Raw genomic sequence first — 72,089 nt, 5'->3', positions numbered from 1 at the left:
AGCAGATGGAAGAGTCCCATATGAGCAGAGAGAGCTTGGCAAGTTTCAAGAATTGTTAACTTCAGTAGTTTCGTTTGGAATTGCAATATAGCAGTTGTGTCAAAACTATACTTGATATCTAGCTTTTTACCACAACCTCTTCTCTATGCCGCAGTTATACTTTTTTAGTGGAAACAGGGAAAAGTTTGTAAAGAGGAAGAAACAAATTTGGAAGAAACTACAGTACACATTATGTTTTCATCTCCTAAATTAATATCAGGAAAAAGAAAAAATAAACCCTCTTTCAACTCTGTGGAATAGAGAGATTAAAGGTATTGTTTTCATTTACAGATTTTAAAAGTTGGAAATGATTTGTCCAAGATTGACTGCTAAGACAAAATGGATTTCTATTGACATCTAATTTCACAGAACATTGATCAAATTAGGTAGTCTGTTGTAGTATAGGAAGAACACACCTTGTAGCTTGGAAAACAAAAATTTAAGTAAAAGGAATTATGGATCACTAATAGTCCATTTCAGTTTTGGAGCATTTCATACCTTTCCTTTTCCAAAGAAGTTTCATGCCTGTCTTTTTCTGGCATAATGCATCATTCGAATAAAAGAAAAAAGAGTAGTGTTTCTGTTTTGTTTTGTTTGGTTTGGTTTTATTTTGTCTTGTTTTGTTTTGTTTTTACATTGTTAACCTTATTGGGAAGTAAGTATGTTGGTTTAATGGAAATCTCTCACCCCCATAAAGTTTTTGAGTAGAGTGTAGAGCCAAAACCTTAGCTGTAAATTAAAGCCATGTGAATAAAAGTGAGCAACTGCTTTGCAAAATATCTTTTTCTTTTCTAAGAGAAAAAAAAAAGATATAATATGAAGAATTGTATTCTGAACATAATAAGACAAGCAGACATTCAATATCTGATTTAAGGATTTCATAGAAGATTCATCACAAGATTCCTTTCTGCTTTTGGGTATAACGGGAGATTTCAGAAATGACGTAGGACGTATAAAGGTTTGGAGAATTACACATTCACAATTCCTTCAACACATGCCATGCAGAGCTGATCTGTACAACAGAGGGTGCCCTTAAGAACAAGTTATGACTAAATGTCTAGTTAAGTAAATCCATACATAAGCTAAAGATGTATCTACACTAAGGTGAAGAAGTAGCTCTAGTACTGTATACAAGGTAATTTTGAACTAAGCCAGCTATGACAACACCGATTTGCTTTCAGAAGTGTAGAGCCCAGAGCCAAGTAAGGCAAGATCGTACAGAAAGGTATCCTCCAGAAAGTGGTAAAGTTGGTGGGAGCTAATTCTATACAGATAATGGATGATTTTTTCACTCTTTTTCCTTAAACTTTCATCCCCCAGCCAATTAAAGGACTTCAAATAGAACTATGTAAAAGCGATAAAAAAAGATGGAAAGTAAAGCCTGGAAAGTTTTAATTATTTAAATATGTCTTGCATAGAACTTTATCCTTTTAAAATATCTCCTTTAACCTACTGCTTGTATATCAAGCCTCATTTGAAGTCTGTCTCTCTGCTATGTATGTTATAGATCCGTGGATTTAAGTAAAAATGTGGTAGATGTATTTTACATTTCCTTTTCAAAGTATAGTTTTGAGATAGAGGACTTACGCACAAAGAAGAAATGTAAGATAATAAATTAATCCTAGATGTAGTGTCATTGATTTCAGGAGTAATTCTGGCCTAGTTATTTGGAAATATATTTTTCAAAGGTTTCATTATCTCATAGCAATTTTTCATTTCACTAGGGAAACCAGACATGCAAAAGGACCAGGAAAAGGAATCAGAAACAATTAAAATCACTTGTGATATTCATTTCTTCTGTACCCAAAGAGAATTTAAAGCCTATTATTTAGCTTTCTACAGAAAAGACAGAAAGAAGATGCAGTAAAGTGAATAATACATCAAATGCTGATACAAAAGATTTATCACAAGAATTTTTTCTATCCTTTCTAAAATAATAAAGTTGAGTCATCAGTAGATTAGAGTATTTATTTGGCAAAGGCTAAATATATTGCATTTATCAGAATCACTCCATGGAACTCACTGATACTGTGGAAACAAATATGTAAGGTTATTCAGAAAAGGTCAGTACATATTTTCCTACGGAAAAAAAAAAAAAAACAAAACCAAACAAACCAACGTTTCAAGGCCAGAACCAATACAGTATCTATCATTATGTCAAGTTGGTTTGTCCCTCTATGGCTTGTGAAGACATTCCTCAGGATTCAAATGTATCAAGGTCTTCCACCATCCAAGATTAGGCAGTGGGAGCTGTTGCTCTGTGTTTGTTGGGACAACACAGGTTTTTTTCTTGTCTTGGATGTTTCAGAAAACCTGATTATAAAGGTTCTGATTTCTTAAGCCAAAGCTTGGGGTCTAATCTACAGCTTCTTAAGAAAAAATGGAGAAATATTGGAAAAAATGTGATTAAAGATTGACTTTTCCTGCATGTGAAGAGAAGTCCCTTGGAGTGCCTTTCATACAATTGGGAGCTGCAGTCACGTGACATTATTAAAGCTTTTGTATTAGGGCATAAATCGATCACCAGAGAGCACCAGGAAAAAATGTCTTTGCTAAAGCGGGGTGGCAGGATGGAATATGAGACATATGTACTCTGCATTTTTTTCCCTTGATATATCTTCATTCAATGTGTTGTTTGAAGGCAGTCTCATTTCCAAGCCCACCTTTGGCAACGAAGAAGTAGATTAGAGTTCATAAATGTCAAGTGGTCTCTTCACCTCAGCTTGCAGCAGGACACGTGTATACTCAGGGGCTGCTTTCTTTGTTCATTCTGGTGATAAAAAAGGTTTCTGCGGTAGCTGAAGAGTTTATAAGTTCCTTACTCTGTTCTTTTTTTCTTCTTTTTTTTTTTTATTGCAGTATCATTTTACCTGTAATTCATTAATGACTAGAACTTCTGCAAAACCTGTGTTTTAACGATCGTCTGTTTCTACAATCTCTGACTTTGCTGCAGTGTGCTAGATTGCAGAAGAGTGAACTGACAGCAGCAACTGATTTATAAGAGTGATTTACCTTCTGGAGAGTGTAATTATGTTCATAGTTAAGAATTAATCAGGTGAGAGAATTATAGAATAATCACACCCTTGACTTTGGAAGGACAAACTAAATGGAGATTGTTCCACCGAGTCATCTCAGCAGATGGAGATCTCTTTAGTCTTTAACAGCTGGAAGACCAGGTTTCCAGGATAGTTGTCTTTATTTTTAAAAAGAGAGAAAATGAGTGATCTTGCAGTGGTTAGCAATCATGAAATTAAAATAAATCAGATAAAATTCTAGCTGGGATATTTTTAATTTGCCATTATGACATTGTGTACAGTTCTGTGAACATATGAAAGGTTTCTCTCTGTCTCTGCTGACTAAAAGACTTTTTTCTTCTTCTTCTTAATAATGAGTGTAATGTCTTTTACATTTCAACCTTCTTGGTATGTGTCCTTTAACAGTTATGTTTTATTAAACTTCATGGCTGTTGGATCTTCATTTGAAGATGCCACACTGTCTGAAATTCTAAAGGCTAAAAGATGAGATTTTCCAGACGTTTTCTTATGGATTCTGCAGGATTTTTTTCTCAAGAATATCTTGTTTTACATTTTGTCTGAGCTCACTGCTACCCTTTACAGTTAAAGTCTTATCATAAGCACTACCAATCAGACATGTCATGCGCAGCCACATGTAGCAGTAGGGGATATTGAATTTGTGAGGTACTTTCTGCACAGTGAAGAGTCTCCTTTAACTCTAATGGACTGTGATTAAAGTTTGTAAGGTTCATCACCTCCAATGAAGTGGAGGTGACCATTTCATTTATTACCTGTGAGGGTGCAATATTTCGGGAAGCGTGCTGTCAAACAAGTGTTAGTTACAGCCATTACAAAGATGTCCCAGGTTCTCCACGTTGTACTTATACCTGGTACATCAAGGCACAATTTCCTTTCCTAACCTAATTGGAAACACAGTCTTGAGCAAACAAACTGTGCATAAACATGGTTATGATTAGATTCTACTGGAATTTTCTTCACTTTAAGCAGCCACAGTTCCCCGTGTAGTGACAACGTGTAGGCCCTAGCAGCTAAAGTCACAATTTACCTTTTACTTCAAAAACAATATGAGATAGTGAGCTCAGTAGCAGGACACACTATCTTCTTCTGCTTTTTTTGCAGACCAAATGAGCTATCAAATGGGTCTGAGTCCAGAGCAGTCATTAGAACCACTGCAACATCGATGGCCGACACTTTTCATCTTTCCCAAAGGAAACTGTTTTATGATGAAAAAGCTGTGAACCCTCTTGCATTCGGGCAGGAGAGAGAAAAGATCCAGAAATTCAACACATATTGTTTTAATGTGAGCAGAATTTCTGACAGAAAAGGTGAAAACTCACTTTCTAAATCAAACATGCTGTAGTGTGAGGACAGAGCCTCATTTGGCTTCCCTGCCTCATTATGCCTCCTTATCCCTACAGCAGGTTTTTTTTAATAGTGTTTGAAAAGTCACCTTTGGGACTAGACAAATTATCCTTTCTGTTATGTCGTGTTCTCAAGGAGACTATGCTACGGCATTAATTTTAGTAAGAAAAAAAGACCATAATGTCCACATTGGCAAATAAATGGTCCAGTATTTATTTACATATCTCCCAAGTGTTTCTCAAAGGACCCATTCAAGATGAAATTCTCTCTGTCCCAAAGGAGACTAAGGTGTTTTGGGCCCCATTTGCACAATGAGGGAGCTGCGTATTAAGGTAGTATTCTGCATATCATTATGCATAATTATAACTATAATTACAGCCCTTTATTTCGCTGTGTTTCTGAGTTGCCACCTGAAATAATCTGTATCACTCATATTTAGCAGAAATGTAGTCATTTTTAAAGTGTAGATAGTAGCATTTTTTTTCTGAAAAAAAAAAAATACTGTATAGAAACCAATGGCCGTGCAGATTTTTTCTTTTCCAAGCCTTTACAAGTTTCTTTATAATACAGTGATTTGGCAGCCATTATATAGGCATATATTATCTTAACTGTATTCTAAGCACAAAATGTAAATATTAATTCCAAGAACAACAGACTTCAAAGTTTTGGGGCCTACAGAAGTCCCCAGTAAAACATATGACTAATAGTCATTAATAAGTTATAGAATAATAATAATAATTTCAGCCGTACAGAAAAAAAATTATGTTGTTCAGCATGTCCATCTAGTTTCAGGTTCCTTCATAAAATTGTGTATTGTGTTCATACTTCTGAGGACTCTTACAGACAACTCTTACACCATACTTTGTGAATGAGTTCCTGAAACTTACCCACGCGAGATACTAAGGATTCAGAGATACAGTTCAAACGCTATCCAACATTAGTCCATAAATTACGAAGTAAGTTTTCCTTTTCACATATGCTGAGCAGTATATGTCCATGGATAGGTCTTCCAAATAGACCTGATCTCTTTTCCTAGTTCTAAGCACAGGTATCCGTCCTCCTGTAACAGCCGTGACTTGTGGCCTCTCGTATAACTTGTCCTGTTTCTTCACCAACCATGTTTTCGCCTTCACATCAGAGAATAGTTGTCACTGACATGTAGAATCCCCTAAACAAACACTGTTTTAGGGGTCAGGGCAAAGTCTTTTGTACTGCTACATGGGCACCAATCAATTATTTAGAGAAAAATACTATAATAAAATATAGGCTTTAAAGACCACCTCACTGCTTATCTGAGTCCACGTAAGGTCTCAGACAATGTACTCATGGAAAAAGATCAACTAGAACTCAGTAGGGATGGAATTAAAGACCAACAATTTACCTTTATCTTTTATTTTTGTGTTAAATTCTATAGGATCATTAGAAATAAGACAGTAAAATTTTTGTGTGAAATTCAAGGGACTTTTTACACAACATTAAAGCTTGGTAATGATATTGAAAGCATAGGGCATGGCATTTCTAGCTTTTGAAAATTTGTCTGTGATTCTTCTCTGTCTATCTCATTCTAATTGTAATTATTAATACTTAGTAGATGTTCACTGCTTTATATTATATATGCAGAATGCTGTGCAAAGAGCAGTTAGTGAATCTTCACAACTCCCTATTTACATAGTTAAGTTCAAATTTTAAAAAGAAATCACTTGCATTTGGGAGATACAGTGATATGATTTCAGTATAGAGCATGTTACCACAGGGAATTTTACTAGAAGTAATGGGAATTTGAAAAGTCCCTTCCTGACTCTGCAGAGTCTCACTGTGTGAGGAAAAGGAAGAGAAGATGTGAAAGTGGTGTAGTGGCAGTGGCTGACTCTACTAACAAGGATTTTCCACATCTGGAAAATTCTATGGGAAACATTTGTTTCTGTCAGACTCCTCTTTCCTTACTGTGTGTAACCACAGCAGAAAATCAGAACACAAAGCTAACAATATTTGCTTGGTTCTCACAGCAATAACAATACTCTGCCATTGTGAAGAAGCATAGAGAAAGGAGAGAGAAGATGAGACATATAAGCGGTCCGAGAATGGCAGCCCTGCAAAACTTCAGCCGCCGCATAGAAACCAAGTCACTTTATGCCACCAAAGCATTTCCTTTGTCACTCCTACAGGGAAAGCCCACTGGATGTGCCTGTTTCTTTTTATATAAGAAAGAGACCCACATAGTGTTATCCCTATGGTTTTTAATTTCCTATTTCAGATGGCTTTATTAATCTCTCAGCTGGTCACCTACAGATGCTAACTGTGCTCCCTGAAACAGCTCTGCTAGACTCTGGAAACTCACTTTATATTCTGCTATTTTCACAAAAAAAAAAAAAAAGGGGGGGGGGGGGGCAGGGAACAAGAGGAAAGGAAAAGGAAGAAGAAAGGCTGTATCTCCAGCTTTGGTAAATGCCTGAAGAAAGAAGCGAGATATTTTCAAGCATATTTTTTTTTTCCTTTCCTAGAATAAAAAGGTACAAAGTGTCTCACTCCTAAGGAAAAAGTCTACTAGAAAATCAGCATAAAAAGATAGTTCTGTAAAGAACTACCCAGCTCTTTATATGCTGAACAAGAAGCTCTAATTTTTATATTTTTTCCCCTGTGTTCACACTGGGACACCAGCAATTTTGAGGAAATTCGGACTTGAAGTCTTGTCTAGTGTTTGTCCTTGCTACTTCAGGATTGCTGTGGCATTATCTCATTTTTGTTTGTTTTCCAAGGTAGTCTTATGGTCCTAAGAAAACTTGTGTCAAAATGATGATGTTTAATAGATTATGCAGACTGCTTGTCCAAGCCGAGAATCAGCGTACACTTGTGCCTATTTAAACTGGCTTGTCAGTCTGTAAGTGGACAGAATGAAAAGTGAAAAAATAACAAATTGACATGACAGTGGAATTTAAGTGCTCATTGTTGTGCACGGCTTACGCGAGTTTTTCTTCAAGTCTTGAATTCTGAAACAGCTGATCAGCTATATTTTTTTCTGTCATTAAGGAAATAGGTCACCCAACTTCTAGCCTTTGGAAAAGATAAGCTTCAATAAGAAATTAATGTATGTATCATATTTTGGCAAATTTATATTGCTAAAAAACACAGCAAAGCTCCATTATGTAAAGCAGCAGAGAACTGCAACCACCCCGCTGAGGTCATTCCCACTGAGGTCAGAGTAAAGCTTCATTTCCAAAGAAAGCTCTTTTTCTTTTGCTTATGGAAAATGCATGGAGAAAGATACTTTATCTCCATTTCATAATGTTAAGACCCTTCTGATGAAAGACCTCGTGAACACCAACTTCCAATTCTTAGGAGAGAGCTTCAATCCCACCCACCAATATATGTTATTCTGTTGCAGGGGGTGGGGAGGAGAGGGGAGGGAAGGGGAGGGAAGGGGAGGGAAGGGGAGGGAAGGGGAGGGAAGGGAAGGGAAGGGAAGGGAAGGGAAGGGAAGGGAAGGGAAGGGAAGGGAAGGGAAGGGAAGGGAAGGGAAGGGAAGGGAAGGGAAGGGAAGGGAAGGGAAGGGAAGGGAAGGGAAGGGAAGGGAAGGGAAGGGAAGGGAAGGGAAGGGAAGGGAAGGGAAGGGAAGGGAAGGGAAGGGAAGGGAAGGGAAGGGAAGGGAAGGGGCTTTACGTAAAAAGAATTTTTCTTTTTGCACAGAAATATCTCAGTCGTTTGGAATAGTGGTTTTATCATCCACACTCCAGTCTTTCACATATGTCCAATAGAGGAGGCGTTAAGGCTAATATGAGGGAGACTTCTTTTGCTCAGAAAGCCACTAATTTATCTCTGACTACCATAGCAAGTTAGACAATGGAAATGTGGTAGAAAGCCAAATAAGCCTTTTCTGTTAAGAAGTCTCAGGCTTGCTTTCAGTGAAAAGCTGACCTCCAATTTTTTCATGTTTCTTTGTTATATTTCCAAGTGAAATGGAAGAAATGTGGAACATCATTTACAACAAGACTCTGACAAGCACTCTGCACAGTACGTGTGAAGAGTGAATTGCAGTTGCTCAGAATGGTTGTGAGTAAAATCATGACTCACTTTAAAGTCACGGGAAATTTTAATGAAAAGAACTACCGGAGGATATTAACTTCAGCTATTTACAAACTGCATGTTGCACAAAGATAAGGACAAGAGTTGAACAGTAACAGAGAGTAACCAAGACTGGTATTTTCTTTAGCCTGAACCCACTTCTCTTTTCTGTGATCTATGCCTTAGAAGATGGACTCTGTTTTTGTTAATCCAGCTGACACCATCACAAAGCAATAGCTATTATTTATTCTGTTGGTTCTGTTGGAATTTTAAGTAAGATGCTGCATACAAATCTTTTGTCATAGATAAAAATACTTCCATATAAGAACAGAACTGATAGCTGTTATCAGGCCTAACTAACCATCTACAAGTATTAAGAACACAAGTGTGTTTATGCCCATTTAGTGTGTTGTTTAGCAACATATGAAGTTTATGTCAGTTGCACCTGACATATAGCAGTGCCGCCTTCTTCTCCTGAGATCTTTTCCTAAACCACAAGTAGAATTACCATAGGCCTCACAACAATTATATACCTGTAACTCATTTCTAAAAATATCTGTTGCCCTCCATACTCACTCCTGGAATATCTAAATCCTGAATACCTGTAAAAGGCTAAACATTTAATATGTAATATAATGGTACTGAAATAGAGACAACTATAAAACAAGAGTCAAAATATTCCTTTACTTCACAGGCATGGAGTAGTGAGCATATTGACTGGGTTTTTATAATGATTTTGGGGTTCTGGTTAGGTGGTGCCTTCCAAAAGGAGGGAAACATAAATGATTGACATACGTTTAAATGCAATTAGAGTTGGATGTGTAGCTCTTTACTCTTTTTTGAAAAGTCAGGTTATAAGTATGAAATTGAATATATTTTTAAATGGCCAGTCCAGAGTATCGTGAAATGTTCCTGTACTTTTAAATCATTCTTACTATGTAGTCTAATCTCCATAGTGATTCATCAATCAAAACATTTAATTACCGGTGTCTTGGTAGAATTTGTTGTTTGTCTATTGCAGAAGTTGTTGTTATATCACTTTATAAATCTGTTTCCTGACTTAAGGTAAGAATCAATATAAAAATATTTTCAAGTGTTTAATTCCCACTAAAATCCCAGGAAGCAAATCAATATTGAGGACTTCCCTGACTTTGAATATCTGCAGTGCAGATACCTAGGAACTTTATAAATCACACTTCTGTAAGTTCAGTTCCTTGTTTCCTAATCCTACATTTAAACTGAGAATCAAAGAATCATAAAATGGTTTGGAATGGAAGGGACCTTAAAGATCATTTAGTTCCACCCCCCCTGCCATGGGCAGGAACACCTTCCTGCTGGCTAGCAGGGCTTATTGACAGAGCTTTAAACTAAGCTTGAAGAGGGAGGAGGACAATATCAGGATTGCCCATGACTAATGGCGGGGTGACAGGCCAAGGTTAGAGAGACCTGTCTCTGAGAAGTGCTGGCTGCAATGCAGCACACTTGAAGCCTTATGGAGACGAGCCACGGGCTTCTGAGGTAATAGGAGCCAAGAGGGAAACACCAGAGAAATATCTCAAAGGAATTAAGGTGTGTTCCTCTAAGAAGGTGATGCAACAGACAGCCCAACTGACGAGCCGCTACACCAATGCACGCAGCATGGGCAACAAACAGGAGGAGTTGGAAGCCACTGTGCCGCTAGAAAGCTACAACCTAGTTACCATTACTGAAACTTGGTGGGACACAGCACATGACTAGAGTATGGCTGTGGATGGCTATAGGCTCTTCAGAAGGGACAGATAAGGAAGGAGGGGCAGAGACATTGCCCTCTACATCAAGAAATGGATAGAGTGTGAAAAGCTGTCTCTGAAGAATAGCCATGAGCAGGTTGAAAGCTTACTGGTAAGAATTAGAGACTGAGGCAACAAAGTGAACCTTGTGGTTGGTGTCTACTACAGGCCGCCCGATCAAGGTGAGCCTATTGACAAGGCCTTCTTACTCCAGCTATAGGAGGCATCATGCTCACAGGTTCTCATCCTGCTGGGGGACTTCAACCTCCCCAACATCCGCTGGAAAAGTAGCACGGCTAGCTGTAGGCAATCCAGAAGACTCCTGGAGTGCATGGAGGATAACTTCTTAAGCCAGGTCATAGACAGCCCTACTTCAAGGAGTTAGTCAATAGGACCCCCTGGGAACCTGCCCTCAGGGGCAAGGGAGCAGAACAGAGCTGGCAGATCTTTAAGGATGCTTTCCATAGAGCGCAAAAGCTCTTGGTCCCCAGGTGTAAGAAATCACGAACGGAAGGAAAGAGACTGACATGGATGAGTCGAGACCTGCTGGTCAAACTAAGGGGCAAGAAGGAAATGCACAAGCAGTGGAAGCAGAGACAGGTATCCTGGGAACAGTAGAGGGACGCTGCCTGGTTGTTTAGGGATGGGGCTGGAGCTGATCTTGGCAACGGATGCAAATAATAAGAAGGGCTTCTACAGGTATATCAGCCAGAAAAGGAAAGCCAAAGAAAGCATGCCCCCCCCCCCCCCCCCCCCCCAAAGAACAAGACTGGCAAACTGGTAACAATGGATGAGGAGAAGGCTGATGTAAACAACAGCTTTTTTGCCTGAGTCTTCACTGGCAACATCTCTCCCCACGCCTCTTGAGTGGATGGACCGCAAGACAGGGTTTGGGGGAGAAGTCCCTCCTACTGTAAGAGAAGATCAGGTTTGTGACTGCCTGAGGAACCTGAACATACAGAATTCTATAGGACCTGACGAGATGCATCCCAGCATCCTCAGGGAACTGGCTGATTGCGTTGCCAAGCCACTCCATGATATTTGAAAATTCATGGCAGTCAGGTGAAGTCCCTGGTATCATGTCACTTGATAGGCTGCCTCCAATACAGGTTGATGCTTCCAAGGACACGGCAAATCATATAGGTCTATTAAATTTTGTCCAGTCTAGCTACACTGTATTTCACATGTTCTAAAGCAGTATTTTATATTAAAATCTTTACTTTTTTCTTAATGGGAAATCTGTTTCCCAGTTAAAAAAAAAAAAATATTTGGCCAAATACAGGTAACACATCGAGCCACCAATTTTAAATAATTATGCTGAGACATATACATACTAGTGCAGTAAAATTACTTCATTTTTTTCCCCAAATGGAAATAGCACATTTTGTTAATCCTTATGTATGGAATATTATGTTCTCTTTCTTGTCATTTCAAAGAAATCCCTTTCATCTCTCATGTGCAGATTAGGCAAAGGAAAGGGTGAATTCACTGAGCAGGCATCAAAATCTTGTTATTATTAAAATGAGAACATTAGCAAGATCTGAATAGAAAAACTCGTAAACAAAATGTAAGTACCACAAACTGCTTGCATTTCATATGATGAAATGCTACCAGAAAAGCTTAGAAAAATCATAAAATAATGTAATAAACATTCCTCATAGTGAATGGCAAGAAATTTAAGGACATTGGATTTCTTGTTTCAATCTTCCTGATGGGATAGAAAGTAATTTTCATGAGCTGCTATGTAATTTTGGCATGTTTTTCTATAATCCAAAAATACAGTAAAAAAAAATTAGGAAGCACGTATGGTCTGATAGTTGCAATGTAGGATAATGGATTTAAATAGATATCTCCCTCAGAGAGCACTACTCACGCTGACATCTGTATTTTGCATGTTGTTTTCATACATCCATCAGGAAGGTATATGTGAATGCTCAGGGCCAACAGAACCTTATCAATATCCCTGTTTTCAGGCAATATCTCTAACATGAAAAGGAACTGGGAAATTGTAAGATAATCTTACTATATGTTTGCAAGAGCAAACACCAAAAAATCTGGAAGCCAGTGTTTCCATTCTTACTAACGTTAAATTGAATATTACTTTCAGCATTAGAAAGAATGGAAGATTGGTGCCTTTAATTCATGCTTTCGTGATTTTGTGCTATCTTAGTTCAAATTCAGTAATTGTGTATATCATGAATAGTTTCAATTTTCTTCAAAGAATGGGTTACATTTCAGATTGAGCAAAAGTATCAGAAGGCCTATAATTTAAAAGGTACTGGACAACAGCTTTTTACTACATAAACAGTATTGAAATGTTATCATTTAAATCATCAAATTAATTACAAAAATGCAGAAGTTAAAAAACCGTTCATGCAAGGTACCGACAAATGCAAACTAGTAGCTGAGCCTTGCTCCCCAAAGAAATGGATAGAACACACAAACACCTTAAGAAATGTAACGTTAAAAGCATATATTTAACGTTTCTTCTGGACAAGGCATATTACCTGTGAAGGCAGAAAAAGAAGTCCAAAATGATCAATCATTTCAGTGTAATTCATGAAAATATGCCAAATGTATGATACAGACGCTGAAGCTGTCATATTATAGCCCTTCACAAGATCTGAAAGGAGGTTATGAAGGAAGTACATTTCTACTTAGATCTTAATCGAAAGTTCAGTAAAACTAAGACATCAAATAGAATGGAAACTAAAGAAGGAGGTGTAAAGTTTAGATATGTGGCCCTAAGACTTAATTTACTTTAGGCTCTACAGAACAGGTGTTTTAAAGGCAATTTGGAAGATCTTTGCCTATGTACCACAATAAGACCAAACAATTATTTTGATACAACCCAGTCTTGGTAGAAAGAAACTGAAATTAATTTAACCTCTAGTGTATATAATTTTGTGATCCTACATTCACATACCTTAAATGTAATTCATGTTCGGTGTTGCTTTTCTATTTCAGATTGTTTATGGAAGCACACTGCGGGGGGGGGGGGGAGAACAACCAAACCAAAACAAAGCCCCTGAAAAAGAAAAACAAAACAAAACAAGAAAAGAAATTATTACCAGGCTGGAGCACAGTAATAGAGTAAGAAGGTTGTCACAGAGTTCATTTAATGTCTTATTTACGACTTATAGCTGTTTTCTTAACTTGCCTGCAAGGTACGTGAAGAAATGCAAGTCAGAAAGCTGTTAAAATATACACAAATATTTATTCAAATGCATTAATTTTTCTGTCTGATACCTACCACTACAACAGATTTGAAAAGGTTTGTGGTTTGAAAAGTTACACGTTCCTGGATTTTAGTAGTGTTTTTTCTCCTTTCCTCTTTAGTCTTACCAAAAATAATTCATTTTGGAAAATGGCTCATGAATGTTTGTCAAAAAACATGCACATGGAACAATTTTATGAAATTGCAAGTTGAAAAGTGTTATACTGCTGGAATATGCCTACATTTCTCGACTCTTGTGTCTAAGGGCAACAGTTTTCATGCAAAACAAACAAATGGAAACTTTTCAGGCTGTTCCCACTGGATTTTATCCTGCTTTACTTGGAAATAAATGAGGAATGCCTGCTTTGAGATTTAAAAAAAAATACGATACACAAGGAAAACCTTTCACTTATTTTGTTCTAAAATGCCGTGTAAGTAGATTTAGCTATATGAACTCAGAACTCTTCATAGAGAAAGATTTTTTCATGGACCATCCTGAGCACATAGACATCCTCAAGATGTCAACATAAGTTCACAGGGCTGCCCATCCAAAATTAGTTACTTTCAGAGTAGTATTTCCAGTGATAAATCTCTGTTGTTATATATCATCAGCTCCCAGGAAAAATAACCCACTGAGGTAGAAATAAGAGTACTCAATTATTTTTTTGTTAAGTAGAATATGTATAGTCTATTGTTACGCACACTTAGAAATCACCTTTTGATATATTTTGTTTTCTAGAATAAAGATTGCAAAGATTGAATTAAAAAGGTGTTGATAGGGACTTTAAGGATGATTTAAATGATCGCTATCAGAGTAAAAACCACAAGTAGTTACTGGAGACTAAATTAGTTTGTGACCCAAGCTCCAAAGAAAAGAATTTAGTAAGCCAAGACTTTGGTTGAGGAATATGATCACAAACTTAAAAAAACACTAAGCCAATACTGCAAAAGTGATTTAGGACAAAGGGTGGAATTAGACACAGGAATGCAACTTCAAACAAGTTGCTAACCGGCTCTCAAGAGTATCTGAAAGGCTTAAATATAACAGCTCATGGGCTAGCTCTTAGCTCCTCCTCAACTTGATCAGGCATGGCAAGTCTCTAAAATGACCGATTTTGGCCCCATTGGCTGAGAAGCCGGGTGAACTTAAGCATTACTGACGATGAAGATCAAGATTGCTTATTCACAAAATCTTTTAAATAACTTTTGTAAGTAGAATTCGTTGTTTTCATGAGGCATAAATATGTGACATATTTATGTGGCTCACTGAATACATTTAGATTTGTCATTTATTTAAAAAAAATACTGTGTTTCTATTCATAAGGGCCAATAGGTAATTGATTCCACATAAAGCATATTATATGGACTATAACAACATGGCAGCATCTACTTTGGTCTGTAGAAAGCCTTACAGAATGGTGCATTCACAAAATAGTGAATTATTATTTTATCCTGTTTATTCCAAGAAGGGACTAGACCAGTTAATGACATTTCATTAACTGTATTAATTAATTGTGTTAACTCTGCTGCAGGTCAGTTTAGCAAAAAGTTTTTCACCAGTGGTGCTATAAATTCTAATATAGGATGGAAAAGGGCAGTTTCCTAAAGAAGAAGAGTCAATGTTCCCAAAGGAGAGAGAAAAGGGAGATTGAGAGAATAAGGAGCAGAAATGGTAAGCTAACAATGAGCACATTCACTTATTAATGATGCTGAGTGTAACCACAGGGTACTGAAGAAATAATAATGACTAAATATTTAGTTGCTACAGTTACTATCCTTGATCTTTCCGTGAACCTCCCAAAGTGACAGTGGTGAGCGCTGCTGTGGATCAAGGCCAATTTTGCACTTTTGCCCATGGACCATAATTAAAATAGATTAATGAATAAGGAAATGCCTGCAGAAAGAGATCAGTCTTGCAACATTTCCCAAAGGTTGCTAGATTTTTTTGAAAACTAAACTGTAGTTTAAATCTGCCCACTTACTGTAGATTCTTCCCTTTACAGCATATTTTTTAACTGTAAAGAAGCCAGCTGAGCATGCATTCCAGTGAGATACAGAGACACTATTACTCATAGTTCAGCTTATAATAGCTTTGATTATATGGGCATCATTGTTTTCAGTGGCATAAAAGGATCTCGTCGCTGTGCTTGCATAATGCAAACTGTTTCCTTGTAGGAACCCATGGAAACAAAACTGTAGATGGAAAGGATTATTATGAATTTTAGACCTGCCACAATGGGTTCTTTCTGTATTTTTTCTTAGAACCTACTTTTCTTCTGGTTTCTACCTACCATTGATTATATAATTTCATCTGGACTTGATTGCCTCTGCCTGAATTAGCATGAAAGACCACCATATACTTTTAATGAGAGGGGTTTTTTTCACCCCAGATACACTCGTACTTCATATCCAAAACTGAATTAGTGGAATGAAATGAAGAAACAAAACAATTTTTTCACATCTTTCATCAATACTACATATTACTGTTCAAAAGAGAAAAAAGGACAGACAGGCAGAAACAGCAAATTGCAGCCTAAGTGTAACACTGAGTACACAGACAATACTTCTTGACTTTTTGTGGTGACATCAGCTTTTCTCGCTTCTTGCCAATTCTGTCTCTATTTGATTGGAAGCAGACATTGCATTCTGATTCTTACTAATTCCTGGCATCTCTATGTAAAGTTTTGATTTCTGGCTCATTTTTACATCCTTGTTAAAAAAAAAAAAAAAACAACTTTTGTGTTTGTACATATGCATGTTTTGGTTTTGAATAAGTACATCTGAAACTTCTCTGACTGCATAAATTCTTTGTATTCTGATTTGCTCTGTTATAAAGGAAATACCAGGAGACTATATATATATAATTTGACTGCTTCATAAATGAACACTACACAGGACCATATCTTGAACTTTCATGAATCTGAATAGCTCCATGGGCATTTATGACCTAATAAGCACCCCCTAGGAACTGGCTATTACATATGTTGATCCTTCCCAAAGGAAATAATGAAGAAGACAAGGTCATTTTATACAACACAGCCTTAGATTTTCCTACAACATGTTTGTTATGAAGGACTATAGAAGGAGAGTTTCTTTCACCCTTGTGTTCCCCTGTTTCTGAGGTTAATCTAACTTATACAAGTAACTAGCAGTCTCTCCAGTGCAATAGTCCCAAAAGGAGATCAATGGTGAATGAGGCATTCTCATCCAATTCTTTTACTGGCCGCTTCCACCACTACAAACAATTTTATTGAGAATTCCCAACTAGTTAGTTTTCTGACTATTTTGCCCTGACAGACCAGTGGAAGGAACGCCAGCCTGAAGGAGACTAAGGCTGACCAATTACTGATTTGCTTTACTTACCGTGAATGGACAGCTGTCTGGGAGACGTAATTTAATATAAGCACATAATATATTCTGAACTAGATAAGATATCTGGGGTTATGGGTTATATTATAACACTCATTATAACATGCTCAAAAAATAGCATGGTGTTGAACAGCTATAAAAAACAAACCAAGTCATGGCGAGCACACAGTGGTGATAAGCACTAGTACTACTATTATTGGATAAAATATTTTACCATGGCCAAGGCCATTATTTCCCCATAGAAACATGGATTTTGAAGACCATAGCCTAACACAAAATCTCAAAGGGAGCAGCAAAAGATAATTTGATTATATGCTTTTGATTTTATCATTTAAAGGACATTGTTCCAAAGAGAAAGATAAAGAGGAGGTAAGTTAGGAATTTTATGAATTTTGCAGGCCTGGTGACCTTTTTCCTAACTGTAAGAAGACACTGTTCAAGTAGCAAGAGCAGAGAGAAGGATGATGGAATGACACAGTGACTCAAGGATTTTAGTTGTTTAGAAATATGAAATTAGTGAGGTCACCCTCCTTAGAGAAAAGATTTCCTTACTCTTGGCACGTAGAGGATGAGTTCACGTTGCAGTGGTTGGTGCCACATCGAGACTGAGTATTTTCAAGTTCTGCGTGCTTTTTCAAATACATCTCTCCTTCTTCATAAAATTGAATATGTTCAGTCTATATACTTATTGCTTATTATTCAGCTTGGCTTCTGGTTTCCTTTTAAGAGTGGAAGATGCTGTCTGCCTAACACAGGGACATGTATTCAGAAACCAAACAAAGTGAATCCTGTTAATAAGTTTCCTTAAAATGGTGCTTTTTCCTAAAAGCAATTACAATTGTATATGAAATGAATCTGATGTTAAGTGTACTCCTGATAATAGCACAGACTTTGATATTCTTGCTCAGATAAATTTAGCTTAGGTCGAAATGTTTGTGTAGTCAAAATTTATCATGTAATTTTTCTGTCATTTCTGTTTCGAAGTAGCTATGATAGCCTTTGTGTGGTGATTTTAGCTTACCTAATCCTACAAGTGTGAAAAAATTAGTAAAGCAGAAAAAAATTTTGGCTTCCCTCCTGGATTTTGTGCAATATTGGAACTTGATATTCAGATTAGTTCTGATCTCATCTAAATTACCTACATCTCTCTTAGAAAGAAAACAGACTTTGCTTATTTGGCTAAAGTCTGCAAAGCCTTTAATTTCTTTGTTCTTGACTCTTCTACCTCTTCCCCATCCTGAGCACTGCAAGGGAAGAGGGGTTGCAGTCAGTTCATAACACCACATTACTGCCGCTCCTTCATCCTCGTGCGTTTCCTCTGCTCCAGCGTGGGTCCTTTCCATGGGCTACAATCCTTCAGGAAAAGATTGCTCCTGAGAAGATTTAGTGTGGATCCCCCATGAGTTACAGGCCCCGTCAGAAAATCTGCTCCTGCACGGAGTCCTCTCCACAGGCTGAAGTTCCTGCCAGGAGCAGGGTCTCCATGGGCTGTAGTTTCCTTCAAGCATATTCACCTGATGTGGCACGGGGTCCTCCATGGGATGCAGGAGGGACAAGCTGCTTCAGCATGGTCTTCTCTGTGGGCTGCAGGGGAATCTTCTCCAGCACTTTGAACTCCTCCTACCCTTCCTTCTTCACTGACCTTGGTGTCTGCAAGGTTGTTTCTCTCACAGTTTTCTTACTCCTGTCTCTCACAGCTGCTGTGCAGCGTTTTTTAACCTTTCTTAACTATGTTATGACAGAGACAACACCAGCGTCACTAATGGGCTCAGCTTTGGCCAGTGGTGGGTCCGTTTTGGAGCTGGCTGGAACTGGCTGTGTCCAGTGCAGGGGCAGCCCTTAGTCTCTTCTAATAGAGGCCACCACAGTACCAAAACCTTGCCAAGTAAACCCAATACAGTAATATAGAAAGCTGGCGGTGTAAATCTTGCAATATTGTCCTTATCTAAGTATATCTATTAACGCCAGATTTTATGCAACTGAAGTCCAGCGGAGTATTGTCAAGAGCTTTAACTGGAATAAAAATAAGATATTCTAACTGTCTTTGTTATCAGAAAGGTCCTATGCACTCATATTTCATTATAAATAGCTACAAAAAAGATTTAAAATATTTGTACATGCTTTTAAGGAAAAAATGTTTTACCTAGGATCTTATCAATAGAATACTTGGACCATGTTATTACAGAGAAAGTAGACATGGATTTGCAAAACGCCAGTATTATAGAATACTCATTTATGTATATAAATATACATATATAATAATACTCATTAATGATCATTTAAGAAGAAAGCAGATGCCAAAATAAGCTGGAATTCGTTTGGAGATCTTGTCCTGACACATAATTACATAAATTTCTGTCTAATTATCAAGATACTGATATTGAAGAATGCAATGAATGATTGAGAACCTGAAGGTGGTTCTAAGCTTCACTGACTGCATGAGCCATGACTCTAAGTATGAGAGAGTGTTGGAGACCACTTGGGATCTGATGCTGGTGCCTGAAATATGATGCTCTCATTTATGCTTCTGCTCAAAGCCATTCAGGCCAGAAGTGAGATGACGAAATAATAGCACCCAGTAGGTGCAAATCACCAATGCATTTCTATTGTAGAGTATCAAAGTCTGTCTTGGCACATGGGAAATCTTAATAAGGCAAAGCATACTGTGACTCTGACTATTATCAAGAAATATGATTTACAGCTTTGTAGGGAATTTATGAAACTACCTGAACTCTCTGAACCAGCTCGTTCTTATCTGAATACATTGTAGACTTAGTCTTGGGAAAGCAGCTGCCAGATGAGTTCAGGAAATTCACCAAGATGGGGATTAGGATTGATAAATGACTATATGTGCATACGGATTTAACAGGGTATGGGGGAGGGAAGGAGAAAAGCAAAACTATAGCTGCTCCTTGTGTGGGGATATGACATGAGCACAGTGGACTACAGTTCACTCCAGCAGCAGGGATTGTATTTAATATTCTCTTTCTGGCATAGAATAGAAACAGGTGTCTGCACTGACCTCTCTGTATTCTCGGCCAGAAGGTATTTACATGCTTTTGAAACACAATGGAGATGTTAAAATTTTACTTTTCTGTCTGAGATGGTGCAGTGGTGTAGCCTGTCTAAATAAAGTCTCCTCTCTGAATCAGTGCATTTCCAGTGTTGCTAAGAGTGTTGGAGAAGCACTACTTAATTAAGTATCTTATGCTAACCAATTGTCTCAAGTTCAGCAGTTTTGTCCCTTGTGGCCCTCCTTGATAAGAGGAGTGTATCAGTTGATGCCTGAGGAGAAAGAAAGAATTTTTTTTTTAAAAGAAGTAGTAATACATAATGTTTAATTTAGCTAAGATGCAAGGCATATAAAAAATATTTAACCTATGAGTGGAAGAAAAAAAGAAAAAGCGAGGGTATTTATGCAGCTGACAAGGTATGCCCACCATTTGTTTAAAGGATTTGTAACCTTTACAGATCTTGTTGATTCTCTAAATCCTTCTGGCTACCCAAGGCACAGCTGTTGCTTAGATAGCTTTTGCTTTTTGTTTTTTTTTTTTCTCTCCCTTCAAGTGATTGGTGCTATACACTTTCCATGAGATAATACTTTTAAAACATTGTGAAATCTCATGCTAATGCATAATTCTTCAGCCCATTTCTAAGCCACTGTTTATCTCCAACCAATTTCCCCTTTTGTTCCACCAGCTGTCCCGTGTAACAAATACATCCCAAAAGAAGTTTAAGGTGTTGGGTTTTATTTGAACAAAAAATGTCAAGAACGACAACCAAGCAGCTAGTTCATTTCACTGCAGGCACTAGCAGCTGGAAGGCAGGGGCGGAAAGAAGCATTTCCACAGCACATGATGATCAGGTGATACAGAAACAGTCCCATAAGGGACTAATCATCAAAATTTACTTGAAAAATCTGAACAGCGCATTCGTGTTGTTTTCAAATTTGTTGTCCAAAGTATTGTGCTAATCAGAATTTTCGCTGATTGCGAAATGTTCACAGAAAGATTTAGGCCTGATTTCAAGAGCTGATCAGTTTAAGACAGAACAGAAGCGTGCCCCTATGGCCTTTGTGTACATTCCCAACCAAGCTATTCATCTGGCATTTTAAAACTGAACACTCTCAATACATTGTTCAGAAGTGACCTGACTACGGCAGATGTTTTGATAGGAATACTCAGGGTGATTCCAACTGAAAAGTCATAAGCTGCTTGCAGAACCTTTGGGAACTGGAAGGAAAAAATCCAGTATGTGTTTACTGTCTCCATTTATACTTTGCACACAAGTACTCTCAAAGTCAAATTCACTGATCAATTTTTACAGCTGCAAGGGTGCCTTTGGGGTCACTGGTGACATTCCACCTGTTGTATATCAAAGGCTGAAAACTCAATTGCATCTGGCTTGTTGATCTCCCTCCTGGACATTTACACATGCACTGTTGACTCGGCGGATGGAGTTCTGTAAGTTTGTCTTACAGAAGGTCTACCACAGAAGATCACAGAATCTGGTCCAAATAGAAAGTTCTCTGGTCCCTTCCCTCTCCAGCCCTCCCCAAGATGCCACGCATGGAATAACTTTTCGAAAAGTCCATAGCAGGACAAGGTGATCAGGCATCTTAATATAAGATGACACGAAAATTGCCATAGGGTTCACAGCAACCTGGAGACTGCCATCTGGATCGTGACCCCTATGAAACGTGCCTGCCCTTCTCTTTGCAAAGGATAGAAAGAAAGAAAATGAAATGTTTCACCACAGCTACAGCAAGGTGAGCTACAAACACCTTGCGACAAGCAACAGATAACTGACTCAGAGATCACAACACCTGGGGCAATACTGAAAAAAAGAAAAGTGGCCTTACCCAAGGAGAGCAACTTCCTCAGCGTAATAAGGGAGAGGGCTGAAGAGAGAGCTGTCTTCCCGACTGGATTGGAAGGGAAGTATTTCACAGGAAGGCAGGAAGGTTACTTCTATGGTGCATATAGCAGCTCACAGCCGCCTTCACTTTATTGGCTTGGAAAAAAATTAAAGGCATAAAGGTGGAGATTTCCAGTTTTTTAACAGGGACTGCATGCCTTTAATATTGTAATTAAAAAAAAAAAAGGTATGTTTTATTGAATATGTAGAAGAACAGTCCAGGATCAGAATTTTATCTGAAAAGCAGTGGAGGACAAGTCACCCTGGTTTTGCTTATATTGATGCCAAATCACTTTTTAGCGGATTAAAGGAACCAAGTTAGAACACAGACTGTTTTTGTGTCCTTTATCTCTCTCTGGATACTTTGCTTAATGCTGCAGCCTGCGTGTGCATATAGTCTGACTAGACTCTGACAGATGGCCTGTATCAAAGTTTTTCTTGAAAGAACTGTGACTAATGTGAGCTGGCCCCATTAATCAAGTGTGGCCTGTATGGAAATATTCCCTAGCTGTGAACTGAGTAATTTCAATAGGCCTGAGTTAGAAAAGACAAGCTTTCTATAAGCAAATGTTATTTCTCTGTGTGTGTATGTGTGTCTGTGAGGCAGACTATTGAAAGTGCCTATGTTTTGCGCTTGTTCTTAAGGTGTGCTCCGTAGTCACTGTTTCTTTATAGAAGAAGTATAAAGTTTACCAACTCATGTTAACGGGTGTTTTTTTGTTCAAGGCTTTTAAAAACTAAGGGGTTTGTTTTGGCTGGGTTTCTCTTTTTTTTTTAAAAAAAAATGTTTCTGCTCTCTTAGTTTGATACTTGCTGGGAAGGCTCTTGACTCTCAAGGTCTCCCATTGGCAAATGGGCAAATAAGTACCACTTGGGGAAGAAGTTTGTTCAGTCTACACCAGGTTTGTTGCAACCCTAAAAATATAAAGTAATATGAACCAAACCAAACCAAACCAAGCTAAATTAAAGTGAAATAAAGTAAAATAAAATTTTGTTTAAAAAACCCCACCAAATACAAGAGGCTAGAACCCCAGAGAAAATGATGTTGAAGCGAGAAATTCAGAAGGGCTATGTAGCTCATCTTTACTGTTTATGTGCATAAAGGACTATGACTGAAGCATGGAAATAGATAAGAGGTTTATATAAGAAGTGAAGCTGTATCTTTTCTGTAGTAGTCTTTTTATTGGACAGATGCAGATATTGAAATAATGTAAGATCTCATTCTGCAGTTATATGTTGATTATGCTGTCTATGTAGTTGGGAGAAGAGTAAAAACCACCTCAGTTTTGAAGAATCCTTATCCCTGTTTTTCCCAGGTGGAAAAAGAGCTGTGTAGGGAGATTTTATTAAAGAATGGAGACAGAAAACTGTAATTAGGGCTGAACAATGAAACCAGGATGCTGTATGGATGTAGTGGGAACAGGCTGTAGAGTCTGCTTCAGAAGAGCAAGGAAAATGAAAGAGAAAGGATGGGGAAATAAAACAATTTTAGGACCCACAACTGGAGCAGCATAAATTTTCACAGTGGGACTGTGTGGATGAAGTATATAAGGGTTATAGATGAGGAAATGGCATTCTGCATTCCCTCCTGGAGGCAGTGATTACTGAACTCTACAACCCTCACTGGTTATGGAGTAGCTATTCCGCTTGGAACGGCATCCCACTGTCAGTGCATAAACTGGGTAGCGTAGAGCAGGCCACCCTGATCTTGATAGCATTGTTCCTGCTAGCATTGATCCACTTTTGAAAGTTGTGTCGGGAGACCTTAAGCTAGATGAATAACCAGAAGGAGATGAGAATGTATTAAAATCACATAATGCTTTCTTGACAATGTCACCTCTAGTGGACCCGCTAATGACAAACGGCTGTATTAAAACTGGTGTCAGGCTGGTAGAGAGATGTCTACCTACACACAGGCTGGAAATGAGATTTTTTCTGTTTCAGATCCTGTGCTGGTCTGTTGTAAGAGATCATGAAGGTGAATTTCAACTTCAAAAGTCGTGGTTCTCCATTAGGTGTCTGTGATGCAATTTCAGAACCATTGTGAGATAGCGGGCATAAATCTAGCGTGTCTGCAACATCACTGTCAAACCCGCATCGAAGACAAGAGTGTCTTGGCCATTTATGATTAACGGAGCTTTCATGCTTCCACTTAGACCCTATACCATGTGTTCAGCTAAGTCTGAGCCTTGCACCATTCAGGAGAGCATGACTTGTGAGATGAAATGACCTATTGCAGTTGATTATGGTCTCTAGCAGTAGATGTGGCTATCCTGACACCCTAATCGCTCTCAGGTTTGCTGCTTTATCTCTTGTCGTTCCCCAACTGCATAAGTAATAATTTGGAAAAATGGGAGCCGATGAAAAACTAATATGGGCACTGAAGGACAGAGGTGGTGTGTGGTAGTGTGGGGTGCAGTAAGGCACAGCACAGGTGTCAGAAGACTTTGCATGTCCTGCAGCAAGACAAGTGAGATAGATAGGTAGGTTCCATACTTAAAGGCAGATTATCTGGCATTCTACCTTTGACTTTGCACGATACTTCATTCCGTATTCTCCTATCAAAGCAGTCTCGATAGCACTTTACCACATTTAACATAACATTTTAGCACATTGTAGATGTAGTCCCTGAATTTGACTCTGCTACCATTACATTGACAATAGCTCACTCCACAAATTAGCCCACTGAAATACAGTGAGCTGTTTGCTCAGCTCTGTTGAGGATATTATTATTAGTAACATACAACAAGGCCAAAACACAGCACTTGTTTTAAGCTCTGTTTAATTGCCTTTTCAGTCATCAGTTATGAAGACACAAGATTCCCAAGGGGGTCTGTTTGAAAAATGAACTCTTTTCTACGTAGCGAATTGAGCTCATACTGCTTTGCTGTGAAGACCTCTAATGATTAGATTTATAGGATGCTAAAAAGGTTGCTTAAAGATCTTACAATCGTTGTTAGTCAAGTTAGACTGAACTAACGCTGAGAGATGAAGTTGCTAAGATAGTAAGGAAAGAAGGATATTGCTAAGTTATGATCACATTGAGGATGCTGGGGGAGAGGGTGGAGTACAGAGTGACAAATCTGAATCCATTGCTCAAACACTGGAAAACGCATTTGCATTCTGTCCAGCGGTTTGTATTGTTGCAGAGATACTGTATAGGTCAATTGAATTAAATTAATATCTAGGTCCAGACTTTTGGTGTTTGCAGTTTCTGAGCCTCAGGAATGCTTCGGCCACTGAAAAAATAATAAAAAAGATTATCAGGAATATAAAAAAAAAACCCAAACCAATAACTTGTAACACTGTAAAAATTGATGGAGTAGTAAATAACAGTATGTACAAGTCCACTAGACTGACCTCTCTGAATTGCTTGGTAGAAGATATTAATCTGAACTATGTTCAGTTTTTAGATAGCCAAATTCAAGTCCACATAGCTTAAAAGGGAAAAAAAAAGAAAAAAAAAAAAGAAAAAGAAAAAGAAAGGCTTAAGTCACACTTCATTTCACGGGAAATCGTATCCTACAATCAGTGACAATGAGAAGGAACATAGTATCATTGAGATAGCCAGTAGAAAATGACCTTTTCATATCGTGCTGCGCTTAAAAGGGATATTGGTTGACTATATTTAAGCATAGCAATTCAGTCATGCTAGAGATGTTTCCGAGGAATTTTTGATGAGATCATTACTGTATTTTATTATACCCCTTTGGGAAACAAAAAATAAAAATTGAAAGGAGTTGCCAAAATACTAGTCAAGGCATGAAAAACTTGCCTTGTTATGATTTTTTTCTTGGGAAAGAAAGTAAGGAGTTATTTTAATGAGATTTTCAAAATACCTGGCTGGAAAAGAGTTCATCTGACAGTAAACAGCTTTATAAAAGGGAAAATGATAATGATAATAATAATGACAAGATACATATTAATAACTTAATAATACAATAAATTACCTAGTAAAGATGTGGTATTTTATTCGTCATTTTAAGTCAATATCAAGATTTTATAATTTTATAAAAATATTTAACAACAAATAATTTTGGATGCTATTTAGAGATCCCTTGGTAAACACTATGACCTGTTTTACACAGTCAGCTTACATTGTGGTCTTTTATGACATTAAAAGGTATGAATATTATAGTCCCAAACTACACGTCCATAAGGGTTAGTGGGAAAGTTAATCTTGGATTTCTTGAATTTCCTGAAGTAAGAGTGGGTTCTAACTATGGTTAGAAATATTCCCACTGAACCTGTCAGAAGAATTACTTGTTAAAAACCATCTCCTTTGATGTTTATTGCTTTACTATGAGTGACTGAATCAGCAGAAGGACATAAGATGGTATGAGCAGTGTAACGTTATCTGGCAAACTTGTGAGGAGGTTGGAAAAGAAACAAAAAAAATCAGGTCTGTTCAAAAGCATCATCCTTCAGCTTCATGCAATGAATCATGCAGAACTATTAAAATGAATAGATCTGTTACTATTAACATCAGCTGAAGATCTACTTTCTGAAATGTAATAAAGAGCTGGTTTAAAATTTAAAGCAAAAGAGCTGTATAAGTATTGTGATTGTACAGAAAATATTATGTCAATGGACTTTGAACTCAGTACTACAACATCAAGTCATATAGTTTTCTTTTAATACTAACATTTAAATGTGTCATTTAAAAGAGCAACAACTGAGTTTTCATCTGAAAACAAGGTGGGAAGGTAGAATTTTTGTCACAGAACATTGTGTTATTGCAGGTTATCGATTTGATCAGTCCCATGACTACCTCTCAACAGACTGCTGCCTCTTGAGATAGTGAGAGATTAACAGCAATTATAAGTTTTAACCCTTGATCCAAGCTATAGACCTGTTGGTGTGCATCGAGAGGAAGGCCACAAAGAGGATCAGAGGGATGGGACAGCTTTCCTGTAAAAAAGGCTGAGAGAGTTGGGGTTGTTCAGCCTGGAGAAGAGAAGGGTCCGGGGAGACCTTATTGCAGCCTTTCAGTGCTTAAAGAGGACTTACAAGAAAGATGGAGACAAACGTTTTAGCAGGGCCTGTTGTGGTAGGACAAGTGGTAATAGATTTAAACTAAAAGAAAGTAGATTTCGACTAGATATAAGGAAGAAATTTTTTATGAGGGTGGTGAAACACTGGAACAGGTTGCCCAGAGAGGTGGTAGATGCCCCATCCCTGGAAACATTGAAGGTCAGGTTGGACGGGGCTCTGAGTGACCTATCTAGCTGAAGATGTCACTGCTCATGTCAGGGGAGGTTGGACTGGATGACCTTTAAAGGTCCCTTACAACCCAAACTACTCTATGATTCTATGATCTATGACCCACAGTAGTGATCAGTGGGTCTTCCGGCTCTTTGCTGGCATCAAGTAGATGATGTAGAACCTCAGAACATTCCTGTCTCACTGTGACCTACTCCTTGTTCCTATTTCCAACATTTTTCTTTTTTCCACAAAATGTCTATTACCAGTCTTTTTGCCCTGTTGTCATTTTCCTGATGTGAGCTAATTTTCTCTCATACCTCTCCGTGCTCTAGATACACAACTATCACTTATAATTTCTCAGTAGCACCTGACCATGTTTTCTCTAACACACAGGCTCCCTGTCCTTGTCTCCCTGCTCACCCAAAGCCAGTGACCTAGACTTCAAATCCCAAATCATTTCCCTCTAAGTCTTGTTTTCCTCTCCCCCTTAATAAGGTCATCTCTTCCCTCCTTTTCCCGTATCTTGTTTCGCTCTGAATTGGGCCTAAGTCTCAGATTTAGTCCAAGTTTCTTATCCTGCTCATCCAAACATATTCCTGCTTCAGCGGTAACTTTGATTTTCTTCTCATCTTTCTAGTGTGCTACAGATTTTCTTTCCCACCAAAAATCTTTTTTTCTCCCAGTCTATTCCACTTTGATTTTTCTCCTCAGCTCCTTCTGTTTTATAATAAGGTCATGTTGAGAATCTGAGTGAATAAGAGCTCATGGCGATCTCTGCTGCAGTCTGCTATGTTACTCATACTCAAACCAGTTCGTCTGAGTTGAGATAAGGTATTTCCACACTGATGTCATTTGCATGACTGCTGTTTAAACTCATTCTCTGAGTCTTAATTTGTTGCTGTCTTGTTTAAACAACACATCGTTGAAGCTCCTATTTCTCAGAAGAGATATCACTACATGTCCTAATTTTGCCTCTTTCCTCCTCGTTTTTCCAATTTCATTCTCCATACTGTGAAAGATGTAGGCTTTAATGTAATGTCAAACATAATGAAAAAAAAAAGGAAAAATTAAAAAAAAAATACTGAAAACTGTTCTGGAATTTCATTGGTTCACCTCAGAACCAGTGAAGCTGAGCACACAACACACATGATAGTGGGTCAGATTGTGGGATGCAGCTTCTTGTTCGGCATGTTGGCTCTTGGCTCCTCTGCATCCTTTATAATCTCATGCTTTATGATTTGCAGATCAGCCTCTATATTTTTCCTTCCTTCCTTTCTTCCTTTCTCCTTTATGCTCATGAAAGCTATGGGTTTTATTGTTTTGTTTTGTTCATGGAGACAAGTAATTTTTTTCACTCAGTCATGAAGCTAGCAAAGAGGCAAATCTCAGAGGTTTAGCTTCTTTGTGAGAGATTTTTTTTCAGGAGGCTCTACATCTAATTTTCTTTGTATACCATCGTCTGAGATTCTCAAGGTAGTGCTTATTGGCAGTGACCTGCCAGACATCCTGGGTCTTAAGGATGAATGAATAAATAACTTTGCTGAATGCTGCTGAATATGTGATAATGCAATTAGTATTCTTGCCAACTGAATTGAAAATGAGATGTTGTGTCTCCAGGGAACAGCATACCCCTTTGTAAATGCTTTTTTTTTTTTTTCTTTTAAATGCATCAGATACATATGAGCTAAGCAAAAATGTCCATTATAAATTAAAATAGCTTTATATTGTAGATTAGGTGGCCACTTCTGATTTGGCAGTTAGACTTCAATTTGCATATCACCGCTTAAGACAAAACAGTCAAGCATATGTCTAATTTGCTACTTTTTCATACAACTAAAATTATTACTGATAATTAAATACATAATTTTACATTCAGACCAAAATATATTGGATGAAGTGGAAGAAAGTGTTGGTTGCACTACCTATTAACACTATCCCGATGCAAAGGCAAGTAATAACTGCTTTGGATCAGATCAGTTAATTTCATAGATCTGCTGAAGACAGTAGGGTATTTGGTAAAGTGGCAAGGAATCAGATGATAGTAATCATCTTAATACATAATACTTAGGATGTGAATATTAATCAGCCTTGAACAGATTGGTTGTATACAGGTGCACAGGAAATAGTGCAGAGGATTGTTGTCCACTATTTTTTAGTAAAAATTAGGGGAAGATTTTCCTCAAAAACATACAAGAAGGCTGATATTCTCCTTGGAAAATCTCATAAGGGATGAGCATGGCTTACAGGCTGTATCTCACTTCCACTGCAACAGCTATAGACAATGACTTTAAACCCAGAAAGAAGTGAATAAATTAGGTATCTGTGCTCATTAGGAGGGATGAGGGGGAAGCTGGCACACAAACTGAAGCTATTTGTAACAATGATGATTTCCTTCAGCTGAAAAAAATAACACAGGTGGTTCTCTACTTCAGCCTTCCTGACAATATTGTGAAGTATTTTGTTCAGAATGAAGAGGGGGGGAAAGAAAAGAAAAACAAATACAAAACCAACCAACAAGCAAACAAAAACAAACCCCCCTAAAAAAACTACCGACATAGGAATACGGGAATTCTGCAGAATGTCAGAAAAGCATCCACCCAAACTACACACTCAGTGAAGTTACCCCACAATATATGCAGCTCCTGGAGAGGTGGTGATCTCATTTAAACTTACTGCATAGTATAGAGAACTAACACAGCACGTCAGTGACAAGCCCAGCCAACAGTACCGGTACTGACTGAAATTAGTTTATTGTATTTTCTTATGGGCAGCCAGAATCAGAAAAGGAATAAGTGGAATATTATTTACGTTATAAACCCTTCCCAACCCTGAAGAGCCCAGTCTTAAGGAAAGGGGTGCTGTGTGAATCCATGTTGTCTGAAACAAGCCACATCATGCTGTTAAGGGCAAGTAAGCTTTTCAGAGTAGTTGTGTAGCTATTTGGTGCGTGGATGGTGGAATAAGGCTGAGGGATGGGGAAATCATATCAAAGAGTTCATTGTACGAGCCACAGAATCTTGGTTCAGAGGAGGAGAAGCAGGACTGGATTCTCAAGAGATGCCCAGAAACATTTTATCTTACCTATTTCCCTTGCTATTTTTCCCCTGGTGACATAAACGTGAACAGTCTATCCCATCTCCAGCCGTCAGGATGCTGTAACTCTCTGCCTGGCAATGTTTTCTGGGACTGAGTGATATGTAAGCTTGTCTTATCCCAGGAACGTACTGTTTCCCTACAACATAAAAGTGAAGATGCACTTAAGCATGAGATGAGGATGTAACTGTGTGCCTTATACCAAAGTTTAGCCTTTTCCAACCCCACCGGTGTTTTGTGGCTCTTTTCCAGCCTGAGCATATAGTACTTATCGCTAAGAAATATTTCTGCCTTTCATTTATTTTGATAGATGGTACTTTTGAATTTGTCAGCTAATGAGCACTAAAAATCATAGCATCTCATGTTTTCAGCAGTTAGAAGAGATACTCCCCACCCGTTATATTTCTTAAAAAAAAAAAAAAAAGCTTAATTTTCTCTTCTTTCTGACTAATTCTTCTGTTCCTTTGAAACTAAGGTGATACTAAATGCAGATATCGAGAAGTGCAATATAAAGTGTGATGTGGAGAATTATAGAATGACAAGGAGCTCTACAGACTTCTGGAGAGTACGTTATACAGAATATAATCTGACATATAAAATAAGCACCATATCCTCACCACTTCCAGGTTCTCATTCTTTTCTCAGGTGATTTTTCTCTTGGTATCAAAAAGAGAATTTCTGATGCTGAGCAACTGAGTGGTTAACATATCCATGGTATCTATCCAATGTATGTATCAGGATAGCTGTAAAGATACCAGATGTCCATCTGAAAACAATTTTAAGGGGAATAACAACTCCAAACAGTTTAAAAAGCTTCTCAGTTTCTCAAAAAAAATTTTTTTTTTTTCTTAAAACGTAAGAGTTTTCTCACTGGTTGATTTTTTTCCCCTTTTCTTGCCTATTATTTTCTTCTCTTTTATTTTTTCTTTGCTTTTTTTTTTATTTCCTTTGCTATAGTGAAGTAGACATAAGCAGCTTTTTAGAGAGATATGTCCTGCTGATCAAGTTTTCATTCTGAATAGCTCACAGATTTCCTGACACCCATAAATATTCAAGCTCAGTGGGTATTTGTGCTCCCTGGTATCTATAAATATATTGCAGATTTTGATTGTTTTATTATGGAAGTTTATTTTATTTTATTTTTACCTTCACAGTTGGCTTTGGGTTTTTTTTCCTGCTTTATAGACCCTTGTCTTTTTATTAGTTCTGTGTTCCCTGTTGATTTTATGTTTTATATTCCTGCTGTCACCACCAGCATCTCACTGTAAACAAGAATGTTGTATCTCAGTGGGTTATTTTCTGTTAATAACCTGTGATACAGTATATAAATAAACCAGAGAGGAGTCCACAGGTGCAATTTATTAGAGTTATTGCAATGTGACTTCAGTAATGTGCTCGAGTTCTTTAAAAACTTTGGTGTGTTCTGAGTTGAAGATGACAGCTATATATTGCAGTTCAGCAGAGAAAAATAAATATCAGTGTAATGAAATATATCCAAGTCCAACTTAATAATAATTGTAATTTCTCAGTGTCAATGCTTGGAGACCTATGTGTACCTCAGGATAATTCAGACAAAAGTAAACCTATAAGGTAACTTATTATCCAGGTTAGGCTGGAAGAATGGAAGCAAGCCAAATGGAAAACCACACAAAATACTCTCTCCTCCTTATACTTACATCGCTGTTTACATGATAACACATTCTGATCCCCGTTAAACTTCATATTATACAATCATATTTCAGACATATGTTATACCTGTGAAGGAGACCTGTGAAAAGCAAGCAAAAAATAACTCAGAGGTTGTTTGACTCTATCTCAAAGCTGTAGTTAAGCCCCCAGATCACTTAAATGAATTTTTGAGCACACTTTCTTAAAAATATGATTAAGGTGAAATCCAAAATTTTGTCAGTAATAATGTATCTGCTTGCACACAGCGAATAGAGCTGTCAACTCTGAAATATCTGTGAAGGCTACTGTGCTTTTCATGATTCACTGCTGTTCATAAGAAATTAAAGCACAGAGAATCCAGTGCTTGATGTGAGTCAGATTAAAGGAAAAAACCCAGAGTACTCAGAGCAGCCAAAAAGCAGTGTTCACCCTACCCTTTCTCATCCCTATAAACTGATACGTTCTCTCAAATAAAAGCTGTCCTGCGATTCAGAACGTTTTGGAATCACTTGGCATTTTCAGAAGTCAGTCCTAAAAGAGTATTTTGGAACAGTTTTAACTCAATACTGTGATTTATATATGTTCAGCGTTATACTTCATGCTCTTTTCTAAGGTTAAATTATAATGTGTTATCTTCTCTAGACATTGACATTACTCCGCAGAGAGTGCAGGTGGTACCATGCAAATGTGACCAGAACTTTTGACCAGGCATACAGCTAAAAGAGGAAACTTTCCATTTAAGGAAGGTACATAAGGTCTTGCATCTCAAATAATGTAGATTGCTGGCTTGAAAAATCAAGGTTGTTGGAGCTGTCTGAATGGAGCTATTTCACACCTGTGGAAGCTGGAGATACCAGAAATCTTTTTTTTGGTGAAACATCAGGCTGTCCTGTCTCATCCAATCTACAATTCACAGAATCCATAAGAGTGCATCCTTTTTGTCTGTGGTAAGGGAGACAGCTGACCTGGAAAGGATTAATTTAGTTTTGTCAATTATTATTGTCAGCAGAGAGATTCTGCACAAAGGTCCTTTTACACTGGTTATCTTTGTTTTTAAATATCTTTTGATAACATTAATAATTTCTTTCTCATGAATATCTTATTCTTTCGATGACTACTGACAAATACTTGCTAGTAGATGCTCAGCCAACTAGTATTCCAAGCCTGTCCCAGGGTTGGCATGTTCAGTAAAAACCTCCTGAATGACTTTGTATATTGCTGGCATACGCATAATGAAATTTTACCTTGCTATAGAAGAATGACTCCTGCGGGATTTATAGACATTAAAGTTCATGTTTTTTGAGTAGGTGGCAGGAGCTGAGGGAAGCTAACACCATGAAGGCAGTGCCTAAGTCCTATCTCAGCTTCTGCCTTGTTAAGTTGCTGGGAATGCTGCCACCAATATTAAAGGGAACAAGATCAGGCTTGTTTCTCCTATGTAGGTGCAATCAGGATTCAATGACAGATGTGACATCTCCAGCAGAGAGAGGCTTCACTGGTGTCAGAGAGAACAGATCCTGGTTGTGTACAGTGATAGTTCCAGACTGTCTTACAAAAAAGGAAAACCTCTTTTAACTTAAATAACAAATGCATCATCTTTATTACTACCATGATAGTTCTGGGCAAAAAATATGGAATCCTATCTTTTTTATTATTAGTTTAAACACAATTGTTTCAAGGTCACCTTTAAATTCTATGGAAACATTTATGTATCATCCTTTCATAATAGTCTGTGGGGCTTTTATGAGAAAATAAAATATGAAAACACAGGCAAATGTAATTTATAATCCCTCAAAAAGGTATCAAGGTTTTGCATTTTTCCAGCTTTTTTTTGTTGTTAGTATTTATGTTACTCTGCTCTTTAGAGATATAATTATTCTCTTTTCCCATTATTTCCCTCTGGACTTTTTTTTTTTTTTTGTATGATATCACAGCAATCATACTACATATGAACTGCAGCTCACACCAAGACGTCTCAGAAATAGCTTTAATCCTGGACATTTTTTAAAATTAGGAGGATCCAGCAACAACAGTTGCCTGTTTTCCCAGAGAATAGCATTTTGCTCTTTAGTACGTAGCCATGTTGTAAGCACTTTTTCCATCTGTGATAATTCAAACAGCATTTTGTCCAGTTTCTCTGGACAAACAAATAAGTCTAAAATTATTCAGATCTTTGTCTTATGCACCCGAGTTTTCATGCAAGGTTCTCAGACTTTATATATATGAACAGATACATAAGAACTGGGAATCTGATTTACCTTCACTAGAATTTTCAACAAGTTTGCACCTCATCACAGAAAATTATTTGTGGCAGCATTTTATGATTTAAAAAATAAATCGTCAATCGTTTTTTTAATCTCTAAAGTCTAACATAAGAAGGAACTATTACAATCTGCCACCTCAGCTGAAGGACCTGAGCAATGAAAAGGGAAGATACTTTTTATTATTATTTACTCCTTAGAGCACAGATGACATCGGGCCTACATGATAGCCAGTGCTGAGGCCTCTGGGACCTGTTCTTCCTGAAACCTGTTCTATTACATGTAATACTCAACGGTACGTCAGTTCATCATCCCAAGGTGTTATATACTTATCCTGCTGCCATCCACTGTTTGTCTACGATGTCTCTGATGTCTGCATGGTCTGAATGTAAATTAAATAAATGCAAAGCATATGGGAGGGATGAACATTTGTAAATACTTTTTAAATCCTTCTCATTCCTTAGGACTACATATATCTTTGTTGTCAAGGCCTTCTGTGCTATTACGAAGGAAACAATTGTATGTGAATGACTCAGAATTAATTATTTCCTCACATTTGTAGTATATAGAATGTTATATAAATAGCTGATTTTTAGGTCTTTACTTCAAAATGAAAACTGCCCCACAAATTTTGTCAGTCCAAAATTATTTTTTTCCTTTGAGGAGGAAGGAAGAGGGAGGGGAATTTCTTTCCTTGAAGGTTCATCCTTTACCTCCTGCTCATTCTTCAACTTCAGGTAATGTCAACTAAATTCATTATAGAATGCCCAACTGTAATACCAATGGTCTCCTTATTATCACTACTATTAAAATTGTCTTGTCAAATGCTTATTCAGGTGTTTTTTTCTCCTTTACCCTAGTTTCTGGTAAATCTGTTTTAATCTTTGTCTAGTTCATTTTTATTATCATTACATTTCTCGCATAATCTTTGTCTAGTTCATTTTTATTATCATTACATTTCTGGCATAAATGGTAATGGTGCAATTCTGTTGTGTGTGAACCTGTTGACTTGCAGAGTGTACTTGATGTTGAGCTTAACAACAGTAGGAATGCTTTCATTGTTTTCAACGAGGAAAGGATTGGCCTATAGTCTATCAGCTATATCAGATTCTGAAAGAAAAATGTGATGTATAAATATCTGATCCTATCTGTGCTGATAGGCGCTTCATATTCTGAAATATGCAGTTGCTGATAGAAGCAACACGGAGATATATTTCCTTTAAACTGTCTGAACATTTTTGGAGGGAAGATTTTATCAGCCAAAAGCTGCCAGACAGTTTTAATGGAATTCCATTCTTCTGGAATTATTTGAAATCTTTATCAACTTCTTACTTGACAGTGTTTACCTTATCTGTATTAGTAAATATATATAGGAGTCCAGCTACCGTATTGTGCCAAGGACTCCACAGGAAGCTAGAAGATGATGGAGAACATGATGACTGGGTTCCAGTCTATGTCTGAATCAAGCAAGGATTTAAACTTGGATTTATCACTGCCTGGGCAGTGTTCTAAGCAGCAGAATGGATGGAAAAGGGAAGAGAAAAGATCTGGAGCTTTTAATTTTTTCAGATCATGTATTTCATCTTGAACTCAAAAAAAGTTTTTGAAAAAAATTCACAAAAAATTTTATGTTCACCAACAAAGGTTTCGTTTTGACAAATTAATGTTTTCCATTTAGAAAAAAAATATACTAGAATATTTTGGAACAGATTATTGGTTCAATTACTTACATCAGTTTTGCAATGAAGTGTAATAACATTTTATTCACCAGAATTTTTCTGAATTCATAGTGGAGTAGGGAAGTCAAGAAGTCTGGAATTCTTGGCAGGGTCTGGAAGATTAATCCGATAAGAACAGAAGTGATGTTTCCAACTGAATTAATATATTTTTTTTAAACTGTCAGACTTCAGAAAAAGGAATTATACAGCCAGAGAAAAGACTGTGTTTCTACAGAATATCATAGCTCTGACCAAAGAATTTGTGAAGAAGAACTCATTCTCTGACAAGTCTGTTTAGCCTCTCCTTTACGGGTATCTATTTCTGAGATAATTTTTTGTCGGCTTAGACACACTGTTGAATTACATTGACTTATGGAGTCACAGGTATGAGTGATAACACACTTAAACAGCAAAAGGTGTTGTAAACTAACACATTCTACTCTGCATTTTTCAGCTGGGCTCAGCTGATACGTGCAAACTTACTCAACTGGTGGAGCTCTTTCACATATCTGAACTCAAAGGTATAGTTCAAGTATTTCAAAAGAGAAATTGGATTATCAGGAAAGCTTATGATTCTCCAAATCAATTTCTGATCATATATTTCCATTTTTAATTAAGAGTAACTTCCTTTCCATGCCTCTTTATCATAGATGCTGTTATACGTCATGTTAAACATTAATTCCTTACATTCCGGTTCTAGGAAAAATGCTCTAGACACTCAGCATTTAAACTTTGTGGAGGTTGAAAATAGTGCATCAGTAGGCCTTTCTTCCTAGTGAAGATGTATGATAATATGTGTATAAAATATTTAAATAACGCAATTGCTGATGACATGTACAATTTCATAGAAGACAATGGCAATTGACAAGCTTCTAATCACAGAATCATAGAATCATCCAGGTTGGAAGGGACCTTTAAGATCATCGAGTCCAATCACTTCAGTTTTCTAACATTTTATGAGAAAGAGAGAGAAAAAGACAGAAATAACAATTAATTAAACTAGTATGTTTTTATATTTGCAATTTTTGCAATTTCTTATACTTCTGTAATTCTATTCATCAGGAGATAAGAAAAATATGTATTATATCGGCATATGCATTGTGTGGTTTTTGAGTGGATAGCAAAATAACCTTGTAGCAGCAGTATGAAAAAAGTGTCTATTTTGGTATAAACTCAGATTTTCTTAATCTTCTGTACCAACTGGGGCTATTGAATTTTTAAATATATGTAAAGTTAAATGAATTTCATGCACCTGTTTCAGCTACCCATATTGCACTAACCCCTTGGGCATAACACAAAAATATACTTAGAAAGAAAATTATATTTTTTTTCCTGGGGATTTCTTAATGTTCTATGCAATTGTCTGGTAACCAAAATAGAAGCTTTGAAAGAGAAAGTGTGCTTTACTTACATAGGCTTGTTTATCCATTTATTTGGCTTTATGCTTTTCGTATTTTTAGTTAGTATTCAGTTTTGGTTTCATGTTAATTGCTTTGCCTTTAAAGTTTCAAGCAGTTACTGGATAATGTCATGTGCAAAGAGGTTAAAGCTAAATAGTGCAGCCAAATAGCAGAGGCTTTCTTTGAGAATGCTGCTGGAGTTTGGCTTCCATGTCACGTACTGGACCATAACATGTAAAATAAATGTCTCCCTCTGAAAGCTCTGCAGCGACAGAACAGACTTAAAAAAAGGGGGGAGGGGAGGTATAGAGATATAAAAAGAAGAAAAAAAAAGATAAGAACTGAGAAGTTACTGGGAGAGACTACAATTCAAAGGTGCTAAATCAATATGAGCTTACATGTTTTAAGGAATTTTTAAATGCCAACGGATCAGTGAATAAATTTTGTGAATCTATTCAACATATGAGAAATCCCCTCCTGAATTCCAGTCTGGTAACACCACATTTTAGCAATAGTTGTGGTATGAATATAGGCTTCAGCAGAATGCATTAGTTCAAACCAATAAGAAGAAATGGTGCTTCCTTTGTGTTAAATTGACACTAAAGCAAAATCTTGGCAATCTCCTATATTATTTAGAGAAGCAGTGATCAAAGGAAGAGGGATACAAAGAACTAGCACTCTCGTATATTCCGTACTGATGCAAAGATATTGTCAGTAATGGTGGACATAATTGCTAACAAGAAGTGCTGGGGAAATGCTTTTAAAACTCACATTTGTAAAGCTTTGCTGCAAGTTAGAAGGAAGAGAGTAAAAGGAAGCCAGACAATATTCAGATACCTGCTACTATTTAAGGCAGTTTAATTATACCACTACTTTTTCTCATGTAGTGATGTTTTCTCAATACATTGCTTTTTATGCAGCCACTGGATGTGCAGTCAATTTTATTATAATTATCTTGCTATTTTACAGAAAGACTGCATTCTAATTTTCAAAATCATGTACAGTGCCTCATATTAATAATAGCAAAAACAATCTCTTTATTCTCAAGCACACACTAAAAGGGGAGGCTATAGGAAGTTTCTAGTTTTGTACTTGGTCAACAGTGGTCTACCCTCCATCAAAATTTCACCCTGATTCTTGTCAGCCACAGCCAATGCAATGGAAACTTGCTGCAAAGAGTATAAAAACGTGTGTGAGCTTTAGATTATTTCTTTCCTGGTTGTAGACTAAGTAAGACAAACTATCACCGTTCTGGTGTCTCCCTGAGGTCTGAAGATCAGGTGTGACAACAGGTAGAAAAGCTACAACAACAATGATTGATTGATGCAACATTAAAAATGGCATTCTTACTCCCCCCCCCCAAGTAATGCAGCAAGCACTTCCAAAATCCACCCCGCAGCTTATTTTCTGGGATGAGGGGAAGAAGATGATATTTTTCTTCTTTTATTTGTAATATTCTCAAGAATGGCTATTATAACTATTTTTTGATCAAAAGACCAGATTCGTATTTTACAAGTTTTCTTCAGAGTGTGTAAGAACTATTTTTTTGTGGAATCCAGATACTCACATAATTCTTAATTTGCACAAAAGGAATCCTTTTTAAATGGTAATATATAGGAATTAACTTTCTGTGAAATACAAACCCAGCAGAAATACTGATTAGCATTCATCATTTTGTGTGACTTTATCATAAGTCTCAACAATATTTAATGTCTTTCTTAAAGCACTGCTACCTTCATTAAATTACATGCAAATATATTTTTTAAAAAAAGGGCTTTTTATTCTGGTCCTTGGAAGTGCAGCTTGAAAATATGACCTCTAATATCTTGAAAAACAGCAAATTATGGCTTGTGAATTATATAACGCTTTTTCAAATCCTGTTATGAAAATTGATTTTTGGTAAGCCTGACATGCTTTTGAACGTTTGCTGTTGACAATACAGAAGTCATAGAGTCCAACATTCACGTTTTTTTGAAGGGTGATGAACCATTTGGCACAACAATTCATTACATTCATCTGTGCAAAGAGGCTGTAAGATATGTCTTCCCCAGTGACTCAGTGTCAACTTCACTTTGTAACTCAGGGGCACTGGAGACAGGAAAAAAAATAGGCATGGGCATACATGTTGGGCAGTTTCCACAGCCAACTTGCTCCTTTAATCATTCTACCAGCAAAAAGGGAATATTCTAGGATCCCAAAAACTATTCCATCTTCAAAGAACACCTCTTCTGTACTCTTTATCTTGGGTAGGACAAATTTTTTCCTCTTTTTCCCTTCCAAAGAATCTAGCCTGATGCTTCTGCCAGGTGCTAAGGTGAATATATGCTTTCAAAGGTGTTGTGGTTTAACCTCAGCCAGCAACTAGAACCACGCAGCTGCTTGCTCCCCCTCCCTTTTTCTCTCCCCTAGAAGTTGGAGGGGGTGGGGAGAAGATGGAAAAAAAGGAGGGTGGGGAAGGGAGGAAAAAACCTCACGGGTTGAGGTAAAGACATTTAATAGAAACAATAACAGAAAAGGATAAATAACATTAATAACAACAATAATAATAATGACACGGGTCACTCTCACAACCTGGTGAATTGGCACTGTCCTGAACAGTGAGTGCATATTCCCGCCCCCCTACTCACCCCCATTTTTGTATTGAGCATAACATCTATGGTATGGATTATTTCATTGGCCATTCCATTGTTCTGTCTATGCTTCTATGGGAAGCTGAAAAAAAGTCCTTGAATAGTGTAAACATCACTTAGCAACAACTAAAACCAACAGGTATTATTGACATTCCTTTCACAGCAATCACTAGAAAGAAAAATTAACTCTTTGCCAGCTGAAACCAGGACAAAAGGAAATGGAAATACCCAAGAGTCAAGTAAAAATATTTCATAACTGCAGTACCAACTGGGCTGCAAATATAAAAAAGTACCTGTTCTTATCACTAGTTTTCTGTCTGTTGTTCACCTTTTACAATGTGTGAGAAAAAATAATGGGTTAAATTAGTTGCTTTTCTTTTTTACCATCTGTAACAGCAGGTAGCAATCTCACTGTACCTTGAAGGTGTCATTCGTTACAAGCTACTTGCTTTCAGTCGTGGGGATTTATAATGGTGGAAAATCACCAGGGAACCCCACTACTCATCTCTGAAATAACATACCATAAAAGTGCCAAAATTAGTATCCATTTACAAGGTATTCAAATCTTATATTTTGTTTGCAGTCAGTTCCCTTACTGGAAGCTGAAGGTAGCCAAAAATAAAGATCTTCTAACCTTGGCAAGGGAATTTATACCAGAAGACCTTTAACACTCAAAGCAAGTGACACAGGACATTATACTGCTTTTAAATTTTCATCTATCCTGCGGTACCTTCTTACCCATCATTTAAACCGTGTCAGTCTCTGTCACTACCCCAGAAGGCATCTGTAATGACCCTGTATGTGAATGATGACTTCCACTGAAGTGGTACGGTTACTCCACAGACAGCTTTAGAGGTTGCACAAGTGTAGAGAAGCATGGACTTCTGTGCTTTATGACTGCAAATGGGTTTTATGTAATATGTTCAATAATTTAAAAGAAAGAATGAAATATAAAATTCCCCATAATTTATGAGTGATGTCACTCTCTATGCTAGTTTTTGACCATACAGCACTGGTTAAGATCAAGGTAAGCTGACAGAAGCAAGACAGAAAGGTTTGTCACTTGTTAAAATCCTTCCAATGATATACTTTAATGATGAGAACAAAGATTAGTCAGGTTCTAAAATGTTTAGGTGTCATGGGTTCTCAAAACTCACAGTTTCCTCCCAGCACCATCCTGACAATCAGGATCTTCTGTTCATTTATTCTACTGGATTATCCCAGAATTTTCATCATTCTGCCATTTGAATGCTCTACAAATACTACTGAATTTAGCTTTAACCTACTGGCACTCACAGAACTCTGTCAGAATTCTTTAGTTTCCTCAGGACTAGCACTAGTAGATTATTGTAAAACAACATTCAAACTGTTTATTTGCATTTCAAATGACAAAATACAATCTGCAGTATTCCTTATTAGTTTTCAAATTTCTGGGCAAACCTTAAGAGACACATCATTTATATACATAAAGTGAGTGTGAGTGCATGTGTGCGCATACATATATATAAGTATATGCACATATATTTTTAATTTTAAGAAACTCTTGAGGATTCTGAAATCAAAATCACAGAGCAGCAGATAGTAGGATAAGTACTACTTTAATGAGCCATATTGTAGTAAATTTTCCTCAGCTTGATGAGACCTAAGTAAGGCAACTACTTTCAATGAAGTCAGTATCAATGAAGTAATCTGAAGAAATTCTCACACATTTAAGTCAGTATCACAGTATCAAGATGGCTGCAGCAATTTTCTTTCTTTCAACTAATATCTGTTGTGTTGTTATCAAAATCATGATAGCTTTCTAGTTTGCAAATTATTTTAATAGGAGTCCCAGAAAATGTGTAAAATTCTTAAGCAAATATTGACTACGTACTGAGTTTGGCTGGGATGGAGTTAATTTTCTTCACAGCAGCTTGTATGGTGCTGGGTTTTCTAGATTTGTGACCAAAGCAATGCTGATAACACACCAATATTTTAGTTGTTGTTGAACAGTGCTTGCATAGCATGAAGGCCTTTTCTGTTTCTCACTCTGCCCCCGTAGTGGATAGATTGGGAGATACTCAAGAGTTTGGGAGGGCACACAACCAGGAAGATGACCCAAACAAACCCAAGAGATACTCCATGCTTTATAATGTCATCCTCGGCAATAAAAAGGGAAAAGAGGGGGTTTTAGAAGGGTTAGCCATCTTTTGCTTGGGAACTGGCCAGGCATTTCTGCCTGCAGGAGTGATGCTTTTTCATCACTGGTTTTATTTTCTTTCTTTCTCCTTCCACTTCTGCATCGCTCATTAAATAATTTTTATCTTGACCCACAAGTTTTCTTGCTTTTACTCTTCTACTGCTCCTCCACTGTCCCACTGGAGGTGGGGGAGTGAGTGAGCAGCTGTGTGGTGCTTAGCTGCCTCGTGGGGTTAGCCCACAATGAGTTAGTTACTAATTGATATTTTTATTTTGGAAACTGCTATTTTTAGAACAAAATCTTTCATACCTTATCAATTATGGTAAAAGCAATAAAGTTTCCTTTGTTTAGTTCTCCATTAGACACTTGACAAATGTTCCAAGTTCGGGTTTGTTTTTTTTTTTTTCTCTCCTTTTTTTCCATGTTGTCTTCAACTCATAAGTAGGTGTGGGCTACAGTCAAAAAGCTGGCAACCTGTAGGAACACAGCCAGAAGCTTCCAAAACCAAAAGATGATCCAATTCAATCAAAATTCCAGTTCTCCAGTTTTTTTACTGAAACAGAACCATGGTACCAGATGGTTAAGGTTTATGATACCATAGCCAATGTGGTTTCCCAGCAATGTCACATTCAACAGCAGAAAAGGTTTCTCATGGATGTGGGTGGAGCAAAGGAACTGGGAAGGAACACAGAAGTTCTGTGGAGACGGACTGGAAAAAATGAGTGGAGCTTTGAGACAAGGGGAGGACTTGGATTTAAGAGAAAGAGAATCCATAGGATTTCAGGCAACTGGGTAAACACTCAGAGGACTACAATGGTTTTCTGTAACGGGTTCAACACTGTGTCGTTGTTTGGCCTCAGCCAGCAACAAAGCGCCACGCAGCCACTCGCTCCACTCCCACAGCCGTGGGAAAAATCGGCAGAAAAAGGCAAAGCTCGTGGCTTGAAACAGTGTCATTTAACAGAACAGCCAAAGGGAAGAAGAAAGAAAAACAATAACACCGATAAAGGAGTATAAGAACGCGACTACAGTACCGCCGCGCACCGACCGGACCCGCACAGCCTCAGCCCGCCCCCAAGTGGCGACTGCCCCCCCCTCCCCGGCTACCGCCTCTTATAGCGGGGCATGGGTCACGTGGGATGGAATACCTGCCTCGCCTGCGGCTCCCTGGGGAAATTAACCCCATCCTTGCTGGAACCAGGACAGACTGGGATACAAGAGTCCATTTTCTCTTCCTCCCTGTCACATGATATAAGCTGTCATTGCTCCATTGATTTCACAGGAAATATTATTCTCAGAAGGAATTAGATCTTCAGTTGTATAACTCTGCTGAGGTCAATACGCACACTGACGGCACTCATCAAAGAGCTAATCCTTTAAAAAGACACCTATGCAGAGTTTCAGCTTAATCTGATGAAATACAAAGCCAAATGTAAGTATTTTATCTAGGCTTTCTTCAAAATTAAGCTCAGATTTAGATTCATGGAATCACAGAATGGTCAGGGTTGGAAGGGACCTCTGGAGATCATCTAGTCCAACCCCCCTGCCAGAGCAGGGTCACCTACAGCAGGTCACACAGGATGGCGCTCAGGTGGGATTGCCTCCAAGTATTGTTGTTTTAAAAATCACTTCATGTTTTAGCTAATCTTTGTTTTCTATCTTGTAGAGATGTTTGACTTTATCAGTAATACAGTAGAGATCCTTCACTTTAGACAAAGCGGCTGCTGAATAAACACACAGAGGGTCACAAACTTCAATGCTCATGCTAGCTTTCCCACCAGTTCATACAGTCATTGCAATCAGATGTTGATAAGCATGCTCTTAAATCTTTGAAATGGACATTCTGTATTCATAAGCAATGAAGGGTCTGACTCTATCCAGATGGCAATAATTCAAGTATTTTGGAGAATATTTCACATTCAAGATCAATTTATAAATCATGCAATTTAAGTTGAGTTTGGACTCTTGCATTTTTTGCCATAATATATGGTGCTTCTGAACTGGAGGTTTCAAATTGCAGTTCATTTGAAAGTCTTATTAAACACTAACTTACTTCTAATGATACAAGCCAGTTACACAGCCTTGCATACATAAGCATAGACACTAACTATAGGATTTCTTTACAGCACTAAATATCCAAATGTAAAAATTTAATATTAGTCAAAGCTACGTTCCTACATCTGGTATTCCCAGTGTCAGTAAAATAGTAGCATATCCTTAAACAAGCAGAAATATTGCTAGTAATTCCTTTTTCAAAAAAAAATTTATTTCTTTTGAATGTTTAACATTGTTTCACGGTATTTATGCAAGCAGATAATTATGCAATAATTCCATATTAATCTACAACTATACGTAAATATAAATTACTGTCAACATCAGGTGAAACGAAATACGTACTTCAATGTAAGTGCCAGGATAAAGTGGTAGGTTAATTGAATCTATCATTGCAGTCAGCAATCTCATATCTTAGAGAAGAAGCAGAGGAAATACAGATTAGTATCACCATTCTGTTTTCACTGCTGCACTTTCTGCTTTTCTCCTTTGCTGTCCTGTTTCATTTATGATGACCTAGCTACTGGTCCTTCTTATCTTTTTATATTTTTTTCCCTCCTCTCCCTGACATCGCTGTTACAAGAACCAGCAACTCTTGCTCACAGTTTATTTTCCCTTTGTACTACTATTTAGCAACAAGCAAGTTAAGAGGGCATTTTTTTATTTTGTTTTTCCTAGCACTTAAGTCCAGCCTGACAAGCATGGGAAAATGTTTATAGCTCTTGCCTACCAGAAACAAGTCTATATGCCATTCTGATTTCAAAGGATAATCTTCAATACAGCTCACAAATTATGCTACATTTCCATTACTAGACACCCCACGCTGAGATTCACACCTGGATGTGGGGTATTTGGGTCTTACTCGATTCACAGTAACAGCAAAGTTGGTAAAAGTTCCTTTTGACATTCATTTTCCTGGTTTTAGTTACACTTTTTTTTTTCAGATCCATTATTTGTACCATAAAAGTGAATTTTGCTCTAAGGTAATAATCCTGCAGATTCTTTCAGTGGGGTAGGGTCAGGAATATAATACATAAAAGATTTGTACTGAAGAAAGTTGTGCAAATGCTTCCAATCTTGGTTCCTGATATTTCTGAGCAGCTATTTCAACTGGTTTGGAATCATTTGATAATGTGGTAAATTTTCATTTTCATTAAGTATTTTTAGCTGATTTCCATATAAAGGACCATATAAAGTTTGAGCAGGCCTTGGAAAGGGAGAGTTTGTAATTCTCTCTTGCTTTTTCTCTCTTTCTTTTTCCACTATGTCTGTGTCCTTTGTGTAGTTCTCATCCACCCCACTTCCACCACCTTCCCGTAATGCCTTTCCTCACCATGTACATGAAAGACTTAGATATGCAAGGTCTTAATGATAAGAGCTGAATGTACCAACAGAGACTGACTTGTCACAATGTTTAGTTCACCTTTCCTGCTCCAAGCTCTGCACCAGCAGAATGGCATCCAGGGACTGCATTTCATTTTTCATATTGCATTAGAACTGGGATCTTGTTTGAGAAGACAACAAATCCAAAGCTTTTCTCTGGTTAAGTCATTTTTGTAAAGTGGTTATAAAGACATCTAATCTGTTTTATTTTGAAACTCTAAACGTGTAAAACATATTCCTTTCAAACATATGTTAGGTGCTTCATTATTTTACAGTATTAGTCTTATATCTGACTATCTTTGCTTAAAATACTTACACAGAACATACACGCACAATTAGATTTTGGACGGTAAGGGACTGGAGCAGATGTACAACATAACGAATAAGACCATTACAAATCCTATAAGCCCTGGTTTTTGGAGGATTCTTTAGAACTTCTAGTTTTACAGGGAATTGTAAAGATAAAACTATGGAGGATTGGGTTTATTTTGAAAATCCATTTGGTCTGCAAACCAAACAGACAGCTGAGGAGTGTTCCAATTTCTTACAGATTTTCTTAAGAACAGAGGAGTTTTGAGAGGAAAACATCCCCTATAGTTCAAGGATTTTAAGAATAGGTTAAACAGGATAACTAATCCCTTGAGGTAGCAGATAGATTAGATGGCTTCTCAAGTTTCTTTGTAGTCAAGTTTCCTTTGATTCAGTTGTTCTTTGTTTCAAATTGTATACAGTCATCAGAACAGTAACTAATATATACCCTAAACTAAATTATTAGCAGATTAAATGTTAGTTCTGCCAGTATCTTCCCCAGTATCCAGTCATACCAACTTAAAGGAAACGTAATAGATAATCACTACTGACCGTAACTTAAATTTTCACCACTTTGAACCTTAAATTCCTAGCTGATGAACTTGTGCATACTTCTGACCTGAATGTAAGCCAATGTAATTATGCATTGAATCATCAATGTCATCAGAAAATATAAGGTATTCAAAAGCAGTGGGCCACAGAAACCATAAAAACCTATGTGAACTTACAGGAAAAATGGGGCAGTTCTACAGACACATACAGACCCATGACATCAGTTGCTCTTCCCTTATCCTCCAACGTTGTAACCCCATCATAGAAGGCCACCAAATTTTTCCGGCATGATTTGCCCTTGGTGAAGCCATGTTGGCTGTCACCAGTCACCTCCTTATTTTCAGTGTGCCTTAACAGAGTTTCCAGGAGGATCTGCTCCATGATCTTGCTGGACACAGAGGTGAGACTGACTGGCCTGTAGTTTCCTGGGTCTTACTTATTTCCCTTTTTAAAAATGGGGTCATGTTTCCCCTTTTCCAGTCAGTAGGAACTTTTAACACTGGCATACTTATAGAAGCTTTTCTTGTTGCCCTTGATGTCCCTGGCCAGATTTAATTTTATTTGGGCATTAGCTCTCCTAACCCGATCCCTGGCTGTTCTGACAGTTTCTCTGTATTCCTCCCAGGCTACCTGTCCTAGCTTCCACCCTCTGTAGGCCTCCTTTTTGCTTTTGAGTGTGTCCAGGAGCTCCTTGTTCATCCATGCAAGCATCCTAGCTTTTTTGCTTGACTTCTTCATTGGTGGGATCCAGTCATCCAGAACCCATTGATGCTTTATGAAGGAATACACTCAAGCTAAAAAGTAGACGCACCAAAAAAAGCAAAAATGTATTGGAACTGCATAGCTTTGGTAACAAAGCATATAATTTTTGAGAGAGGAGAATAACTAATGAGCAGCACATCCTCATTTTTACTGTATCACGGAGGCTGGCATTCAGAGAGCATTTAAAGGTCCTGATAATTCAAAAATAAATACTCTCTGTGAAGGCTTCTATTATGTTGGCATATAAAGGCATTTATACCATTCAGTGCAACTCAAAGCATTTTGGAAAGTACTGTATAAATTACATATCTGTGGATGGAGTGACTTTCGCAGTCACACAAAGCCCCTAATATTACATATGCTTTGAATTATTTCTCATTCAAGCATGACCACTGGCCCTTTGCCACTTAATGTATGACATTAGTTGTATATCTCCTCTCAATAATAGGACCTCCAGTTATACAGCATCTTCTAGTAATGAAATTTACCATTTACTTTAGTGTGAATCTAAATTATACTTCTGAACATTTAACCTTCAGGAATTTGATATGGAGCTGTTCAGCTGTACCACATCTATAAATAGCTCAAATATACCTAAAATCTATGGAAAAAAAAAAAAGTCTGAATGTGGTTGAATATTGCAATTCTAATAGTTCAGCTGGTGAAACTCAGAGTTTTTGGAATTCATTCCAAAGCCTAGGGAGGCTAGTGGAAACACTGAAATATCTCAACAATCTAATCTCACTGTCCTGATTTCTACTGTAAATGTATAAGATGCTTATGATCCACTCAGAATTCATTGCAGGTTGACTGGAAATATGGCCTCCACTTGCATGGACAGTTTTCAGAAAACTTGACCTAAATTTTCAGTTAGGCATGGAATTTGGCTGTATGTTGCTATATATGTTTGTTTTGTTCCTCTAATATGGGTCTACGTAACCATCAGGGCCAGGGCACAGCTCCCTGAGCACAACTAACAGAAGGAACCAAAAGTTGCAGCAGTCTGTGAAGCAGTTTCTGGGGTCTGCTTCCTTGACATGTTCTTGAGTTTCTGGGCATTTTGTCAGAGACCTGGGAACTCCTGGGAACCCTCAGAAGAACTGTTGCTGCCAGGTAAGACTAAGGATAAGGTAAGGCTAGTTCTAGCAGATTCTGACAAACTGTCAGCTATATTTCATCAAATGACACCTTTGTTCTAGCTTAACCCTAATTAGGGAGGGTCAAGCCTTTCCTTTTAACCCGTGCTAGGGAAAGGTACCCTTTCAAAGTGCCTCTACACTAATGTATGTGGCCTGGAGAACAAACAAGAGGAATCTGAAGTACACAGTTACAGGACATCACCATGTCAGGACATACAGGACAACATCCCTCAACGGGATGACAGGTATGTGGTGGGATGGCTCACATGCCTAGCGTACTGCAATGGAGGGATACAGGCCTTTTAGGAAGGACAGGTGGGAGAGGTGAGGAAGAATTGCGTTTTATGGTGAGGACAGCTCTAATGCATTGATATCTGCCTTGGAATGGGTCAGAAGCAAGTTGAGAGCTTAAGTCATGATTAGCAGGCATGCCAACATGGTTGCCATTGTAGTAGATATCTTCTATAGATTTCTTATTAGGAAGAAGTAGATGAGGCCTTCTTCAAACAGTTGGAAGAAGCCTCATGGTCACAAACTCTGGTCCTCATGGGTGACTTCAGCCACTCTGATATCTGCTAGAAGGACAATGCAGAAGGACACAAACAATCTATAAGCTTTCTTGAGAGCATTGGTGGCAATACAAAAGTGGGAGGAGTGGCTGATACACTAGAGAGTTGTTCCACCATCCAGAGGGATCTTGACAGACTGGAGAGAGAGGCAGACAGGAACCTCATGAAGTTCAACAAAGGGAAAGGCAAAGTCCTGCCTCTTGGAAATAATAACCTGAATGACCTCTACACAATGGGGGCCAATTGGCAGGAAAACAGCTTTGCAGAAAAGGACCTGGGATCCTGGTGAACAGCAAGCTGTTTGTGAGCTGGTAATGCACCCTTACTGCAAAAAAGCCAAACAGCATCCTGGGCTGTGTTAGGAGGAATGCTGCCAGCAGATTGAGGGAGGTGATCCTTCCCCTTTCCTCAGCACTGGTGAAGCCACATCTAGAGTACTGTGTCCAGTTCTGGGTTCCCCAGTACACAGAGATACTGAAGGGAGTTCAGTAAAGGACCACTAAGATGGCTAAGAGTCTGGAGCATCTCTCATATGAGGAAAGGCTGATAAAACTGGGACCAATTAGGCTGGAGAAGAGAAGGCTCAGGGGGGAACTGATCAAAGTGTACAAAAACCTGATGGGAGTGAATGAAGATGTAGGACCCAGACTCTTTTCAGTAGTGCCCAATGACAGAGCAAGAGGCAACGGGTACAAATTAGAATACAGGATATTCTGTCTGAACACAGGAAAACATGTTTTTACTGTGATAATGGTTGCACACTGGCACAGGTTGCACAGAGAGATTGTGGAGTCTCCATCTGAGGAAGCATTCAAAACCTGAATGGATGCAATCCTGGATAACCTGCTCTGGCTGACTGTGCTTTGGGATTGGACTAGATGGTCCCTTTCAACCTCAATTATTCTGTGGCTCTTCACAGCTTTTTCTGATTAATATGCTACAGATCCTGTTTAGTAGGACACACAGGGATTCTGTCTTCTGGTTTGTCTCTGTGCCACTGATCAATCCAGTCACTGGGAGATGTTTCCAAACCGATTCCTGTGGTTTCATCTTTGTGTTCCAATGATGAATTCTTGCTAGGTACTTACCAGACTCAGCAGGACAAGTTTCATGCTCCTGCCTCTGGCAGGAATGCATACTGAAGCTAAGTATTCTCAGTTTGTGATTTACAGTGAAGTTTTATGACAGTGTGCACGTAATTACTCAAGGAAATGGTAGGGGTTCAGGACATTTTCCAATGACACTTCGATTATACTTACATGATATACACCATTTTCCTGTCCTTGACTCTCAAAATAAGTAAAAATAACTTCTGCTTAGATAATTTTTACTGGGGCTTAATGATTGAAGGACTACCTGCATAAAAAAAATAGAAAGATATTATAAAAAAAGTAAAATGCAATGGCACAGTGAATTATAGCTGGGCTGGCAGTGAAAAAATAGAAAGAAGAGAGCTCCCCACCACCCCCGCCCCAAGTACGCACATTGCTTTGTGTTACCTGACAACATTTAATTGTAACCATTTAATGTGTACAGATAACATTATTTTACCAGTTGGATGTGCACAGGTGTATCAGGAATTCTTATAAAAATATATATGTTCTACCTACTGAATTTTTTTTTTTTTAAATTATTATTTTATAACCTATATGAAACTCACTGTCTTGACTTTGGTTTATGCATTCATTTTCTGTTTACACAGGGAGGATGTATTTATAGGTAAGTGAATTCCCATTTCACCTTTTAAGAAGACTTAAAAGATTACTTAGTAGCAATGTTGCTAGCTTATATGACAACAGTAAGGATTTTTCTGCTAGATCACATATTCTAACATGCAGGTATCAGGAATATACATAACAGTTAAATCTATTTTGAATAAAGACTTGTGCTCTCTGCCACAGAAAATGGTAAAAGTAATCCCCAACATCCCAGAAATTTCATTTCCACAGCTTCAGAAGTAAATGTACGGAGAACACAATTAAAAAGATTGATGTACTTCATTCTACTGTCAGAAATTGAAGTAGATGGAAACTCCAGGAAGAGCTTCAATATCTTCAACTTGAAGGGGGAAACGTTTGGATCTTGAGATGTAGTTGGAATTCTAAATCCTTTCCCAGGTGTTACTGAAATGAAAACTTTCTAGGTAGAATCAAGATATGGGAGGATATGTCTGTCTGAGGAGATTCCTCACACACAACTGTACTGCCTGTGAAAACTGACGTACAGAAGAGGACCTAATATGAGGCATGACTGCCACAAAACTACAGTGAGAATGAGTAACTATGCAGTAAGTTTCAGCAAAATACAAGCTGTTAAAAATTGGCATTTCCCATCTTCATCATATCAACAGTTGTCAGATTTCATTAGGCAGCAGCTTGAAATCCCTGAACAATCAGAGGTTGAAATATCAACGGTCTACATTATTACCTGTCTTGCACGCTTTTACTGCCAAGCATTTCCAATGCAATCTATCACAAGTAGCTGAATGAGTTAACCTTCAGTATATTTTCTTGGGAATTAAATAAAATGACTCTAAAGAAGGGTTTGTAAAAAGAATTTCAAGTTTTGAAGCGATATAGAACCTAAACCAGTCCTCCTCTGAAGGGGGCTCTTTCTTTTGGAAGGTAACTTGGTTGAAGGTAAAGCTGCATGCATCGCTTGAGTCAGGGTAATGACTTTGACTCTGTTCTTTGAGCTGGGACCCAGAATCAAACAGCCTGACCTCTTGAACTTTAAACAAGATAATCAACAATAGATCATTTGGTCCAGTCAAGCTCCTTTTTTTTTTTTTTTTTTGTAAATTGAAGACTTTTCTCATCCTGCACCTTATGTCACTTGCTTTCAGTCAGTAGCTGTAAATCTGTCAGCTTTTGATATGATGTCATATACTTTTTTATGAGTCTATCTAACATGCAATAAAATTGAAGCTATTTAATGAGTCTGGTAAAGTTGAAATTTATGGGTAAAAAACCCAAACCCAAATATAAACGGCCTTTGCCAAATAAGGATCACTGTTCACATATGTAAAATATACGTTTTCATTTTCATTAATGGCACAAAGTTACAGCATAAATAAAGCACCGTTTCCATTTTTTCTCAATTTCAGCATTCCATTTACTTCCATAGTCCTTGAAATAATTTGGCTTTCTCTGACATCTCTTCTAAAAGATGTACCATTTCATTAAACCTATCTAACAAAAGTGATGTAAATTTTAAGAATTACAATAGTCCTGCTTTGTCTCTGTGGAAAGAAGCATTTCCCATTAAAAATAAATAATGAATTCGGTGTGAAGATTTAGGGGTTTTTTTCATGCCTTCCCCCATGCCTGCCCAAATCCCTTCTTTCCTTGAGAAGCTGTAATCAACCTGAAGATCCTAACCTGCAAAGAGAAGAAAAGGAACGAATCCTCACCACAATGTTCCTTCACTTAAAGGCGTTTCCCAGGTGATCTAAAGGGATTTCTTCTAATATTTTTTTTTATTTTTTTTTTTTATGGAGGTGTAAGTTTTAGCTCATATAATAATAATTTACTTTGCATCCATTCTCAGGACTTTCACATCAGACATCCAAGTGTCATACAAACAAAAACTAATGAAGAAACTCAAAGTCATTGCTGCGCTGTACACATTTTATGGAGTGATAAAATCTGAAGAAAAAACTTAAATTCTCATTTCTAGTTCTTATACTTTAGCTTTACAAAAAAATCTAGAATTTAGAAAACTTTCAGGTGTCATGAGGATGACAGTGTAGTGGGTTACGAGTGCTAAGGAATGTTGTTTTAGATTTCTAAAGAAATGCTTATAACTTTCTTTTTGAAGATGAACCCTGCTTTACCCATTAAATTACTCTCGTTTCTGCAACTTTCGGCAAAACTTTCTCAAGGTAATTCATATTTGACTCTCTTATTCTGTTCAACTTCTTTTCCTTGGTTGTGTTGCTTGTATAATGTTTTATTAGTGACATGTTATTGGGATATCACAAATTCCAGATCATGATTTCAATAAAAGAGTAAGTAGGGGGATGAAATGGACTGTGAAGGCAAAAAAAAAAAAAAACAAAAAACCCAAACAAACACCTCTCAGGTAATTTTGTGAAACTCCCAGATAGATTAACACTGTATGTTTGTTATTTAACAGTTATGTGCTTCTCAGTCTAGAGGAGAACAACCTGTCCTCTAGTTAATTCACTATGTCCTTCCTTGCCATGGTCAATTCTGTCTAATTTCTGAATTTCTCACTTACAGATTTTGCCACAAATATAACTGTAAATATGCAAAACCCAAAAATAAATCTTCTTTTCCTCATTGGTTCTTTTCTTTTCAGAAGTCAAGAGTGAGAGAGAAAGTGGGGAAGACATCCTCAAACATCACAGGAAGGAAATTCAAATGATAGACAGACAAAAGAACAATATGAGGAAAGGGGATACCTGTTATATCGTTTTATTACTTCGTTTATATTGTTATGTGACCAGTAACTTTGTAATTTACTCTCTATCTACCCGAATTGAATCCATGACAACAGCAAAGCTAAATGAGTTGCATTCTTATGAAGAATATGATGATAACAAAGAATTAGAAGAATAAAATAGAAGACAAGACTGATAAAACAGAAGATTGTGAGTTTGGGAATAGTGCTTTCTCTCATTACAGATGGGTTGCTGCCTGAAGCGTTTTGTAGAATTTGTGCAACTTAGCATGACTGATTTCTAACATAGAATCATAGAATAGTTTGAGTAGGAAGGAACCTTTAAAGGTCATCTAGTCCAACTGCCCTCTGCAATGTGTGGGGACATCTCCAACTAGATCATGTTGCTCAGAGCCCCAGCCAACCTGACCTTCAATGTCTCCAGGGACGGGGCATCTAACACCTCACTAGGCAACCTGTTCCTGTGTTTCACTACCCTCATTGTAAAAAAATTCTTTGCATCTAGTCTAAATCTACCCTCTTTTAGTTTAAAGCCATTACCCCTTGCCCTATCACAACAGGCCCTGCTAAAAAGTTTGTCCCCATCATTCGCATAAGCCCCCTTCATGGCTGCAATAAGGTCTCCCTGGAGTCTTCTCTTCTCCAGGTTGAACAACCCCAACTCTCTCAGCCTTTTTTATAGGAGAGGTGCCCCAGCATTCTGATCATCTTTGTGTCCCTCCTCTGGACCTGCTCCAACAGGTCCATGTCTTTCCTGTGCTGATGACTCCAGAGCTGGATGCAGTACTCCAGGTGGGGTCCAATGAGAGCAGGGTAGAGGGGCAGAATCACCTTCCTGTACCTGCTGGCCATGCTTCTTTTGATGCAGCCCTGGATACTGTTGGCTTTCTGGGATGAGAGCATGCATTGCCAGCTCATGCCCAGTGTTTCATCCATCAGTATCCCCAAGTCCTCAGCAGGGTAACTCAATCCCTTCATCCCCCATATTAGCGATTGCCCTGACCCAGATGCGGGACTGTGCATTTGGCCTTGTTGAAGCTCATGAGGTTCACATGGGCCCACCTTTCAAGCCTGTCCAGGTCCTTCTGGATGGCATCCATCCCTCAGGCGCGTCAACAGTATCAGACAGGTTGGTGCCGTCCACAAACTTGCTGAGGGTGCACTTGATCCCATTGTCTATGTCACTGATGAAGATACTGAATGGTACTGATCCCAATATGGGCCCCTGACACCACTTGTCACCAATCTCCATCGGGAAATTGAGCTGTTAACCACTACTCTCTAGATGTGACCATCCAACCAATTCCTCATCCACCAAACTGTCCATCCATCAAATCCATGTGTTGAATCACTTCCCTGTCCTCCATGTGCCTTAGCACAGCTCCTAGGAGGACCTGTTCCATGATCCTCCCATGCACAGAGGTGAGGTTGACAGGTTGGTTGCTCACAGGGTCCTCCTTTCTACCCTGTTTTTAAAAACGGGTGCAATATTTCCCTTTCCAGTCACCAGGGACTTCACCTGACTGCCATGACTTTTCAAATATCACGGAGAGTGGCTTGTCAACTACATCACCCAGTTCCCTCAGGACTCTGGGATGCATCTTGTAAAGTCTTATATATTTCTGTACGTTCGGGTTCCTCAGGTGTCACAAACCTGATCTTCTCTTGCAGTGGGAGGGACTTTTCTCCCCCAGTCCCTGCCTTGCAGTCCATCCACTCAAGAGGTGTGAGGAGAGAGGTTGCCAGCGAAGACTGAGGCAAAAAAGCTGTTGAGTACCTCAGTGTTTTCCCTATCTGTTTGCCAGACTTCATCAGGGCAGTATGCTTCCTTGGACCTTCTTTTTCTTTCTGACATGCTTGCTAATGTATTTTTTTTAAAAGTGGATACATAAAGAATAAAGATGAGAAATTGCCTAATGGGGGGGGGGGATTTGTCTAGGAAAGATCTGTTAATAAGCTTGATAGGGATATGCATCACTTATGAGCCTGCCCTAAAAAAAAAAAAAAACAAATGTACGGTACTAAAGACACTAGAGGTGATGGCAGTTTGAAAAGTGTCAGGTGACAAAACGGAGATAAAAACAGATAGCAAAGCTAATTACAACCAGGAAATCTGCAGTGGCTACACTGCACTGTGCAGGATTTCACTGCTGTAAGCTCTTACTTTCAAACTGTCAATGCATTTAGAGTACCATAGAATTTAATGGTCATGCGTTAAAACTAACATGAAAAAAAGCCCTGCTTTTTTTGTTTTCCTAAATGGTTATTTTCTCTTCTCCTGAGTACAAGCTAAAGGAGCATAAGTAGAGGAGAGGTGGCTAAAAAAGACATCTGCAAAGTCACTAAAATGAAGTCCTTTGTATTGCAGTCCCTTGGTAGTTCAAGAAAAATCTGTTTTGCACTATGCTTTAAAGGAGATAATCTGAAAATGTTGCATATTGAATGAACTACATTGGTTGGATTGATTAAATAAAAAAATGATATGTGATAAAAAAGGGAAGGTGTCTTTTTGACAGGCATATACATATAAGAAACCATATGAGATTACCTAACTTAGGTAGTCTCCTTTGAGCTGGTTTGCTAATGATAATTCTAATTATTTTTTCACATCCAAACAGGGAATATCCATTCCGGGCTAATTTTCCTTCTTTGAGTTGCAAACCCCTAGAGCATTCTAGCTTTAGCACAGACTTAATTCATTCCAAAGTGCATACTTTATACAGGAATTGTGTATTTAATCAACTTCTGCCGTAGCCTGTATTTGAATAGATACCAGAAAAAAAAAAAAGAGAACTTCCTTGTCATATTTTACATTTCTGGGATGGTTTTTGTTCTGTGTCTGACCTGTAGGACACATCAAAACTGAATAATTTATGTAACAAAATAAGGACAACAAGGTCAGAGGAGATGTATGATTTTTACAACAGGGAACATTCAGGGACATGATAGCATGCGAGACATATTCCTGAATTTTAAGGAGGAGGTTTTTTTCCTTATTTTTCATTGCAAGTAAATGAGCTCAAAGATGCGAGAAAAGAAATTAGATTCTAGAAAAAGTCAAACTTTGTGTGCCTGCTAGATAGGAATTAACTACTTTCTTTGCTCCTTGGGATTTTCTGTGGACCTCAGGGAAGGAATGTTCTAGGAGGTTGCCTTAGCAACACTACACTTTAATAATTGCATTAGTCAGAAAATGAAAAGCCCTCAAAATACTATAGAAAATCACAGAGTGCCCACAAAAAGAAAATTATCACCTGCAGAGAGGTCTCTTTTTACTATATCTTGGGTCTTCTCTGTCTCAGACAGTCTTTGGTAGATGCCTATTATTGTTAAAGAAGTTCCCCAGCTGGGGACAGGTGCAACATTACATATTAATATATCCTGTATCTGAACTCATTCTTGAGTAGATGTGGCACAAAATTCAGGGATCAAGTCTTGTTTCTTCAGTCTTACCTCTATACCTACCACAAGGAAATGCTGCAGGAGTGATTTTCTCATTACCTGTGCAAGAAAATGAAAATCTGAAGGGTAAACCCCTCTGCTTCTATAGAGGAAAAGGAACCAAAGGAATATGGCAATCTCCTTTAGAATCTGATATTTTAAGTGTTCCCATGACATAGCACTAAAGATAGCTCACAAATAATGTCATGGTGACCAGCAGATGATGACGCAGGTGTATGATTCCAGATTGCCATCACTTCAGGGTCAGTTATCCTGAGCTCATAGGTCAGTCATTTTTTACATAAATTAGTGCAAGATATTAATTTTGAATGATTCATTCTATGTAAATCATATGCACATATGTACATAATTATCACTTTCAGTTGAAAATATGGTTTATACGTGTCTAACTTTGCTGCAAGATGAAGATACAATAAGAAATGTTTGCTAATAGAACTGATTTTTGTTAGTCAAACCACACTGCAATGTGGAAAGCTTTCTCTCATTTCTGCTTTTCATTCTCTGTCTTTTGTAATCTTCCAGTGAAAAAGGAACATAGCATTTTATTCCTCACTAGTTTTGTCCTCTTCCATTTTGCAAAAATTGATTTTTTCCACCCTCTGCTCTGTTTGTCATGGGGCATGGACTAGACTGGAAATGGAGTATTGTCCTGGTTTGTAAAAACATATTCAATTATGTCAGCAATGATGCAAATGACGTTCTGGAAACAGGGTTTGTTAGCATTCCCTTCACCAAGAGCTAAGAACCTACCTTTTTCTCAGTAAAAGAAAATTACCACCATGTTATATGTTAATGCAAGAATGGCTTAAAGCCTTGTTATTGTGGGTTAAGGCTGTGCTTATATAACACAGGTTTCCATGAAATATAGATTATGCTGATTGAAATTCATTTTCAGGTGCTAGGCTCAGAGGCTAGAAGATATGATCCCTTTTTTTCGCTAGCCTTTTTGATTTGTTAAGAACACAAATGTTATGACAGCTTCGGAAGATGTGTGAATACTAACATTCACAACCAAGCAAGAAGCATAATTTTAAAATAAAAGCTTGGATAATTGTTGCACATTAGTGTTTGTGAATATTCACTTGTTTTCCATCCTAACAAATTATCACTCAATTTTATTTTTTTCTGCTGACCAGTCATAAATATGTTTGTTCACAGTTATTTTCCAGAAATAGCTGCCATTCATACAGTAGTGTTTTACCTGCAAATAATAATGTCAGTATATAAATGAGTCTTTACAGGTCAGAATCAAACAGAATACTTCATGGTGCAAGGCAACATGAGGACTTTAAGAAATAAAGACCTCATGTAGCTTTAGGAGACTTGGAAGCAAGAATACAGACAGGCTTAAAGAAAACTGTGTTGGAACGGTTTTTAAAAGGTCATCTATTTCATCCCATTTTTTCACATATATTTAAATTTTCCCTAGATATTTTTATGACAGTTACTGAAGATGTCCAGGTTACATAAGAAGCACAGGACAATAATAACGAAAAAAAAACTGTAATATATTTTATATCTAAAAGTTGTGGTTTTTTTCTTTTCCTCAGATAGAGAACTACAAATAGAAACCCGTTTCGTCTTATAAGAGTATTCACACATTTTTTTAAATGTACGGGTATCCTCACTATTGTATCTTCAGTTTTCAAATCCTACTTTGTCTCATCCAAAGAGAAATGATCTGAATTTCTGATTTACTGTTCTCCGAGCTTCTCAGATGTCTCAGTTTTCCAGTGATATTCCCACTTATTCAAACAAATTTGATCTAGAGAATCCTGGTGTAACTTTTCATTCTGATAACATACCTTACCATTAGCATTGCCATCAATCTATGGAAAAAAAACTGGAAATCCAGGAGTATTGAGGGAGTTATTCAAGGTCAAACAACTTGGAGAGAGATGATGAAAATAAATCTAAATCTCCAATTCTTGTTTTAACCTATTTTTTCCTTTAGATTATTGACACATAAAGCTATTTTGGAGATAAATTATTCACATAGTTTGAGCTTACACTAAAGTAGTCTAGCTGGTAAGGAAAAAAATTTGTGTCTTGAAGAGAATTTGCATAGCTATGTAAACTCTACACAGTGCATTCTCTGTGTAAACATATGTGTGTATTCCAGAGAGACATATAGTCAAAAGGGACTTGCCCGTCTCCAGTTCATTCACTATAGTGGCACATTAAAAAAAAAAAAAAAATCAGTCAGCAGAATTAGATGAAGATTCTGTGGACAGATCTCCTTAGTCTAATTTTTCCTTTCCTCTATTTTTCCTCTTGTGCCCAAAGAAACATTGCAAACAACATATACGTGGACCAGATTTGATATATTCCCTTAACACATGGACTTTTCAAGAATATCATGGGCAATGGATAATAATGTCACAGAATCACAGAATGGTCAGGGTTGGAAGGGACCTCTGGAGATCACCTAGTCCAACCCCTCTGCCACAGCAGGGTCACCTACAGCAGGTTGCACAGGACGGCGTCCAGGCAGGTTTTGAATGTCTCCAGAGTGGGAAACTCTACCACCTCTCTGGGCAGCCTGTGCCAGTGCTCTGCCACCCTCAAAGTAAAGAAGTTTCTCCTCATGTTAAGGTGGAACTTCCTATGTTCAAGTTTGTGCCTATTACCTCTTGTTCTGTCACTGGGCACCCTGAAAAAAGACTTCCCATCTACCTGGCACTCTCCCCTTAAGTATTTATAAGTATTGATAAGATTCCCCCCTCAGTTTTCTCTTCTCCAGACTAAAAGACCCACTTCCCTCAACCTTTCCTCATAAGAAAGATGCTCCAATCCCCTAATCGCCTTTGTAGCTCTGATATGGTTAAAACATCCTTTCATTAGGAAAAATCAGTAGGTAAAATATAGGACAGGATCTTGCAATATTCACAGTCAAGTCACAGACAGAAGAACGTCAAAATTAGGCTACTGATTATTTGTAACCCTATGTTAGTAATAACCTTAATAATTTTGAAGCAAGTTGATACGATAGAAATAATCTACTTAAAATTTGAAAGGGATGATTTTGAGAAATGCCCTAAATGGAAAAATTTTGAAGATATGTCTCCATACACATGAGGAGTTTGAACTAGTTTGCTTTTCCATTCTAAGAAGCATAGTTAAACTTGTTGTCTTGCTTGTTCCCTTGGAAACAAAGAGTATCAGGAGTGTCAAGGCTTCAGAATAATACAGTTAATGATGTTCAATATGGTAATAAACACAGACAGATACTATTCTACCCAAAATTTGAGGAATGGAAGTAACTCTGTTGACAACAAAGGCTAAAAGTGGATCTAGCAAAAATTCTTAAAAAAAAAATGCAAATCTCAATGAATTTGGAAAAGAAAAATAACTAGTATGACGAGCATGTCATATCCTTTAATTCCTATGCATGTGGCCATGGAATTATGTAGACTGAATGTTTATGCTGCTCCATTGTTTCTGTAGTAGCAAGTTTTATCACCATGAAATCCTGCAGTGTGTCTAATGAGAACATTAGGACTATTCTGTGGATTAAAACCTGTATGCGATCAAGCTGAATTTGTCTATTGAGACATCATGGATATACGAAAGACAGACAATATCCTTTGGTCATGAAAACACTGTTATGCCATCTTTGTCTATTTTAGTGAAGAAACATGTGCTTTGTGCTGTAATACAAAAGCAGATTCACCTATCAGGTGGTAATGGGATGGAATAAGATATAATAGTTCTCTCCACTGATAGTCTTGTTAGATGAACCAAGTAGATTTTGAAATATTAAACCACATCTTTTTCTTGCTTCAGAAAACCAGATTCAACATTAATATACAGAAATTTCCAATCAACTGGCTATTACTAACATAGGAAATTCTTGCATTTTTCATATAGGATTACAGTGAATAATTTTAGCAGATCTTGAGCTAAATTATCAAGAGACACTTTCCCTTTGCCATTTGACCGAGGCTAAATCTGGTGAAGACAAATGCAGAATGTGCTCTGCTGGGTTTTTTTTTTTGCCAGTTTTTCTTTACTTAGCTTCTGATTCACACCCTGGAAATGTGCCTCAAGTCTTTCTTGGGTTCCAAGAGAAACAGGCAGCCTTTTTGAAGCCTCCTGTTAGTAAATGAAGATCCCAGCCCCTCTTTAGGGAGGCTGTATAGAAAGAAATAATCTCTGGGTATAGATATAATTACCCCAGTCTCTGTTGATACCTAGAATCTTTAACTTTAATCAGTACATGTGACAGAAGGACTGCAATGGTTTATTGCCTGCTTATCTCCTTTGGGCAATGACAGTGAGTTAAGTCCTCAAACTGATTTGTTTAGGTCTTGGAGCTGCCTTTGATACAATTAGCCATGAAGCGTTACTGATACTATTTTGTAAAATATTCCAGAAATAGACAAAATGATGATCTATTCCATTCGTTCTGAAATGACACATGAGAAGAGCTAACCAGAGAGAGATCTAAACTAACACTGATCTGAAAAGTGGAATGGTAATGCCGTAATAAGTCTGTATTTTTGGTATTTATTTTCATCTTGCATCAGATGGAAAAAAGTATGACTAAGCTCATATTTTGTGGAATTGAATGGATTTTAAGGAATGTTGATAAACAAGGTAGAAGTTCAAGTTTGATATATTAGATGCCTATCTGTCTGAACTGCCACTGTTTCATGGGAGTTTTAGTTGTGGTAAGTAACCTATGGAGTCTGTCTTCTTTGCTACACAGCTGACTACAGATATCAAAGAGGAAGATGAAACACAGCATTATATCATAAAGTCCAGAAGAGTTTGGATTCAGTATGAAACTAGCTTGAGTGGAAATACTTCAGTTTGATAAACAGTAATATTTCAATTCCAGATGTTTCAACTGTAGAGAAAGAAAATTACAAAATATAATTATCTCATGAATAATTAAAGTTTTGGTTAAACTGCATGTTTCCTTAAAAACAACAATTAAAAGGCAGGAAATTTCCCATCAGATACATTTTTGTTATTTTAATTATCTGGTACTCGTGAAGAATATTGCAGAAGAAAGCAAATGGATACATATTGGGATATCTGCAGTTTGTAGATGGTGTTTGTCTCAGTTTCTTCGTTTTATTTAGCCTTGTGTATTCTTGATTGACAGTGTTTTGTTGAGATTGGAGGAATGAGATGACTGAAACGTAACCTTAAAAAGAATGGGCGTCAAGTGCAAGAAACAGCAGTGTGATCCCTTCATCTATTGGAAGACTTTGTCTAGTGTGCAGCCACTAAGATTTCCACTTGGTCTTGTGTATCACACAGAAAGCAATGGCACTCTGATTTTTATGGCTTAGCTTAAGGCTGGTAACTTGTTTCTTGCTCTGTGGACCTTTCCCATAGTGGTACCCCAGCTGCAATAAAACACCTCCTCCATAGAGCTAGGAGAAACTACTAGAGTCCAAATACTTGAAAACCTTTCCTGCATGCTGTATCTTGTACCCAGCTTGCAGGTAGCTCCCAAGTGCAACTTAATGTGTTGAAATTAATCTACCCATTCATAAATGCATTAGGTCTGGTTACCTTAGAGGCTGCTGCTTTTCTCCAGCCAGATGAAATCATTTGAAATATTAAAATTAAAATGTTCTGAGAAAACTCTGAAGAATTTAGAAGTGATAAAGCCAATAGGTTACTAAATTAAGTTTGAAATGTTCTGTAGAATCCAAACATAGCAGTACAGAGCAGAAAACTGTAGAAAACTAACTTTCTAAAAAATCTTTAAAACATTTTATATTTGGAGGACAAGTCTGAATAATTCTACAGGACTCTTTATAATAACATCTTATGCTTAACTATTAAGCAGGATGGAGGCAGGATATTCTCTGCATGAGCTCTTTGTTCCCTATCTCAGTAAATGGCTGACATTCAAATCAAATCACATTTAAATACCTAGTTGCTCAACCTTACTGTATGTGAAATAAAGTTAAATGAATAGAAGTGTGGAAGTGGGATAATTCTGAGTTTAAAGAAACCTGGAAAACCATTTTAAAAGGAGTATTTTTTAACATTTGTCTCAACAGTTTTTTTACAGTTTGTTTAGAGATAGACTCCCCAGTTTCAGTAGTAGTTTAATGAAAGATCTTTATGAGCTGATCTATTTCAGTATGAGTTTGAGACATATATACATATATATTACATATATTAGAATTACTGATTTGCACTAACAAATGAAAAAAATGTTTTGCCATAAACCAAAATGCATTAGACAGTCTTCAAGTTCCAAAATGTCACAGCCTGCATCAGGCTAATGAAATAAAATTTTACGATGTTTGCTTTACTTCTTTCTTCAACTGGCTATACTCTTTCTGTCTTTGTTTTCCTGACATTCTGAGTCTATTAAATCATCACTGGAATGATAGACAGCAGGACTATAGATCTTCAGAAAAGGTAGAAGAATACTTAGCTGTTTGGTCACAATAGGAAAAGAGAGCCCTTCAAGACAATTCTGAGAACACCTTAGTTTTAAATGAGAAAGGCATTGATTAGACATAGAGCAAATACCAAAAAAGCAACCCAGAGATACCGGGATGGATTCAAAAGAGCTACCAGTCAAACAGACGAAACAAAGGAAGCTACAGCTGGGAACCTGTTGGACTAGAGATAATAGGAACAGCAGGAGAAGAGAGAAGGAAAACATAAGGAGAAAAGAAAACATGAAAAAGAAGAAACATGAAAGGGAATAAGAAACCACTAGATGATGCCAGAATATTTGACAATAAGGGTCAGGATCTGAAGGCACTTCTGAAAGGTTAGGCTTAACTTCCTTCTAAGGCTGGGCTTGTTGTGGTAAGATATTAACCTAAAGGGATGTCTAGGCAACCCCAAATCCAAAAGGAAAACAAGCAAACAAACCCAACAACAAAAAATAGACTAGAACTGAAAGGTAGTGCTCTTAGAAGGGAAAGTGGAGCTGTAAACATTTTGAAAGAGTTTAATATAATTTCAGTGTAATTCTATTATGGAATTAGTACTTTCAGAAAAAAAAAATCTAGTCAGTTGTGATTCATTCTCTTTACTTTTGGTTTGGTTTTCCTTGAGTCTAACAGCATGCTGACATTCCTGGACCGAAGTTAAGGATTAAAAGGCATAGGTACTTGAATATTTCATTTCATTTATTTCCTATTTTAGCTTTGTTCTCCTCAGGTTCTATAAAAAATTATAAGGTAAATTCATTTTTTTTTTTTCTCTCTACATTATGACAATAAAAACAGTATTGCTATAGGTTATTTTCTTCTGAAGCACTTTAGAAACTGCTGTAGTATACAATGGTATGACTCCTTACTCATGTCTTAATTTTATAGACTCCTTGGCAAACCAAACGTAGTAGGATTGAGTAATATTATTTTAATTAAATATTATACTAAGGAATATTCTCATGTAGGGATGTGAACAAGTGGAATGCATATACTATTGTGGAACATTTCAAGGGTTTTTGAGATTCCACAATATGTATTCCAGTCTTACACTTTAACTAGCATAATTTGCTAGTCATTTGACTAAAAGTAGTCATCTGCAGTTAGGGTAACCACTTTTCTCAGTATAGACAGTTGCATTTAATCTCAACTATACTTAATCTCCATTCAGTTCGATTCTCAAGTGTCAGTGTCTAATTCACCTTTTACGGAATTGGAGGTGCTTCAAATGTCTATGCCTTATCTGAATTAATTCAGTTCTCAGATGCATAAGTGAACAATTATTCATTTTCACACCAAAAGTCTTTACAAGACTGGAACAGGTCAGCAAGTCCCTCTTTCCTTCATCCATCTCTTCAGAGTTCTTCATTCACTCTTTCATGCAACCATCCCAGCTCTCTTGCGAAAAGACTGTAAAGGTTCTTACTTTCTTCTCATTTTACCAACTCGCTCATAACAAAAGGTTTAGCAAACAACAGACAACTCTCTACGGATAAAAAGAAAATAGAATTTCTCTAACAGGACTGAAAGGAAACGCACTGAAAGCCTATTGAGAGATTCATGTCCGTCACATTACTTCTCCCCTAAGGAACAGCTCCATTCTGTGGCTAGTGCTGGAGAAGTTAGGACTGCTTCAGTGCAGTCTATATAAGTTTACAGGATCTCTGTAAGGAGATACAAGTATCTTCCCTAATCATGTCCACCTCCCTCTCATCCTTTTCAACTCCAGTTTCTCATCACTTCCTAGACCTGCCTGCATTAGCTGATATCATGCCTTATATTCATGGCCTGCCTACATTATCCCTTGCTTTCCTCTATTCTGAATGCAAATTTTTCCTCTAAATTCTCACAGTGTCTCAGCAATCTCTGCCTAATCCTTCCAATGACTATTTAACATGAATCTTAATTTCTTAGGAAAAAAAGATATCTGTCTTTCCTGTTATCTTCACTTAAGCTGTTACTGACCAAAGAGTCAGGACAAGCTTGTATGTTACCATTGTCATTCTCAGTCTTTGTTTTGAAGGTTCTTTTGAATAGTCACAGCCTTGCACCAATTAGAAATAATGGGCACATATAATGGTGAAAACAAGTGGCAGACACTTGGAGTTCTGAGTGAAGCTATCAAGAAGTTGCAGAGACCTTCAATTTCAGAAGTCTGGAAGATAATCAAGGTACCAAAGCAGCCCTGAATGACAACTTTTGGTAGTGGTCAAAGCCATTTTCCCTACAGTGACTGCTGACACGGAGCATGTGGTGTTTTTAACTGCTGTGATATAGGAGCCATATAGGACTACCAGTGATTAACTTCCAAGAACTGTAGCTAACCTCCAAAAGCAGCAGCAACTTCCCTACAAACAGCCAACAGGAAATTATGACATCTACTCTAAGTCTCATGGTGGACCATCTCCTGCAAAAACACTTCTGGCCTCTCATCACATGGAAGATGTAAGCATACTAAGCTTCCTGTTTGACCAGCTCTACTTCATTCCTTACCTACTTTTGGGGGAGTTTATGAGACAAACATCTTTTTAAAAAGTAGTCAGAGAACTTAATTTCAGTAAGAAAGTGAAAAAGAAAATCCAAAAAACAAAAACAAAACCCCAAACCCAAACAAATATTAACTGCCCAATTTGCAAACAGGCATAGGTTGTAATAAACTCACAGGCAATAATAAATTATACTGTAACGGCATACACTTGACATTATTATGGGGCTATGTTACATAATTTGTAGGAAAATAGACTTTTCCATGTCAAAAAGTATAAACAGCAGCAAATAAATCACATAAACCCCTTTGTTTCTATCAATACAAACAACAGTAAAACGTCTGTCTTCTCAGACAGTGTTTTCATATTTTTTTGGTAATGCATTAGAGCTTCTGCACTGTGCTATTTGCACACAGATACTGTTTTGCTTGCTACAGCTTGATTCCATTTTAAGAAGGTGCACAGGCTGAGATTACACCTGTGTCTTCTGTCATTATCTTGCATCTTTATAATCCAATATTGTAAGAAAATTTGAAATCACTTTTTGTTGTTTTTGAAAGATTTTGTTTACAATGGCAGTTGCAATCTAGTAGATGTGTATATTTGAAGCCTAAAACAATGCATAGCTTTCCTGGTTGCATTGATCAGACTGTATTGATTTCACTCAAAAAAATTCTTTATAGATTATAGATCTTTAATTTAAAACTTTGTCTGTCTATACAAATTGGAATATTTCTCACTTCATATGATTTTACTACAAAACCAGGAAGAATCAAGTGCTTTAAACATGGTACTTTGCTTTGTTCTCTGTTTGAGTGCTAGCTAGCCTTGAAATTTTGAAAGAAAATTACATAGGCTGTAAAGCCAGGAGTACTGAAAAAAAAATATGAGCTTAAATCTCTGCAAATTAAAACTGCTGAGTCAAGATTTAGCAACGTCTTATCTACCTTATGGCTTATTCATTGATTTTTTTCCACTGTTAATCATCTTAGTTATTAGGCAAAATTACACATTTAAACTGAGTGGCAAAAGCCCTGTTTCTCACACGAATCTCAGTCCTTCTAACCTGTCAAGTTTAAAGGTCACAGACTAATAGACAGACACTCCTCAGAAGAGCGTCACTTTTCCCTTCTTATCTGGAGAAAAGAGACGTCTGTCTCAATTGTCATATTTCCAGGTTTGCAAAGCTCTGTTCATTTTGAGATAATCTAACTACATATTGAAAGTATCCATCTTTGCTGGGAACTTTTTGTTAAATTTGGAGGATGCTTTTTTACAGCTGCTATTCCATTAGAGTTCCCACCATTTCTTTCCTTACACCAAGTCTGAACTAAAGATGTAATGGTGGCTAAAATAAATCAGCTCGTGAGAGGCAACGGTTTGCCTGTGATGGCTTGCGAGTGTGCTATTTGCCTATGTCGATCCTCTGCCAGGCAGCCAAGATAGGTAAACTCTCTGAATGTTAACTTTAAAGAAAGCTCTGTGGAATGATAAAAGTTGGTCAAAGTGGTAAAGATGAGAGCCACCTGCATGGAATGAAGAAAAGCTTTGCAAGACTAAGTGTCTTCGCAATAAAACAGCAGAGTTTAGTGTAGAGAAGTGTAAAGTGATATACATGAGAGAATCAATTTGTCTGTAAAGTAGACGGCTCTGAGTTCATCACTAAAACATATATAAACAAGACCTTGGGATTATGACACATAGTTCCATGAAAATATAGTTTCAGTACTTGGTAGTGGACTGAAAACCTCCTCAAATATTTGAAACTATTAGGAAACGGAGAAAAAAAAGTGAAATCATTGTATAAATCTGTGTTTTTCCCAAACCTTGAATACTATGTGCAGGTCTGATCTTCTTATCCCCAACAAGTATTCAGTAGAACTCAGATTCAGAGAAAGACAACCACATTCAAAAGCATGAAAGAACCTACAAACAAGAAATAGTTGAGAAAACATGCTCTGCAGCCTGGAAAGGAGACCACATAAATGAAATGCCAGAAGCCTACAAAATGATCATGAAGAGAGTCAATAGGAAACTACAGTCCGCTGTCTCTCCTATTACAAAACCAAGAGATTATTAAATGAACCTAGTAAGAGCCAAGCTCAAACCAAACAAAAAGACGCATTCTTAACAGGATATTTTTTTTTTTTTTTAAATTTTTGGCCATAGGTTATTGTGCATGTAAAAATATCTCCGACCGTAAAGAAGAGAGATCCGAAGGGGTTAAAGAAGTCCCATTAGATTCAGGAAATCCTCAAAACACTATATAATTTGATGAAAGAACAGTATCAGAAGGAGCTATAATTTGTTTGCCTTGTTCCTAATCTTCCCTTGGTATCTGCTTGTGGCCACTGCCTAAGACAGCCTACTGGTTTAGAGAGACTATTGGCCTGAGCCAGTATGGCTTTCCTATAGAAATTCTGCAGAAGTACACTCACCTACCAATTTTAGTGCTTGCTAGACATCTGTTCCTGTCACTTCGATTCTCCATTTGTCTTCAACCAATACAATTACTCGCACTGCATATTTCACATACTCTTGTTTTATTGAAGCAGGGAACTGAAGCTGTGTACAGCAGTGAATGCTCAAGGTTGCAGTGAAAACTTAAGGTAAAAGTCCAAGTAAAGTTTTCATTTTAATTGTTTCTCAATGTAGAATCCTGCTCTCCAATTGCATCAGTATGTAATGAATGCAGCAAGCAATGCAATACTATGCAATCTTGATACGTTGGTAAATGTTGAACTTCTACGTTCTAACTTCACACTAGACCTCTGAACCTTAGGCTAGGGCTCTCCAATACATTCAGGACATTTACTATCGCTTTTACTTATTGTTCCTCTATCCAGTTCTTCAGCAGTTTCCCAACTCTGAGGTTTTTTAAGGCTAAAAATCTAATGATTAGCCTGCTTCCAGGTTTTTGCCATCTACAGCATCAGCAGCCATTGACAGCCCTCTGTCCATCTCTCTAGAAGGCTCCCAATCTTCCCTTCATTGCTGGACTAGGAGACAGCCGTCTCTCAGTCCTGTTGGTTTTTCTCCACAGACTTGCAGAACATTTTCACTCTATCTTGGAGGAATAACAGGAAAGACAATTTTCCTCTGTTTCCAAACTAAGAAGCTCCACTACACCTCATCATTTTTCCCATCTACCACTTACTTACTTTTTTTATTTATCCTCATACCCCATATACACATTTTTCTTCCAAAAGCAAGCACATGAATCTTGCCAAGACCTGTAAGTGAGACTGCTATAGACACGGAGAATCCTCCTTTCTTTTTCTGTCTGGTGGTGAGGAGCCTGACCCACCAAAAAGGCCCACTGAACATTCTCCGATTGGTCTATTTAAAAGAAAATGTATTGATATAATTATATAGAGGAGTATTTGTTTACAGAAGATGAATAAAGAAGTGTATTTTGATAAATCTACCTATGTATGCCAATAGGAAATATGGTTTTGTGGTTATTATTGAACTATAAGCTACTCCGCAGACTTGTAACTATTTGCCTAGCAGGTATTTCAGACTGACATCTTCATCAGTGATGAAGATTGATATTGCTGGCAGAAAGAGTGGATATTTTCAATATGGCTTGTTTCTTTCTCTTAAATGAAAGATTTTTGGGGGCTTCAACTTTCTAGAAATGCGAAGGGAAACTCGACACAGAAATCTGGAATACCATAGGTACAGGTGGAATTCTAGAATTTTCTTTTAAAGAGTACACTGACTGGAGTTGAAGGGAAAATGTTGCCAGGTTCACCTGAAAAATATCCATAGCAAGTTTTAAATTAGAATGGACTTAACACTTAAACGAAGTCTTTTCAATGGCACTGTTCATGTACTTGCCCACAAGAATTTATTAACTTTTAAGTGAATAGATCATTGTTTATTTTAGACTGGCTATATTGCTTAACTTTAATGTCCTTTTGAAGCTGTTGGGCAGCATCACATGCACACAGTTATTCTGTCCATAGTCCTCAGAATTGAGTATCATAGAATCATTTGGGTTAGAAGGGACCTTTAAAGGTCATCTAGTCCAACCCCCCCTCCCTGCAATGAGCAGGGACATCTTCAACTAGATCACATTGCTCAGAGCCCCATCCAACCTGACCTTCAGTGTTTCCAGGGATGGGACATCTACCACCTCGCTGGGCAACCTGTGCCAGTGTTTTACCACCCTCATTGTAAAAAAAGCCTTCTTTATATCTAGTCTAAATCTACCCTCTTTTAGTTTAAAGCCATTACCTCTTGTCCTGTCACAACAGGCTCTGCTAAAAAGGGTGTCTCCATCTTTCTTATAAGTCCCCTTTAAGTACTGAAAGGACACAATCAGGTTCCCCTGGAGCTTTCTCTTCTCCAGGCTGAACAACCCCAACTCTCTCAGCCTTTCTTCATAGGAGATATGTTCCAGATCTCTGAAGGAGAGGTGTTCCATCCCTCTGATCATTTTTGTGGCCCTCCTCTGGACCCACTCCAACAGGTCTCTATCTTTCCCATACTGAGGACTCCAGATCTGGACACAGCACTCCAGGTGGGGTCTTACCAGAGCAGAAGGAGACAATCATCTTCCTTGACCTACTGGCCACGCTTCTTTTGACACAGCCCAGGATGTAGTTGGCTTTCTGCACTGCAAGCCCACGTTGCCAGTTCATGTCAAGCTTCTCATCCACCAGCAATCCCAAGCCCTTCTCCCAAGGCTACTCTCAATCCCTTCAGCCCCCAGCCTCTATTTATACTGGGGGTTGCCCCAATCCAGGTGCAGGACCTTGCACTTGGCTTTGTTGAAGCTCATGAGATTCACATGGGCGTTCTATTCGAGCTTGTCCAGGGCCCTCTGGATGGCATCCTGTCCCTCAGGTGTGTCAACTGCACCACTCAGCTTGGTGTCATCTGCAGACTTGCTGAGGGTGCATTTAATTGCACTGTCTATGAGAACAGAATTCTGGAATCATTCCACAGTACAGAAGAATGACCTCACCTCCTCCCTCGTCACCCCCCAAGACATTTTCAATGTTTTTTCATTGCATATGATATTTTCAAATTATCCTTTGGAACTGTCCTTCATTAGATGGTGAATATTAAAAAACACACACTCTTGTACAATTTATTTTTAATAGAGAAGACTAACTCAAAAACTGAAACTCCACTAACAGTTTACTGTGAAGAAAAGATAAACCTACTTCCAAGGAAAACAAGCAAATTGCTCACTGTTATTCTACTATTTCTTTTTTTTTTCTTTTTTCCTGCAGGCCTATACAATGTGAGAAGATTTTTAAAACCTTGTGAGAGAGATTTCTTACCAAGTTCGAAAATTAAATTGTTAGTAATTATAAAATTAGTATAAGAATGTATTTAAAAAAAATAGGTTTTCCTATTCATAATGAAAATATGGAAGATTTCCCAAATATATATTTCATTGTATTTTAAACTGAGCAAGGTTGGAACACAACATTTTCTCTCTCTTGCTATGTGACAACTGCCGCTAATCTACAGACACTTCAGATGGTCCTCATGGTTGGTCATGCGTTCTAAGCTAGATACATCTTAATAGTTCCAGGGATGGGATGTCTTCAAAGAGGAATCACTATGGACATAGTCCTCCAGAATGAAATGTGTCTGAAAAATGGTATCTACAGGGCACTGGTAAATTTAAGATTGAATTCACCTTGGCATTCAGCATAGTTTACAGTATCTTAGGTATACCTAGCTCGCAAACTTCCAAACAGACAATTGCCAGCCAAGAATTACAGGACAGTAGGAATCTGCCTATCCCTTCCTGGCCAGGAGAGCGCATGGGAGAGACACGAAGAGAAGTAGAATTAGCAAGAAATACAGGATCAATTAAAGACTTCATGCAGAGAAGAAAGCCTATATTTTCTTGTCTTGCAGATTATGAAATGTCAATGTCTCTGGCCATAACTCACTATATATTTTTGAGCTCTATTTACATTAACATTACAAAATTCTGATCTGTTTATGGGGTTTAATTAAGGTAGCATACACGAAAGATATAACATATTAGAAATTCCTTATATTTAAAAGTTAGTGTAGGGAGGACAAATTAGTGAAATTCTGAACAGGACACCTGAGATTTGCTTCATTTTGTATGGACGCTTCTATAGAGACGCAAGAAGAATTTCAATGTTAAATATAGACTGTCCTAATGATGAAAAAAATTCTTCTAGGAGAATGTTGTGATCTAATATAAAATAAATACTGTAGGAGAGAATTACTTGCTGGGGGAATGTGTAGGAGTTATAAAACAGAATATTTAAAACCAAGGATATTTGAAAAAATTATATAATAGTATGAACTGGTGGCACACTAGCCAAATGATCCAGCCAACCCAGAAAAAAATCTAATTAAAGGAAGTAAGAAATCTTTCTGTGATTTCGAGCTAGTTTTAAAGACAGAACTAATTAGAAACATGGTTTCATAGCTTTTGTTTCTCAGGGCAAATACCAGCCTCTCCATGTATACAACACTGATGTACTCTGCAAGTAGGATGGGAGTGGGGAGAATGCATGAACGAACTAATAAGGGTGCAATAACTGTTTTCTCAGAATCCAGACTGGGTGTTTTATTCTGTGTTCATGGTGTTGATTACCTCTTC

The sequence above is a fragment of the Vanellus vanellus genome, assembly GCF_965231255.1.
Source record: "Vanellus vanellus genome assembly, chromosome: 6".
Classification (NCBI taxonomy): Eukaryota; Metazoa; Chordata; class Aves; order Charadriiformes; family Charadriidae; genus Vanellus; species Vanellus vanellus.
Note: the sequence above shows the minus strand (reverse complement) of the source record.